Source organism: Gossypium arboreum, chromosome 12, assembly GCF_025698485.1.
Source record: "Gossypium arboreum isolate Shixiya-1 chromosome 12, ASM2569848v2, whole genome shotgun sequence".
Classification (NCBI taxonomy): domain Eukaryota; kingdom Viridiplantae; phylum Streptophyta; class Magnoliopsida; order Malvales; family Malvaceae; genus Gossypium; species Gossypium arboreum.
Genome location: NC_069081.1, coordinates 98,200,959 through 98,273,047, shown reverse-complemented (window position 1 = coordinate 98,273,047; position 72,089 = coordinate 98,200,959). Strand labels below are relative to the sequence as shown.

Sequence of the window (72,089 nt, the reverse complement as noted above, 5' to 3'; positions counted from 1 at the left end):
AGCATAGAACTTTGTTTTATCTTTGGCATTCCATAGATCACTAACATTCTCCAAGTTCGTAAATTTTACAATTTGTGTATGCATGAAAGGGTGAATTTACAAATTTTTTTTAGAGCTAAAATTGTATTATAAAATTTTGAGATATCATATTTTAATTTATTGTTTTATCATTTTGAAAAGATTAAATAGAATGTTTTCATTGTGGGGTCAAAACGTAATTTTTTCTACATTAATTTATAATTTGATCATTTATAGAAGAGCTAGAATTGTAATTTTTCAATTTTTGGGGGACCAATACTCCTACTTACCCCTTTGTATCTGCCCTTATATGCACGTAAGGGTTAATCAAGCCAAGCCTGAGCTTAACTCGAAATTCGAATCTTGAATGAACATTTATTTTTAGGCCCAACTTCGATTAAATTAGCTCCATTAAATAATTAAGCTTAAGATTTATATTATATATTAAGGATAATAATATGATTTAAAAATATAAAAATTATGAAAAGTTTGATAAGAGTCTTGAACTATTCGAGTCAAGTATTTCTAAATTGATTTGACTCGATTGATAGCTCAAGCTCGGCTCGATAGTGTACAAGTTTTTTTTTTTGATAAGTGTTATTGAAGATTTGATATCCTTCAAATTTTTATTTTTGAGCTTCAAAGAAAATGTATGAGTACCTTCTGTAATCATTGAAAAATAGAAGCCACACCACTGAACAACTATTGCTTGATGAAAACCCATGATTATTGAAAAGTTTTGCATGTAGTAAATTTGAACCTATGTCCGAATTTATAGGGAATTAGAGTAACTCTATTTGTTTAGAAGTATATTCTAACCATGAGAAGTATATTAGTACAAAAGTAGAACTATATTTCCAACGAGCAATGATAAAGAAAGGGGATTAGCTTATCTATTCTACATGACTGAATAGCCTGGGCCACCTCCTCCTTCTGGCACTGTCCACTCTATGTTTTGCTTTGGGTCTTTTATATCACATGCTTGTACATCATTCAAACCAACCACCTTAACTTTAGCGCAATAGCCACATACCAATTTAAATTCATTACTGATTCACTTATTCTGCTTTCACCAACTAGTTTTACTCCCATGCCGAGGCAAAACTGACATGAAGTTTTACTGAGGAAATGTCATTGTCTTTCAATTCTCCATCACTTGATCTTGAACATTGACTGGATTACTCACATTATGCCTTATATCAATTTTCAATTTAGATGGTTGTAGTTTGAAGATGATCTATTTTGGTACAAATCAGTTGGATTTTGCTGACATTTAATTTTTAAACTTTTTCAGGGTCATTCTTCTGTATCTGTTTCTGATACGCAAGTAAGTTTTTACTTAATTACTTTTACATTTATGTTCTATGTATTGAATCTAATTTGATAAAGCAATGCATTCTAGTGAGCAATTGAAAAAATGATCAGCCATTCAAATTGATAATTTTTGTATCAATTTGTTAGCATCCTTATCAAGTATCAAATGCCTATCTGTTACTTCTTGTACACTGCAGGTTGATTATATAATTCCTTCTTGTTTGGGTTATTCTGTCAAGATTTACTTAGAAACTGTTCAATTTTACAATATTAACTAATGTACTAAACTTCATGATACCGAGTACCTGTTACCAAATTAATAAATCATAGTATTTGAATTAATTTTGTACAAAAATATTTTTTAGACTGCTTTTAACCAAAACCTAATTTTTTCTACCCTATTTTTGTACTATGACGATTGTTAATAAATTTAATTATTACTATAATAATTATTTGAAGTAAAATATATGAAGTAAAATTATATTGTCTACTAAATATGGTACATAAACTTTAATTCCTTGTGTTTTGAATTTTAGGATATAGTTCCATGTGTCTGTATTAGTGAATTAATGTTGTATGTATTTCAGTTACTGCTTCCTACTCCTCCTGCAACTATTGGTTCAACTGAAGCTGCCATTTAATCTTTGAATTAATATTTGGTACTGATATAGATAAAGTTTTTATATTTGCTTAAACTGAAATATATTTGGTGCTACTCTTATAATCTTACATCTGTTCTAGGTATTATCGAGCACCTGAATTAATATTTGGTGCAACTAAATACACCACAGCCATTGACATCTATTCTAGGTACAGGTTTCGTTGCTAAATTTTTTTCCTTATTTCCATGCGTTTTCACTTTAAATTACTTAACAAATATTACTTTTTTGACTCCAGCCTCTGTTTGTTGGTGAGAGTGGAGTAGACCAGGTTGTTAAAATTATTAAGGTACGTTTTAGTTCAAAATTCTAATCAATAATAGTTTTATCATGATGATTTTGAAAAAATTAATATTTTAGGGTTGCGATTTTGTAAAGATTTAATTGCTTGTTCTATTTGGAGCAGAACTATTTTGTTTCCAAATTAATTTTAAATTTTTGGCTTTTGAAAATATTTTTAAATTGGTTACACTATAATAAGTTTTTAATTTGATATGTTTTCTTTTTTAATTGAACTCGAATAATTTCACTCAATTTTATTCGATCGACTCAACTTTCATTTTTCTTAACTCGATAAAATTTTAAATTGAGTAAAATACTAAAACATAAAGACATATTTTAATTTTTAAAATTACTTGTGAAAAAATATACCGTCAATATATCAAATATTAACCTATTATGATTCAAATTTATCTTTTATTTTCTCAATTTTTCTCTGAACACCACTCCAAATTCAATAATTGCTTTTTACGCCCTCTCAACAAGTGAAAATTATTTTAATGATAGCTATAGTGGTTATAAAATGAATCATACAAAATCTTATTAAAAATATTTTCATCACAAAATTCAATCAAATCCTAAACAATTTATAAAAAATAAAATATATGGAAATTTCAACATCATAAGTAGCCACCCCAAATTGACAAATTGAAAAAATTAGGATGACACTTAGCCCACGTTTAAGTGTAAAAGCCAAAACATGAAAAGAATTTCCATGTTCCTTCTTGGATTTTGACCAACAAATTTTTTTCTCAAGACTTCCTTTTTACTTTCAACAATCTCTTTTAGTAAAATATCATTCTTCTTCCTTTTGGTGGTTTCTTCCATACTTTCAATTTGACTTTTCATTTAGTTTATTTAAAAATAAAGCTTTTCGAATTTGATGGGAATTCCAAAATTTTATTTAAATTTGACCATGTTGCTGTTTAGGAAATTATAAGTTTTTTTAAAGAAGGAAATTATGTATTAAATGTTTCTAATTCAAAAGTAATATATTTTTTCAAGTTCACCAACAACTCACATAATTTACATAATACATAACTTATATAATTTAAAGTTCAAATTTCATAACTTACATAATGCATAACTTACATAATACATGACTTACATAATTTAAAGATCAAATTTCATAACTTACATGATACATAACTTACATAATTTAAAGACCAAATTTCATAAGTTACATAATTTACATAACTTGCATAATAATTTAAAGTTCAAATTTCATAACTTACATAATTTAATCCATCAAATTTCATAAGTTACTTAATTTACATAACTTATATAATAATTTAAAGATCAAATTTCATAACTTACATAATACATAACTTACATAATACGTAACTTACATAATTTAAAGATCAAAATTCATAACTTACATAATTTACATAACTTACATAACTTAATTATACTTATAAATAAACAACTTATCCGTGTAATTTATTGTCAACTTTAGACTTCAAGAATAACGAAATGGGTAAGAGTTGGATGAATTTGTCAAGGGTAAGCAACGGCTATCAAAATGGAGTTCAAACTTTTCTAAATTTTGCATTTCAAAATGCAAGCCAAGAGAATATGATTCTTTGCCCGTGTAAGAAGTGTGGCAACATCAATTGGCATTTTCGTGAAGTTATCTACGAACATCTAATTGTTGATGGCTTTATTCAGGGGTATAAAAAATGGATTTTCCATGGAGAGTGTACATCTAGTGGAACTTCTTCAACAATTAATCCGACTTATCCTGATACTGCTTACCATCAGTATGTTAGACAAGATGACATGGAAGGTATGTTGCGGGATGCATTTAATATGCACAGTCATGCTGAGCAATCATTTCCACCTGACTTTATTCCATCCGATGATTGTAATATTGGTGGAAATGTTTTTTTCGAAACGGGAACAAGTGCACTTGATGAGGAGCCAAATGAAGAAGCGGCGAAGTTCTATAATTTACTTAATGAAATGAACAAAGAACTTTACTAGGGAACAAAATATTCAAAATTGTCCTTCTGTATTCATCTATTTCACTTAAAATGTTTGGGAGGGTGGACCGGAAACTCTTTTACAATGCTGCTAGAGTTTCTGAGAGAGATGTTTCCATTTGCAAAAATCCCCCAATCTTATCAAGATATGAAGAGACTAATAAAAGATTTGGGCCTTGGGTACAATAAATTCATAGTTGCCCAAATGACTACATGTTGTACTGGGGTGATCAGAAAAACCAACAGTCTTGTCAATATTTGCGGTAAGTCTCGTTGGATGAATAGTAATACAGAAGATGTGAATGTGGATGAAGGTGGGGCACAGTTAAGAAAGAAGCCAGTCAAGGTTTTGCGATATTTCCCCTAATACCAAGGCTTCAAAGGCTTTTCATATCGTCAAAGACAGCTGAATCTATGAGGTGGCATAATGATCAACAGACCGATGATGGATTAGTAAGACATCCTGCAGATTCTTTAGCTTGGAAATCATTTAACAGTAAATTTCCAAGCTTTGCAAGCGATCCTCGGAATGTGAGGCTTGGGCTAGCAACTGACGGCTTTAATCCATTTAAAATCATGAGTACTTCGTACAGCACTTGGCCTGTAGTGCTTGCTCCTTGCAATTTGCCTCCATGGATTTGCATGAAGCAATCTTTGTTTATTTTATCAATAATTATCCCTGGAGAGAAAGGTCTCGAAAATGATATTGACATCTATTTGCAGCTACTTATTGAAGAGTTAAAACAGTTATGGTCGGGTGTTGAGACATATGATGTATTGAGAAAGGAGAACTTTAATTTACGTGCAGCTTTGTTGTGGATAATTTATAATTTCCTGGCTTATGCTAATTTATCGGATTGGAGTACTAAAGGACGTTATGCTTATCCTTGTTGTGCTGCGCAAACTTGTTTGAAGTGGTTGTACAATGGGAAGAAGTTCTCTTACATGGGCCATCGTCGGTGGTTAAATGGAAATCATAAATTTAGATTTTAGAGGACTCTATTTAACGGTACTGAAGAGTACAGAGGAGCTCCTGAGCAGACCATTAGATCTGAAATCTTGTTTATGTTAAAAGATATCAATTTTAGTTATGGGAAAATGAATCAACCACCTAACACGCAAACAAAGAGAAGATCGAGGGATGAATCTGATGATGAATCGGACGAAGAGGATGATCCTAATGAGGCAGACTTGTGGAAAAAAAAGAGTATTTTTTTTAGTTGCCTTATTGGGAGCACAACATTTTACGCCACCATCTTAATGTCATGCATATTGAGAAGAATGTCTGCGAGAACATAATTGAGACAATTTTGAATGTCGATAGAAAATCAAAAGACAATCCTCAGAGTCGACTTGATTTAGTTGACATAAGAATTCGGCGTGATCTTCATCCTCAAGTACTTCCAAATGGGAAATATCGATTGCCGCCTTCTATTTTTTCAATGTCAAAGAAAGAGAAAGAGGTGTTTTACATAGTGTTGAAGGATATAAAAGTCCCAAATACGTATGCGTCAAATATGTCTCGATGTGTGAGTCTTAAAGATCGAAGATTATATTCATTAAAATCACATGATTACCATATCTTGATGCAAGATTTACTCCCAGTTGCTTTACGGTGCTGCATGTCAAAAATGTGACGTCCTGTATAATTGAACTATCAAATATAATGAAAGTTATTTGTGGAAAAGTTTTGGATGTTGAAGAACTTGAGAAAGTACAGGATCGAGCCGCTTTAACTTTATGTAATTTGGAGAAGATCTTTCCACCTTCCTTCTTCACTATTATGGTGCACTTGGTAATCCATCTCCCTCACGAAGCAATACTTGGTGGACCGATTTTTTATCGATGGATGTATCCTATAGAAAGGTGCTAATTTATTTGTCAAGTATTTATTCATTCACCTCTATACATTTAGTTACAACTTTTGATAAATATTGTATATCGTGTTTAGGTTCCTAAGCAAATTGAAATCTTATTGTCGCAATAAGCGTTATCCAGAAGGATCAATTGCTGAAGGCTACTTGGCAGAGGAGTACATAACCTTCTGTTCTAAATATTTAGAAGATGTTGAAATACGATTGAATAGACCAAATAGAAATGCTGGGCTCAATGATCATAACTTGGCCGAAACTTATTTATTCCAATGTTATGGAGAACCAATCGGCAAAGCTGAAATTGCAGAATTAGATGATATATCATGGATACAAGCACATCGATATGTACTTTTTCACCACGATTCAGTTGAACCGTTACGCAAGTAAGTTCTAAAATTTCCTCACATATTCGTCGTTTTGATTTGTTTATCTTCTAACCAATTAAACTTGTTTTTAACATAGTGAGTACAAACGAATTTTGAGATCTCGTGCACGCTTTCGAAGATTACAACATCAAGAGATTAATAAAATCTTTTCATGAATGGTTAAGCCAAACGGTATGTAACTGAAGTTAATAAGTTACATATAATCGCGAAATTTAATTAATCAAATAAGAATGTTTTTACATAATACATTTATAATTACTCAATTTACTTTCGATTCAATAGGTTTGGAGTAGGAGGGACGTCAATAATGAAATTAAATGGCTTTCCCAAGGTCCGAGCAGAGTAATAAAAAGATATAGTGCCTTCCTCATCAATGGATACAGATTTCATACAAAATATCGCGAGAGAATGAGGAGAACTCAAAATTGTGGAATTGTTGTTAATTCTTCAATTACAAGTTATGCTAGTGCTAGGGACAGTAATCCGGTTGAGGGTAATGTGGAGTATTACGGACTTCTTACCGACATTATTGAATTAGATTATTATGGCAGATGGAAAGTTGTCTTATTTCGGTGTGATTGGGCTGATGTTAATACTGCTCGCAGAATTTAAAAAGATCAATTTGGTTTTACAATGGTTAATTTCTCTCGCTTGATTCACACTGGACAACAATTGATGGACGAGCCATATGTATTTTCTTCTCAAGTGAAACAAGTTTTTTATTCGAAAGATCCAAGTGATGAGGGTTGGTATGTTGCACTCTGGAACACCCCTAGAGACTTGTTTGCCATGGGTAATAGAAGTAGAGATGACATCATCGAAAGATCAGAAAGATTACCTTTTCCAGAACAAAACTTAGATGAAAATATCCCTAGTACTAGTACACAACATCAATGGGTTCGACATGATGTGGATGAAGATATTTACGAATAATGATGTAGTAAGATTTTACGATTTTTTAATTATATGTGATATTATAATTTTAATCTTGGTAATGTTATATAATTTAACTATTTTATATGAACTATTACTGTTATAATTTGTTACTAAAACTTCAACTATTTTATGTGTATTGCAAGAAAAATGCGTAGAAGAAGATTACAAGATTTAAGTATTGTCCAGAATACTCCAAATTCGGAAGAAGCAAATAGTGAACAGCAGACAGTTGTTGGATCTTCGAATGTGTCGGAGACACTTGACGAGCTTGTAGAATTTCAAAGTAATGTTAAGTTCATTTTACATGTATTGACTTTTATTATTGATTTATTTGTCAATTTTAATATAATAATATATCGTTTTTCAGCTGAAAGTGGTGGGACGCGCAGAGGTCAAGGACGTACGCTGCTTAAAGATTTATACGACTTAAATCCTGTCGAGCGTGTCAAAGTAAGTAGAAACAGTCATAGGCAGCCTGTTGAATCTGAAGCTTGACTTTTAGTAGGCTATTTGGGCATTATATCACGAAATGCCAATAAGTTGCCCATCAACTACGAATCATGGCATCACATGCCTGATAGCAACAAAAATCAAGCTCTTGATAATATTAAGGTAACAAAACGTTAAAGTAATTTATAATAGGTTTAACTTTCATTTATATTTACATCCTAAACTTGTGTTTTTTTAGGAGAGATTTGCTTTAGAGGTCTCCGATGACTATATCAAGAAGGCATTGGGTAAAAAATGGAGAGACCATAAAAGCACTTTGAAAAAAATTATATTTTAAGAAAGACATAAGCCTCGAGGAAAAATTGAGAAATGTTCCGCCGGGAATGTTGAGGTACCAATGGGAAGATGCGGTTAGATTCTGGAATTCAAAGAAAGGAGAGGTATTACGTATTTCCAAACTCTTATATATAGTGTTTACTATATACGTAATAATAATTTCATTATGTAGGACCGTGAACGATTTGGAACAAGCAGCAGACAAAAAAAAAATTTACGTATACACTGAGGTTAGAAGTTTTATTCAGAATGAGGCTAAGGTATTATGAATTTATTAATTCTGTCAAATATTACTGACTTTCTACTATTAAATAATATTTTTACTACTATATTGTAGGAAATCTCGTCAGGTCAAAAAGTTGGACGCCTTCAGCTTTTTGAGATTACGCATAGGAAGAAAGATGGATCTCCTATGACATCCGAAGCTGGAGAAATTATGGTATATTTACTTAATAAAATTTAATTTATTACAAATATTTATAATGTTTAATTATAATGGTTTAATTCGTCGTTAGTAGTTTTAAATAATGTTAAGTTATGTTGCATTCCTTTTATTATATATTTTGTTTCTAACTCTTTGATTGATTTATTAGGAGAAACTAAAGGAGAAGAAGGCGAGTATCTAAGCGATTGCTTGATCGATAGTTCTGTTAATCTTGAGAACATTGATAATGTAATTATCATTGAAGTTTTGGGTCCTGAAAGGTAAGGTCGAGTTCGATTTCAAGGATCCGTGTTACCCACCCAATATTTTGGATTCGGCTCCAAAGAATACATGCCTTCCGGGAGTCAAGCTCAAGCTGAAGTTCAGAGGTTAAGGGACCAAATAGCTCAGATGCAAGCGAGCACAGTTGAGCAAATTGCCAAGGTTCAAAGAAAATATGAAGAACTCCAGCAACAACTTAGAGCGGAGGCAGCAGCAAGGGAGGCAGAGGCAGCAGCGATGGTAGCAGAGCAGAGCAAAAAGTACGATGAGCTCCAGCTACAGCTTTAGCAAATGATGCAGATGTTTCAGCAATCGCAAAAGCCGCCATCTTAGACATTAGTTTTCTCCTTGTAAGAATGTTTTTAACATTGTCACATTTAACATTTTTGTAAGAATATTACTTAATTTATTAATTTACATCATAGATCTTTCGTTGAATTTGAAGTATCATTTAGATTTAATGTTTTTTATTGTATTTTTTATGCTACATTTGCTGTTTTTGGTTGGATTTCATGCTATATTTGCTGTTTTTGGTTGGATTTAATGCAGGAAGGGTTTGATATTGGTGAAAAATGTAGATTTTGAATCTTCCAAAATTAACGGCGTTTGTGAAAAAAGCGCTGCTAAAAGTCATGGCTTTTAGCGACGCTTTTTCCACAAACGCTACTAAAAGCCATGACTTTTAGCAGCGTTTTTTTGTCAGATAAATGCCGCAAAATTTGGCAGCGGTTCCTATAGCTGCGTTTCTTGCGGCGCTTTTGAAAACGCCGCTAATAGTTTTTGCGTAAAAAAAACGCCGCTAAAAGTCTGTTTTCTTGTAGTGTCTTCAAGTATTTGATTTACTGGTCTAAATATTTTTAGTTTGGCTAGTGAATCTATCTCATCCTATATTCTTTGTTTCCATTTTGTTCAATTTATGTGTTGATATCTTTTTACAATCTAATCTATTAGGAGCAATTATATATGCAAACACATCATGAATGATAATTTGGATGAGATCTCATATTTCTTCTAGTATTGGAACCACTTCTGGGGTTACTTATCAAGAAACATTAGGTTGTTGATTGTTTTTGACATGTTCTAAAGTGTCAACTTGAAAATTTTTCATTGCTACGTTTTTCATTGCTACGTTTTAGGGACAAAGAATTATTTAGGAATATTTTACATCCGAAACTTGTGAGTTTGTGACCTCTTGTTTGTAAAAATATCTAGTAATTGACTTACAAACGAATTATTGTTTAAAATTTGCGTTCAAACGTATACCAATGTTGGTGTATTATGCTGTTCACCTCTTACCTTTTTTTCTTCTCATGCAAGTATAAAAATCTTGCTATGAAATTCAATGTATCTAATGATGCACAAAGGATTAAAGCAACGTAAAATTTCAATAAAATGTTAAGAGTCTACGGGGTAGTAAAGATATATGAAGTTGTTGATCATAACCAACTTTAAAGGTAAAAACTTTGATGTATAAAGGATACACACTTATGTTATAGCATGTCCCTAAGCAAATGCAAGAAGTTATGATATTATAAGTATATATTTAGCAATAAATAATAAATGCTTGATAAATCATTCTACTAAAATGTTCAACATTGATTCCAATCCACGTATAATAATCATAAAAAGCCTTTTATTTTATCTACATGTGTTGATTTGATAGGATGGTCTGGATCTTAATTTTATAATTGGAGAAAAAAAATAGCAAAAGTGATATTATGAGTCGAAAGTAAACAAATATGTAACCATGGAAGCATAAATAAAAAAACTATAAAATACTGAAATATTGACCCACATATAGGGGTGGACATTCAATCGAATCGAGTGAAATTGTTCGAGTTAGATTAAAAAATTAAACATGTCAAATTAAAATTTTGTTATAGTATAACTAATTTCATGTTAGAGCACATAAATTTGAAATCATATATATTGGAAAACTTTTTCAAAACAAAATAAGAAAAATTATTTTAGTATCATAAACTTGAATAATTTATTAACTTATATAAGTCCCAAAATTAACATTTTAGAAATTTTTAACTTCTTTATATATTCTTTATAATTTTTTAAAATTTGTTATAGTTTTTAAAAATATAAATTTTAGAATTTTATAAATATTTTGAATTTTAAATTTTTTTGATTTTTTGTAAGCTTTGTTGAGAGAAACCAATTTACTTAGTTTCAAAATTGACAAGGGCCAAAGGGCTATTTACACCACTATGTTATTGGAATTATTTGAATTCTAAATTCAACTCGACTTGAACTCAAAACTCAAATTACTTATTTGAGTTGACTCGAAAAAATTGAATAACTCAATTCGATTAACTCGGAATTCAAATTTTTTTCAATTTTTTTAATCGGCTCGAGTTTTGTTCACCATAACCCACATAAAGGATGAATCAAATTATAAATATGTTTGTATTCTTTGTTGTAAAACGAGAAATTCCAAAAATAACTTTAAAATAAAAATCCTAATAATCAATTTACCTCAAGAACAATAAGTGATAGATTATAAAAGTTGATGATGGAGCACTTTTTGGTGCGTGAAATTTAATTCAAGAATCATAATGTTTGTGAAATATAAGGTATATGAAAAACTCAGAAGTTTCACTAATATGAACTTGTAGAGTAGAGGTGATATAAAGATATTCCACGTCACTTTCATTTTTAGTAGATTTCTTCAAGATGTAGTAGAGCATAATGCATAATCAATATATAATTTTGTTTCATTTGGGAAAGTACATATGCAAAATAAGATACGGTATTCACATTAAGAAATATTTTCTATTGTGAAGAATTATGCAAGCAGTATGATGCCATCCTTCATAATATTAGTTGATCAAATCATGTAAAAAAATTTTAAATAATAAACATAAGATATACATGACATATAACAATATTTTATCTCTAATCAAATGAATAACTTTTTCATAATGCTGTATGGATAAAATTAAATTCAAGGAGATTAATATTATAAGAGAGTCAATAAATTTATTTTAGTATTTTAGTGATAACAAATTTAATGTTTTAGAATGGATATGTTTGAGACCAATTGCTATTAGTATCGCAATTATTTTTGTTAGCATATTTACTTTTAAAAGTTGAAATATTACTACTTTGAGTGTAATCATATTTTTTATCATCATAATCTCATTCCCTACTTTAAAAAACTGTCACATGCGCTTCAAGAACTGGTGTCGAAACATTTAGATAAGATTAATGGTTTTTCATTAAAGTTATGAGCATATTTGAGGCGTGCAAAGACATATGTTTTTCTATTATATCCTTGTCAACAATTTTCTCATTCACATCATTCCAATTGAGAGATAATCATAAATAAAGTTCAATTATTCTTACATTTTTTAAATCTTGCAATTGAAAGTTTAAATTCATATCCAACTTTTTGAATAATATTCAACTTTTTGTGCTTGTATCTTTCCTTTTAACTGTAATAGCCCAAATTTAACCGGGCCTTAAAACCAAATGAAATAAATAAGTAAATAAATGATTGTTTATTTAACAGTCCATATAAAGTCCAGTTTACAAGAGCCCAAACACAGGCCCAAATACCTCAGACCCGTTATACCTAAATAGACCGGTTACAACCCAGCAGGCCTAAAAACTACCCAGCAAACCCAGACTTAAACTAGACCAGCCCAACTTAAACTAGACCCAAACAGACCCACCTAATACTAATAAACCCGAAGGCCCAAATAGCAGGGGCCCAAATGACTTTCAGATAGGGTTAGAAACCCTATCTCTCCTTCTCCTCAGCGCCGTAATGAAGTTCTGGAAGCTTCGAGCCATCCCAAGCGTCTCGACCCTTCGACGCATGCCTTTCCAGTAGCCCCATCAGCGCCGTGATTCTAGGATTCGTGATCGGTGCACTAATCAGAGGCCAGAGATTCCCTCGCTCGATTGCCTGCAAGAAAAGGAAAGAAGCAAGAATCAGAATCGGGGTTTACTTTTCTAGATTTATTTGTAAAACAGTATAAATAGATGTAAAATACGATGTAAAAGGGGGACCGGATTTTTTGACAGAATAGAAAATATACTTACGTATATCCATTCAGAGAAATACAAACAGCTTCTAAAAAGGTGATTTAATTGTGTATTTTGTTCTTTATTTTTGGACGCATATATATGAATCATTTTAGCAATTAAAACTGTTGATGTTTAAAAAGGAAAAGAGATTACCTGAGTTTTGCTTGAGAGGATGAAGGTTTTTAACCTTCAGATCACCATAAAAGCAATGATAGCGTGGAAGCGTGGGCAAATCTGACCGGTGGCGGAGGCGAGCCGGGACCTCTCTTCCCTCTGCAGAGCATTTTAGGCCTTTTTTTTAAAGACCAGTGTAAAAATGATTTTTAAGCTGTAAATTTGGCTTATATAGCCTCAATGAAACGACATCGTTTTTGCTTAATCTAATAAGCTCAAAACGGTGTCGTTCTAAAGCACAGGATCCGCGCGTTGACCCGTGACCCGGGGAGGATCCGCGTGTTTTTGGAGAATGGGTAAATTGCCCGATTGATCGTCCCGTGTTTTTTGAATTTTCAGTTTGATTTTATTTTATTTCTTAATTTAGCCCTGGTGTTCTGATTTAGTTTCAATTTGGTCCCATAAGTGATTTTTAAAACAATATCCAGAAAACAGTGTCGTTTAGGATTAGGGCAAATTGCCCAGTGAGTCCTTTGTCGTTTTTAATTCTTGCAAATCAAGCCCAGAATTTTCACTATTTTGCTAATTAGCCTTATAATTTTATTTAAATTCAATTTTAGCCCCTCTTTATTATTTTAAATTTTGTTATTTTTTATTTAAAAAAACTATACATATATTATTATTAAAATACTATTTATATATTTATATAAAATTTTATTTATCATATATTATTTTCCTATATATTTATTATATTTTATTATATAACATTTATTATATTTTTATTATATATTACTTATTTTTTTATTATATGTTATGTATATCGTATATTATCCATTAAATTATTTATGTTTTATATTATTCATTATATTATTTATAATTTTAAAATTTGTAATTTATTATTATTATTATATTTTTAACTCATATTATATACATATTTCATTATTAATTATTTATTTATTTATTTATTATGTGTTATTTCATTTTAAACTGATATTTTTATATATTATATAATTATCTTACATACTTTTTATTTTATATATTATTTTTAAAACCAATATATTTTTATTTTATATATAATTATTATTCTTTTGCAAAATTTTTGTTATTATATATTATATATTGTATATTAAATACTATTTTTAAAATTATTATTAAATATCATATTTTTATTTGTATTATAAGTATATTTCGTTAACAATTACTCACTTTATTTTATATTTTTATATATACTAATTCTTTTATATATTTTTATATTGTATATATCATTTATGTATTAAATGTTATTTTATAATTATTATTTGATGTTATATTTTATGAATATGTACATTGATATTATATTACTATTTTTTATATTAAATTGTGTATCATGCATCATTTCTTGATTATTATTATGTATGTTTGTATGTTTTGCTTATTCATCTTCAATATATGCTATGTATATCTTTGTATATATGATGTCATGTAATTTTAAACATGTATGTATCTAGTATATGATCTTTGTATTATTGCCATTGTATTGTTTAAATGCATGTTTTATTCACTTATTATTGCAATATTCTATTCCATAATGATAATGTGATTCCTCATGTATTAATTAAAAAACAAGATTCCAAAGTTTTCAAAATAAAAAGGCAATGCTTGGTGTTTGGAAGCTTCGAGAAAAGTAGTGCCCTAACTTATTGGGTTGCAATTTTTCTCATTGAGTTCGAATAGTCAAGTACCCTTCTAAGTTTTTAAAATTTTCAAAATACGAGCAACTGTCTTGAAATTTCAAAGCGTTGTGTCCTAACTTACTGGATGTGGCGTTTTTTCGTTTCGAGATAAAGATTTTCAAAAAGGCTAACTTAGTGTCAAATATCTTAAAAATATTGCTTCTTAACTTATTGGGCGTAATATTTTGATTTATTTGATACAAGTGAACCCTAATTTTCAAAATTAAAATATTTTAAAGAGGATTGCATCTTAAAACTTTAAAATTTCCGACATTAAAGACACTTGATAATCAATTAGGTACCAATTTTTGGGCGTTACGAGGGTGCTAACCCTTCCTCGTACGTAACCGACTCCCGAATCCGTTTTCTCGACTTTCGTAGACCAAAATTAAATGTTTTAAAACAAAACATTTTATAAGGTGATCCAATCACACCTAAAAAGATTGGTGGCGACTCCCGTTTTCGTTTTTCTTAAAGTCGATTCCCATTTTCCAAAACTCGATTTTAAAATGGTTTCAACATTAACTATTCCATGGGGATGATCGATATTTAAGGTTAAGGTATTCAATTTTCAATCTATGATAAAGAAAGAAAAATCATTACTTTTGTACAATCTTGCAAAGATGTTTGGTTTCCTTTTTTTTGGGAGGGGGTAAAAAATAGAGTAAATTAAACAAATTACAAAAACTAGACCATCCCCTCTAACAGGGAGATCTCAAGCAAAAATAAGTTATTTTTTCTATGTTGGATCAATTTGACCGAACAATCAGCTTCTTGATTATCCTCTTTAGAAATGTGATGAATGCTCCACTGACTGAACTGGGATTATATTTGATGGATCCTCCTGATCAAGGCAAAATTGGACCCTACTAATGAAAACTCATATATAGCCATAACTGCCCCAAGACAATCAGATTGAATGAGCACCTTGTCATTTCCCTGCTCAATAAGAAGACTTAGCCTGTCCAAAATACCTCACAATTCTGTATCAAAAACAGAACAATTTCCCATGATTGATAACATTAATACCATTCAAGTGCCCATGATTGATATTTTTTATCAGAAATCTTAAGAGGTAAATGAACTTAAGCGTTATGAGATTTAGACATTATAAATATATTTATAAGTTCATAGAAATTTAGATATAAAGAATTAAAAATTTGAATACATCACATTAGAGAAAACTTAAGGGTTAGTAAATAGTTTGCTTCCTGAACTTGTCCAAAAGTATCTAGTTGCTACTTCAATTTCCTTTTTTACCTAGCTAATACCTGAACTTGTATTCCATCACTTAAGTTGGTACCTCCATACTAACACCATTAGTTTGTGCTGACATAACATTGATAGCCAATCCTATAGTGACACGTGGCAACCTATCAGTATGACACGTGGTGGAAATAAATTAAAAATTAAAAATATTTTTAAAATATAAATTAATTTAAAAAAGTATAATTTTTTGGATAAGTTCAAGCACCAACTAGGTACTTTTTGGACAAGTGTAGGTACCAAGTAGGACTTTTGGACAAGTTCAAGTGGCAAACTACATGTTAACCCTTAAAAAAATAACACTGTTAATAAATTGGGGCAACATGTGTGATGGAATACAAGTTCATGTACCAACTATGTCCAAAACAATTTCAGGTACCAATTAGGTACTTTTGGACAAGTTCAAAGGTAAGCTACATATTAACTCTAAATTTAAAGATATTTTGATTGCATATGATAGAGAAATTATAATTCTTACCGAATATGATGAAAAGAAACTTAATGGATTTTACTATATAATCAAAGACTAGATCATGTAGATAATGTGTTTTAAATAAAAAAGAAAATTAGAGAAAGATTAAAACAAAGATGTTAGTAATTCAAGTTCTTTGTGAACTAGTTATGCAACTAAACTTTCTTATTTGCTTCTTGAATATATGTATATATCAATGTCATTAATAGAAATGATCATTCATTTCATAATATAATATACGATATGAATACATGAATCTCATTGTAGGGAAATAACCCGTGCATGCAATGAACAAGTGAATAAAATAAAATTTAGAAGATCGAACATGCAAAATTTAACGTGGAAAACTTCTCAAATGAGGATAAAAAACCACGAGCAAAAGAAAATTTCAATATAATAAAAGGAGAGTACAAGAGATGGACAGAATTAAAAGAAAACCAGAAGCCCCACAGGAAAAATACCTTTAAAACAAATAATATAATTCTTTTAATCTAAATATTTCTATTGTTGTATCTAACCTAGAGTAACTCATTCCTATTTATAGGCTAAAATTTGTAGTACAAAATGACTAGAATATTTCTAGATTAATCAGAGTTTACGTGGGAAACTAAAACAAAGTTTAATTGAGAGAAGAAAACTAAAAAACTTAAAGATCATGTCGCTATGTCGAGACATGGTCTTCGCATCGTCGAGACAAGATGTGCTTGCTCGTTGCGACGTCAACACGAAAATGCTAGACATAACCCACAAATCTCCACCTTTACTTGATTTGACTAACTCCCTTGCCAAGCCCTGTTATAGGTCTACTTTGATCTTCATTGGATACTTACCAAGTCCAAGCAATGCTCGAACTTTGAAACTGGAAGATTCTTTGTCAACATGTCGGTCGAATTGTGTTCTATGCCAATTTTATGAATTTGAACATCCCCTTGAATGATCACCTCTCAAACAAAGTGGTAATAGATGTCTATATGCTTTGATCTCTCATGATGCATTTGATCTTTGGTGAGATATATGACACTTTGACTATCACAATATACGTCAATTTCTTCTTTTTCACTTACCAGTTGACAAAACATGTCTATTAACCAAATTGTTTCTTTTACTACTTTAGTAATTGTCATGTAATCTACTTCAATAGTCGACAAAGCCATTATAGCTTGAAGTGTAGCTTTCCAACTAATGACACAATTCCCAAAAGCAAATAGATAACCTGTAAGAGACCTTCTGCAATCTAAGTCTCCTGCATAATCAAAATCAACATATTTGATTAAGCCTTTCAGGCTTCTTTTAAACTCTAAGCACATGTTATAAGTAGCCCACAAATATCTAAAAATCCACTTAATTGCATGCCAGTGTAACTTACCATGATTAGCTATGTATCGACTAGCAACACTAACAGCATGTGAAATATCAAGACGAGTGCATACCATTGCATACATTAAACTTTCAACTACGATTGAGTAATGTACTTTTGACATGTACCGCTCTTCTTCTTCGTTTTGGGGAGAATATAAATTTAACAATTTAAAATGTGCAGCTAAGGGAGTACTGCATCTCAAATCACTCAAGAATCTTCATGATATACCTTTGTTGCAATAAGAACAATTTCCCAAAACGTCTATCTCTTGAAATTTTCATCCCAAAATTTTCTTTACTGCACCTAAATCCTTCATCTCGGATTTAAAGTTAAGTATGGTTTTAAGATGATCAATTTCAGATAAATTCTTAGACGCAATCAAAATATCATCAACATGAAATAGCAAATATATAAAAGAATCATCATTCAGACATTGTAGATAAACACAACTGTCATACTCACTTCGAGAAAAATTGATACTTAGCATGAATGAGTCAAACTTTTTATACCACTATGAAAGAGATTGTTTCAAACCATACAAGAACTTTTGTAAGAGACAAACATGATCTTCTTTACCTTTAAATTTGAACCCTTCCAAGTGTTGCATGTAGATGTCCTCCTCAGTGTCACCATGAAGAAAAGTAGTTTTTACATCTAATTGCTCTAACTCAAGATTGTTTGATGCAACAAGAGCCAAAAGTGCCCTAATGAACATATGTTTCACAACGGGAGAGAAAACATCATGAAAATCAACTCCCTTAACTTGATTGTAGCCCTTTGCAATCAATCTTATCTTGTACCTAGTGTCATTAGAACCCGAACCGTCCTTCCTTTTAAACACCCATTTGCAACCAACGATTCTTTTATAAATGGGTAGTTTAATTAGCCATCACGTCTCATTATTTTGAAGCGATTCAATCTCTTCTTCCATTTCAACGGGCCATTTGTTAGAATTAGAGGCTTGAATTGCCTCATAATAACACGAAGGATCAGATGAATCAATGCTCTCGGCAATACTTAGAGCATAGGCCACTAGGTTTCCTTCACAATACTTTTTTGGTGGTCGAATTTCTCACATTTTCTTGTCACGAGCCAACTTATAATTAGTTAACTGATATTGTAATGGTACCTATAAGTTGGATGAAGTCTCAATCTGACTCAAAACAGATTTAGATTTGTGAAAAACAAAACTTTGTCTCGTCATCCTGACATCATGTAACTTCTTGTTAGGACGAGTCTTCTGTTTGTCACGCCGTTGTGACATTGAACATTGGTTCATTGAGACGTCTCGCTCTGTTTTAGCTTTTGACTCCACCTTGCTCAAAACACTCTAATTTGTTGTGTTTTCAAATGTAATTATCCCATTTTCTGATTGAAACATTGCAGATTCATTAAACGTAACATTTTTGCTAATGATTATTTTGTCGAATTCTGAACACTACAGCACAACTTAAAACATTTTGTACCGATAGAGTATCTTAGAAAAATACATTTAACGACCTTTAGATCGAGCTTTCCCTGGCTAGCTTTAGCATAACCAGAACAACCGAGAATTCTAAGGTTAGAATAATTGGGAGGATTACTGACCATATCTCATCTGGAACTTTACTGTTTAACGCTCGATGTGGAGATCAGTTTACCAAGTAGCTTGCTAAATTTACGGCTTCAGTCCAAATTTCCTTCCCTAAGCCTGCATTAGAAAGCATGCATCAGGCCTTTTCCAACAAGGTTTTATTCATTCTTTCTGCAACTCTATTCTACTACAAAATTCTTACAACGATTCGATGTCTTTCAATTCCTTCCCATTTGCAGAAATCGTTAAAATTTGACGAACAGAACTCAAGGCCATTATCCGTTCTCAACTGCTTCACGAATTTTCTGGTTTGTTTTTCTAACAATGTATTCCACTATTTAAAGATTCTGAATACTTCGCTTTTCTATTTCAAGAAAAACACTCAAACTTTTTTAGAATGATCATTAATAAAAGTTAGGAAATATTTATTAGTTCATTTTGAGATGTCAGGAGATAGACCCCATAATTCGGAGTGAATGTAATCAAGGGTTCCTTTTGTTCTATATACTGTTGAATCAAAATTGACTCGGGTTTGCTTCTCGAAAATGTAATGCTCGCAGAAACCTAACGTACCGACTTTAGTGTTTTTAAGAAGACCTTTGTTGCATAAGACTATCATACCTTTCTCAAATGCATGTGCTAAAGTTTGGTTGAATCAGAATCGATGGAGGGAAAATCACATCGCATCGTCGGGACATCGCGTCGTCACAACGTTGGGGTTTTCCTCATCTCGACATGGTGAGGATTTCGGTTGTTCTTCTGTAATTGCAGTCACACCAGTTACTGTAGACCCTTGCAAAACATATAAAGTGCATTTTTTGTGTCTTCTCATCACAACGAGAGCTCCAAAGAGACTTTTAAGCTATTTTATTCAATGACTATCCTTCAACCATTAGAATCCACAATTCCCAAGGAGATGAGATTTTTCTTTAAATCAAGAACATACTTAACATCTGACAGTGTTCGAATAATTCTGTCGTGCATCCTGATTTGGGGTTGCCCCCTGATGCTAGTGTAGCCTCACCTCTCTCTTCGGCTACATTAGCATCAACAATTTCGGCTTTTTTCTTATCTTTCTCGTCATTTTTGATATTTTCTTAAGTTTATTTTGGAGTTTCCAACATTCTACTTGACGCGGTCCGCCTTTTTGCTTTAGACCTGTTATGATCTGGCTTTCTAGATTGTTGTCTTCCTCTTACAACTAGAACTGGGGCTTGCCTGTCTGACTTCTTATTTGGGCCTAACTCGTTGTCGGGTTTATCCTTATTCAACGAATTTCCTTTCATGTCATCAAACAAGAGATGATTTCTCCCATAAATCAGAGGTTTCCTAAAAGTTTTATAAAAAAAAGGGCAAATAGCATAACAACAACATAGCTTGATCCTTATCATAAATCTCTGCTTCGAGATTCTTTAAATCATTAAGAACGGTAACAAACTCATTAATATGAGTTCTAATAGACTCACCTTCAGCCATTTTTAATGTGTAGAGACGTTATTTTGATACTAATTTGTTGGCCAAAGATTTCATCATATACAAGGCTTCCAATTTATTTCATAAAAAAAAAAATTTTTAGAGTTTAATGTTGTATAAAATTTTGTCTTTAATTTTTAAAAATTAAGTGTAGCCTTTACTCTTATATTGTTAGTTAAAAAAGTAAGCAATTCCACATTATCTAGCAACAAACTAAAAATGGATTATGAGTCTATGTAGACCAATATCCCATGATAATTTTTTTTTTGAAAAACCGATATTTTTAAGAAATTCAATCAAGTCCAAGGGCTACACATTTAGCTCAAAAATATATTTATCTAATAGAGAAATAGGCCCAATAATTTCTTACTTAGGCTTCGATAAAACGAGAGACAGACATGGACCTGCCATCAAACCGGCAAAACGAGCACTGCTTTGCTTTCATAAACATGCACCGCTTACAGTTAAAACTTCAAACATCACAATTTCTTTGCTTTTTTTTTTCTTTAAAGAATAATGTGGTCTCTCCGTCTGCTGTTCCTTGAAGCAATGCCCCCCATCCAAATTTTCACTTTCAATTTCCTAACCTGGAAACCTCCATTTGTTATTCAGCCCCCTTAGCTTTAACAAAACTCACTCAACTACTACTCCTAATGACCTCCCATCATCTTTCAACATACCTCTCCTCTACATTACATTTCTCTTAAATATACCTGTTTCTTCCTCTCCACCTCCCATCTCAGACAGCTCCCTGTGTTGATTGCTTTTTTTGGGTTCTCGAGATTCTTCCACAATGAGGAAATGCTTGTGGTTGTGGGGTTTGCTTTTTTTTGCTTTGGGGTTCGCTTGGAGCATTACCGCTGAGCGCAATCCTTGCACTGAAAGAATTTCTGGTATCTCTTGTTCCTAATGTTGGATAACAAGCTTTTTCTTATTGTGTATATAAAAACAAGCTTATAATTTTGAGTGGTTAATGAATTAAGATCCATAATGTTGCTGACTTGCTGTCTATGCTAGCTCTGATTTGAGTTGCAACATAGTTTTTCTTCAGCTAGATGTTCGTTTTATCATATATACTAGAGTCCAGGTTTAATATTATATAGAAAAAAAAAAGGTGCTTTGCCAATTAAAATGTGAAATAATTCATGGTATATGTCACATAAGATGTTGCAGTTGCAGTATCACTTAAAGTTGATGAATCTAAAAGTAAAAAGGGAATCGAAAAATGCAGGAAGTGCAGGTGATGTGTTGGAAGATGATCCAGTAGGAAGGCTGAAAGTGTATGTATACGAGCTTCCAAGCAAATACAACAAGAAAATCCTTCAGAAAGACCCCAGATGTCTTTCACATATGTTTGCTGCTGAGATCTTCATGCACAGGTTTCTCTTGTCAAGTCCTGTTCGAACACTCAATCCAGAGGAAGCTGATTGGTTTTACACCCCTATATATGCAACTTGTGATCTTACACCCACTGGCTTGCCATTGCCCTTCAAGTCCCCACGGATGGTTAGAAGTGCAATACAGCTTATTTCCTCGAGCTGGCCTTACTGGAATAGAACAGAGGGGGCTGATCATTTCTTTGTTGTGCCCCATGATTTCGGAGCCTGCTTTCACTATCAGGTAACTGATTCAAGTCTCCCAAGGTTGTTGATATAGCGGTACAATCATATTTTCGATCCATTTTGGCATTACAATTCATATGGAATCAAATTGGGAATCTCATATTCAATTCTATATATTTTCACCAATAGTAAATGTGACAGGTAGATGTCATGGTTTGCCCAGAAAAGCATGTTCAAATCATCTTAGATGGTTCCATTTCAAGGATGATTCTTGTCATACATATAAAATATTTCTGATAATGTCATATATCTACCTAGTGAGAAGAATTAGTAAAGTACATTTATGCCTTTTGCAAGTCCTGTTAAACTGGCTTTAGAAACTTAAGACCAAGCATTGAAACGTTGTCAAGTTAGAGAGATGAAGATCTGGTTTAATCATAATCCTTTTCTATATTAGTACTAGTAGCATAAAAGGGAGTGTTATTTAAGCAAAGCAATATGTGGTATTACAGATGTAAACTCTTAAGTCCTAGATTTGTGAGTTTAGTATTGCTTTGTAAGCATGCAAAGGTAAAACGTGTGCTGATTGATTTGAATGTTGTCCAGGAAGAGAAAGCAATAGAGCGGGGATCCTTCCAATCCTGCGGCGTGCTACGTTAGTTCAGACATTCGGGCAACGCAACCATGTGTGCTTGAATGAAGGTTCAATCACAATACCTCCTTACGCTCCCCCTCAAAAGATGCGGGCCCGCCAGATTCCACCAGATACTCCACGTTCTATTTTTGTCTACTTTCGTGGGTTGTTTTGTGACGTAAATAATGACCCTGAATGTGGCTACTATGCAAGGTACTTTTCTTTCAGCTTTGATAAATGTACTTTCTTCCAAAGGAAAGTAGCTCTTTAATTTTCATTTTTCTTTGTTTGCTCTTAAATGATTACTTGAGGTCGATATGAGACCTTACATTCTATTTAATCTAGCCTTGATGAACGATCTTATGCTTCACCCTTACGAGACCTCACTGACTCCTTTGATGAGTGGCAGAGGTGCAAGGGCAGCTGTTTGGGAGAATTTTAAGAGCAATCCACTGTTTGACATCTCCACCGAGCATCCAACCACCTATTATGAGGATATGCAACGAGCTATATTCTGCTTGTGCCCACTTGGGTGGGCACCCTGGAGCCCTAGACTAGTGGAAGCTGTAGTGTTTGGGTGCATTCCTGTCATCATAGCAGATGATATAGTTTTACCCTTTGCTGATGCTATCCCCTGGGAGGAAATCGGAGTGTCTGTTGCAGAAGAAGATGTTCCCAAGTTGGATAAAATTCTCACATCTATACCATCCCATGTAATCTTGAGGAAACAGAGGCTTCTTGCAAATCCTTCGATGAAGCGAGCCATGTTGTTTCCACAATCTACACTACCAGGAGATGCTTTCCATCAAATATTGAATGGCCTTGCTCGTAAATTGCCACACCCAAAGAGTGTTTACTTGAATCCTGGTGAAAAGATTCTAAACTGGACCGCAGGACCAATCACTGATTTGAAACCTTGGTGATGTTAAGTGTTGTTCCACATTCAATGTCGGTTGTACCAAGTTGAGTTAGGGATTGGCCTAGTGTAGAATTTGAAATTTTTCTTAAAAATTCCAAATTTTTGTATAGAAGCTCACGTATGGAAAGCACCTTTGAGTATGGCTATACAATCATCAGATTGATGGCTCCTCACGTTTGCACATATGAAAGCCCGAATAGTAACAAATAGTTTTTATATAAAGAGTTTTACTTCTGCAAATGTCCTCCGTTCCATCACATCATTTGAATCCACAACCTACAGAAGTTCTTTTGATTTGCTCCTCTTCTCTTGTTTCAAGTTATCCATACTCTTGACTGATAAGCAGAGAGGTGAGACTGCATTGGGAAATTGTTAGTGATGCAAATATATAAACTAGGGAACGAAAAATTACAACCTTATAGTTATTCCAGGGTATTAGCTACTAAGATTTGATGACCTTCCTGTTGACATCAATATTACGAAAACGTCAGTGCTTCAAAAAGGAATCCTGAACAAGTTCAGAACACCAATACCAAACTTTGATAGTAAACTAATCATAAATATTGCAGCAATAAACAAAAACCATTAGCAAATAGAATCCAGAGACTGCTCTAGTTTAACACAAATAACCCAAAGTTTGACAACAGAACAAAAAAAAAATGCCAGCGACATTTGAAGAAAAGAACTTAAAACTGCAAGTTACTCACAAACAGTACTTGGCTAATTAAGAGAAAGCTGTCGCCGCTTGTAACGAACCATCACCTTTCCTTTCACACCAACCACCATAGCATTCCAGTCAATCTCAGGAAACGGTGACACAAGCTCCAATTCAAAGTTCCTCAACAAATGGCTCCATATAGCCTTTATCTGAAGGTAAGCAAATGGTTCACCAAGGCAACCATGCCTACCACCTCCAAAGGAAATATATGAGAAAGCCCCAGCTACCTTGTCTTCTTCCCTCCCAACAGAGAATCTATCAGGATCATATGTGTCAGGATCCTTGTAAATGTAAGGAAGCCTGTTGGAAAATGCTGGAGATGTTGCAACGATGTGACCCTTTGGGATGTCATATTCTTTCCCATCTCGCGTTTTTACACTAAAATCACTGTGTGAACTACGTAGAAGCATAATCAGTGGAGGGTGAAGTCTCAGAGCTTCCTTAATGCACCGATACAAGGTGTCCATCTCAGATAAGATATCATGATCAACCTTGCTTCCATGCTTTTGCATTATTTGCTTCTGCTCCTCAATCACAGCAGATAGGAACTCCTTGTGACGAAGGAGATAGGCACCAGTCCAAGTAGAGGTGATAGAACTGGTATGCTGTCCGGCAAAGAGCGCAGCAATCAGTAAGCCAGTTACTTCAGCCTCGGTAGTTGGGCGACCATCTTTATACTTAGATTCAATGAAACATTGCAACATGTCATTCTCTGACTTGCCAGCACTTTTACGGGAAGCTATGATATTTGCAAAGATTCCTGCAAGTTTCTTTCGAGCTCGGTCACGGCGTCGATGAGCAGGGATGGGCAGGTAAGGGAAAATAACACTGATAGGGAGCATGCCATTGTCAAGATCATGGAAGAGTGCAGAAACATCATCAAAAAGTTTATTACGTACTTCTTGACCCAAGAGACACCTACTAGCAGTCAAGATGATGAGATGCTCCAATTCATACTTAAGGTCCACCTCACCACTATCCCCCCATTTTGAGAAGTAGTCCTGCCCAATTCCATAAAGATCAGACCACAAATCACGTCTATGGAGTTACAACATTATGAACATATGTAACATTGAAACCATACAACAAACCTCGAATTTCACATAAGACAACAAATTTTCTATTCAGTAACATGTCATTTAACCTCCCAAAACCAAATGTAACTAGTGTTTATTATCCTTTATTTTCTTTTTATTCATCAAAGTAGTCCAAGAATTAAAAGTTGGTGGGTGTTATGAAGAGTAAATCAAGTAAATAACTCATAAATGAAAGAAGAGAGAGATGGTGCACCACAACAACATGAAACACAATGCTTGATTTTAAAGAAAGCAAAATCAACATTCAAAACAGCATCATTAGCACGTGCAAATTAGACTTCAATCTTCAGATATGAAGACTCCTAAGAAGTGTCCGACAAGCTCAAGTACACGATAAAAAATGAAATAAACAATATACTTTTATTCAACTGGGCTGGTTCACATTGCACACACCAAGTAGATAAAAGAGAGAGGACAGTTGGAAATTCAATGGAGAAAAATGAAAACTGATACAATTTGTTTCGCATAGTTTCAGTCTTTTAGTCATTACGTTAGCTAAACATAGAAAAAGACAAGTTGAGAAAAATCAAAACAAATTCGGTGATTCCTAAAGATTAGGGATACATTGTTATTCACTTAACAACTTCATATAATCCTAACAACTTTCAACGGTTCATTAATTATCCACCAAATGTGAACTCCATCCATGCAAGTTAGAGCTTCATTTTCCCTTGTCTTAGTATCGTACTCTAATAGTATCAAAAAAGAGTCACTGCTTTTATTAGGCCAGATACATCACCAAATAATATACAACATACAAACAAAAAGCAAAAGTGTAATATAATATAAACCAAGTTCCTAGCAGATCACTTACCTCAGCTTCTGTAACCATCTGATCAACATAACCCTTAAGTTTATTAACTCTAAGGGCCTCTGTAAAGAACCGGAATTGCTCTTGCCTTATAGTGTAATCCACATCAAAAACCACACCAGGACCGAAGGTTGGCACATTGAACTGATAGACCTCCTGTTGGCTGAGGTCTGATTCTGAAGCCTTAAAGAAGTGTGATGAAACCTCAGGCCCAATCAAGAAAGTTATCTTCTTGTTAAACAAGTTCAATGTGAAAACACTGCCAAGCTTCGGGTATTCCTCCCGGAGCATCACGATAGGCCCTTTCATGAATCGAAGGAGCCCACCGATTACCGGCCAGGTTTTGGCTGCTGGTGGAACCCGTTTCTTAGATCTAGGCATTATGAGGAAAGATATGAGCTTGGCCACTACTAGGGTGGCTACTATGAGAATACCCGTGTTCAAAAGCTTGTCGTTAACCTCCATGGCGGCTCGGATTTGATAATTTCCTATCAGTTCTCAGTTGAAAATAAAAAGGAAAAGGTAAGAAAAATAAAACTTAAGAAGCAAATTAAGCTAGGGAGAAGATTCTTTCATTAACACTCTCTACAGTAAAAAGTTTGAGTAAGTTGAGTCCAGCATTGAGCATTCCACTAATCAAAAGGAAAATAAAAAGTCCTAGATCATCGTAAAAGGAACAGGCGAATATTGGTTCTGGTCATCTAGAAATATATTTTGTTATACAAAAAGTTTTAGCAGGAAATCGACGACGGATAGCCCAAAGAAAACATCAACAAAAAGCGTAGATTAATAATCCCACGAATAATGTAGAAACCCAAGAAATTAAAGCTAAAAAGAAAAAGGAAGAGTAGTTACCTGATCTGAGATTCAAAAAGTAAGGGACTGGGAAAGGAAAGCAAAGGAAAGAGAGTCACATGGAACTCAAAAACTGAGAGAACCACCACACAAAAGAAATGACCAAATTATAAATAGTTGAGCAATGATCCCGTGGGTGCCGAATACTTAAATTGCTCAAAATTTTCATTTTAATCCCCTATATAAAAAAAATTGTATAATTTAATCACTTCTATTAAAATAATTTATTGTTTTAGACATCTATTCATTATCTTACTAACCAAGGTTGATGTGGCATGACATTTCATGTCCACATAATTACTCCTTGCATAATTATATACTTTTTTAAAATTCATTTTTCCCTATTTTATTGGTAATGTAAAATCTATTATCATAGTTCACCAACTCTTTGGACTCAAATTAAGATTTCGATAGTAAATTTTAAGAAACAATTTTTTGAAGAGTTCATTCTGAGAAGTTGTTTCCATTCAAAGAAAGTGTAATTCTGGCCATAAAATCTAATGACCCATACGTGATTTTTTGTAAGTTAATGGAAGAGATGGTTAAGACACATAAGATGAAAAATTAGGAATGGTTGCAAGAGTTGTTTGGATGGTATTTAGAGATGAATGGGAAGAACAACCATTTTATAACCAAAGTTTTCACTGATATGCTTGTAGCTATCAATTCTTCCTCTAATCCCACAACATTAAAATGAATTTTACAGCTATTAAAATGCTAGTTTGTTTAAAATCACCTAAAGAATCTACAACAGCACATTGGGATTGCATTAGGTAACTCCATTTCTGGCCATTAAAGCTTCAATTTCATTTTCATGTTCTCTTTCTCTAAAGTAATGAACCTTATAAAAAAAAAACAATTTTGAGGCTAAGATTTTACCATTATAATAAAAATAAGGGGAAATGGATTTTTTTTTTTAAAAATACATAATTATATAGAAACTACTAGCAAGCAAGGAGTGATTATGTTACTTCATGAACAGAAAAAAAAAAAGCACATTCGTATTAACTCCATTTCATTGAAGCATCAATTTCTTTACCCTGTTCTCTTTCTCCAAAGTTAGACAATAAACCTTATGAAAAATAAATTGAGGTTAGAGTTTTTACATTATAGTAAAAATAGGGGGAAATGAATTTTAAAAAATTACATAATTACGTTGAAATTACTAGCAAGTAAGGAGTAGTTATGTGGACATGAAGTGCCATGTCACTTCAGTGAGAAAACGGATTGATGACCAAAACGATAAATAATTGTAACAACAATTATTAAATTGTAAGTTTTTTTATTTGGGTAACCAAAATGCAAATGTCAAAAAGTGAGGTTGTAGCAGCCCATTTTTCAGTGATGTTGGAAATAGTAATTTTGAAATCACAAATTCGACTATTATTATTTAATATTTATTAGTCAAATGTAGTCTAATATTGAATTTTTATATGATAAATTTTTTTAATTGAATAAATAGTTAAGTACAAGTGGGTTGTCCTTAAAGTCAAGTGGTTTCAGAAAACGAGGTATCGAGACCTTATTTTTATAAACAGAAACCGTAAAAAAATTATAAATATTTACGAAGTTACAATATAGGTATATTAAAATTTGATTCAGAAATTTTGACATTTGGATAATTAATTAAGGAAATGGGATTAAATCGTAAACATTGCAAAGATAATCGCTATTAGTTTATTAATGCTTAATGACTATAAAGTCATGGTTGGAAGGCCTTATGTTGCAATTAGACCATGTTAGGATAGCTTGGACAGTTAATGGGTTTGTTTTTAAGTATTTTGTATATTTAAGTTATATTTATTTTATAATATATGTTAAAATAATAAAAGTATAACAATTAATAAAACAAAAGGCAACCATTTATTTCATTTTCACTTTTCTTCTACATTCATTCATGAACACCATTGTTAGAGAATACAAGCTTCGGCCAAGGTTAATTTCTATTGCATGGTATTTTTTTTAGTCCATTTTTAGTAATATTTATGTTTTTAGATTGTTATAGTTTAATCTAGTTAATTCAAGGATTAATTAAGTAAAATTGTTAAATGTTTTGATTTATTCCATTGATGAATTTGTAATGTTTTTGAAGTTTGATAATAGATTTATAAGTTTGATAGTTAAGTAGGACTAATGTGTAAAGGAATTTTGGTTAGTTTTAAGTTTAGAGACTAAATTGATAAAATAATAAATCTAGCATAAAATTATTTTGAAATTTCAACAATTATGGGTTGTATATGTAAAAGTAAAAATTTGGCTAGCTTGGTTTTGAGCTTAATTGTAATAATTGTAAAAGTCTCAGGTTTAGGGATTAAATTGAATAAAAGGTAAAAAAATTAAGGTAAAAGTGTAAAATATTGAAAAAGGGTTATATATGTGAATTTAAGTTTGTTAAAGTATTTGAATTAGTTAATTGAATGAAAATATTATATTTAGATCTAGAAACGGATCAGTTGGTTAATAATCACAGCAAAAGAAAAGTCGTCGAATAATCATTGTTGAAGTGTTCATAGCTATTTTGATTAGATAAGTTTGTAAATTGCTTAAACTAATTTTTTTTTGTTTTTGTGATATAATGTCTATCTATATATGTTATGATTGAGTACATTTACTTGTTAAATGGTAAGGGATGAAAAGGACTAAATTGTAATGTTAATTAAATTAAAGGTTATGTTTGAAAATGGGAAAGTATATGGATGATTCCTTGTGATGAAATAATGTGTATATGACTAAATGATATAGATATAAAACACGACCCGTATGAACCTCGTGAATGCTTAGGATACAAATGACATGTTATTAGGGTCATTTATCATTTCGGTTGTTAGTCTTAGATGTCCTAACGATGCTGAGGTCCTGCATTTTTTGTGGGTTCTCCACAGCACATGTGAGCAGCATCGTGTAGCCTAACATCTCAACCCACAGCTCATGTAAGCATGCTCATTTTACAGCTTGTGTAAGCATCATTCCCACTTATCAGATGTTATTTCATTCGGTTCATTGTATGAAAATGAAAAATGAAATAAGTAAATGGAATGGTTAGATGAAGTGTTTATATGAAATGGTTATATGAATCGGTTATATAAAAATAAATATATGAAATGGTGATATGAATCGGTTATATGGAAATAGATATATGAAATGGAACATTCGATATAGATATTTGAAATAAAATGTGAGTTGTTAAATGAATAGGTGATGGTTGAATTGAGTTTAAAATGTATTTATTTGTAATGTTTTTGACATGATAAAATTATATGCTTTGTATATGTAAACTTACTAATCTTGTGAGATTTGTGGTGTGTATAGGAAATAAATGAATTCACGACCTTTTTTATGAAATTAATTGCGAAATATTTTCGTTACAACAGTTATGGTAAGTCAAAGTTTAAGTTTAATATGGACTTACTAAGCTTTATGTAAGCTTACTCTATTTGGTTTTTCTTCTTTGTAGATCATTAGATATGAGCTAACGATTGGATTGATTTTGGAGATCACGCTATCTGTCAACTCTTTTGGTAACTATACGTTTATTTTGGTCGGTTATGAGTGACATGTAAATAGGGCTTTGGTTTATGCATGTTGATGATCATTTGGTCATGTTTGTGTCATTTGAATTATGAAATATGTGTATTTATTTAAATCCTTAATGGTATTTTGGTTGATTTGGTATTTGATGACATAGGTGTGCTTGAAAACTTAATGCATTGTTGGTTTGTTGAATTGGTACATACATGATAGGTTAATTGATGAAATTCAATTGGTGATAAAATTGACATTAGAAGGCTTGGTATAAATGATTGATTATAGCATATGTTAGTTGGAAATTATTGGATGATTGAATAAGGTTAATATGTTGATTATGTCTTGTTTTGGATGGTTTTTGTTTATGTTGAAATGTGGTGTCAATGAAGGCATATTGGTTAGGCACATAGGTTGAATGTGAATTGTTATATTTTGGCATGTTTTGGTACACTTTGAGTAGGTTAATGTGATGGTAAATGTGTAGCTTGATGTCTAAGAAATTGTAGGTGAATTGGCTTGTGTTTGAAGGTATTTTGGGTACACATGGTTTGTGACACAATCTGCTATACAGCCGTGTGTCCCATACGGTTACATGACACGACCATGTGGTCTATTTGATTTTTGTTACAGGTTTGTCCAAACGGTATCTGAGAGTTACATAGCTTGGTGAAACGGCAGTATGACCCTAAGTTACACGGGTCAGGTTGATACACGGTTTGGTCACACGACCATGTTTTTGAGCCACACGGTCTGGGCTCTGTCACACAGTCTGTGACCCCTGTTTACACTTTTTACCTAATTTTTTTTGTATAAGTTCAGTTTAGTCCAAAAATTGTTCCTAGTTTGTTTTAAATGTTTCGTATGTCCAATTTAGGTTTGAATATGATTGATTAATATGGAAATGATTGTAATTGAAATACAAAATGAATTATTTGGTTATTTATGACAGGTAGCTAATAAATTGATGTTTTATAGTTGTAATACCTTATACCTCGGATTGGGTATAGGTGTTACAGTGGTGACCAAGTAAGTAGTTTACCCAAGTCTTAATATTAATTTCACTATATGTAATTTGTGAATTTTGTTTTGTATTTTAATTTGATATTTTTATTATAGTATTTTTAAAATTTTGAAATACAATATTATTACTTGTGGATCCCATCTATATTATCCAGTTTAATAACTTTTATAATCTTTATACTTTTAAAATTTAATCGATAATTGTTAAATCTATTAACAAAAATAATGTGATTTTTTGTAAGAATTATGTGAAAACAAGTTAGCATCGAATTACATATGTGATACAATGTTCTCCACAAGAGATTTTAGAAACAACATCTAACTTAAATTCTAAAATTCAAAAAGTACATGAACTAAAAATGATTAAATTAGAGTACATCAACTAAATTCGCGATTTACTCGTAGTATAGGGACTAATAGAAAATTTTGACCTTTTTATTGCAATAATCTTTAAACGGTATTTCTGCTTTGACCAAATATACAATGTGGTAATTTTTCAGTTAAAATGAGTACCTAATGTATTTGTCTATGTATTACAACACTAGTTGGGTTTAATATTATTAATATGTAATAACTTTGAGAATTAATTGAATTTGCTTGTTTTTATAGTAAAGAACAAAGAGAATGTGAGAGCAAAAATGGAGCATATTTTATTGATAAATCGGAATATTTACAAAGTTTATCCAAAGTTTTTATTTATAGTCATAAGAATATCTCTACTTCTAATGTCTATTAGAATTTAAAGTATATCAAAACTTATCTTAATCTTAATGGACATCCACTTACTGAGATATTCATAACACTTCTCATATTTTTATTTAGTTGTAGTTGGAGTAACTTACTTGTAACACCCCTAACCTGTATCCGTCGTCGGAATAGGTTTACAAAGCATTATTGGATATTACACATCAATCACATACATTTATGCAATCATTATCGTAAACTATTCACAAACATTCACATTGTCCCTTACAAGGTAATGCGAAACCTTAAAACATGAATAAGAGTGGTTCAGGACTAAACCAAACACATATAAAAGCTTCTAGAAACTTGGAAAAATTATGCAATCACAGGTCACACGCCCGTGTGAACAGGTCGTGTGACTCACGCGGTTATCAAACATGCCCGTGTCATAGGTCGTGCGAAAACAGGGCATACATACTGACTTGTACCACACGGCCGGAGACATGCCCGTGTGCCTTGGCTGTGGTCGAAACTGAATTGGGTCACACAACTCACCACACGCCCGTGTGTCTAGCCCGTGTACCCTTCGAAATGGCCACACACGTACGCCCGTGTGTCTAGGCCGTGCTCAAGACTGACTTTTAATTGTAGGACTATCCCAGGGGATACACGGCCGTGTAACATGATCGTGTATCGCACATGGCTGAGACACACGCCCTTGTCTCTACCCGTGTGGACAAATAGGCTATTTGTAAAGCCGTTTTGCCACCCTATATACTTAAGCTTTTAAGACCACATTTCATAACCCAATAAGCAACTAAAACATTATCAAATCAAACATGAATCATACCATTTCAACCACACAACTAACTTACCAAAAAGACCCTTTCATTAAACCATATATATATACCAAATATACCATTTTTACATTACAGATTATATATCAAAATCAAACCATAAGTTCAAACATAATCAAGCCATATCTCATGACATCATATACCCATCTCAAAACATACCACATTAATCTTAGCCTATACATGTCATACTTTGATATAAACATTTTCAAAAGGTACCAAAAATAAAATTCGATAGTGTGGTGATGATTCTCGACGATCCCCGAGCTTTCAGTAGCTTCGATATCTAAAAAACAATGCAAACACACACAAAGTAAACTTTTGAAAGCTTAGTAAGCCATATACAAATAAATGCAACTCATGAATCAAGTATAATTTAATACATTCATTTAGGATGTATAACCATTTCACATATACATTTTATGAAGCACATCATACTCATTTGTTCATATACAAATCATATAATCCCTATTCACTTCACTTACACATATAGTATATTTCACTTTCATGAATATCACATATCATCTTTTAATCACAATTAAACATATACTTACTTTTCATTCTCAACTTTATACACATTTTAAACGTACCTGAATCAGATACACATTTCATACATTCATTCATTTCTCGGAGTGCCCGTTGAACTGTACGGAATCAAATAGGATACACAGATAGCTCGAAAAGCTCGTACAATACCAACGTCCCAAACGTGGTCTTACATGTAATCAAATATCGATGCCACTGTCCCAGACAGGGTCTTACACGAAATGAAATACGATGTCAATGTCCCAGACATGGTCTTACACATAAATCTCAAATCAATGCCAACATCCCAGACGTGGTCTTACACGAATTCACATATCGGAATCCTATGTCATGACATATGTATCCTAACTATTCCTATGGTTCGTACAGGACTTTTCGAATGTCGTCACATTATCGAAACTTTCTTGGATTTCTCATATTCAACTCAAATAGTCATTCATCACTATTTATTAACATATAAGCAGTAATAATTCAATTCAAACACATTTATTTGTATATCGACTTACCTCGTACTTATTCGAACGGATGAAATCGACTAATTAACGACTTTCGACTTTCCCCGATCTAATTCCGTTTTCTTTGGTTCTTCATCTATATAAATTCAAATTTAACTCTTTTATTCAAAAAATCTTTCAGTTCAATCCATATACATATATTTAGGGCATTTTTCAAATTAGCCCTCATATTTTTACATTTTAACACTTTAGTCCTTAATCACAAAAATCACAAAATATACAAAATTTCTATATACACATGCTTAGCCGAATTTTCCCCTAGCTCATATAAGCCCACATATTTCATTTATTTCATATTTTAGCCCTTGAATTTCTCATTTTCACAGATTAGTCCAAAATACTCAAATTCATCAAAAATTCAAATACAAAACATATTAACTCAACATATATCTTTCATCTTCCGTCAACTAACATCACAAAGCTTACAATTTCATTAATGGCATAACTCAAATTCATCATCAAATTTAGAAATTGAGACATGGGCTTGATAGATTACTAAGCAACAATCTCAAAAATGTAAAAATTATCGGAAACCGATCAAAAACACATACCTAATTGATGCTTGAACTTGTCGAACCCTAAATAACTCTTTTTCTTTTCTTTTTCTTTGTATTTTCGACAACGATGAACACCAATGTCCTAATTTCATACATTTGTCTTATTAATAATACATTAATACACATTTACCTATTTACCCTTAATGAAATAATATAAAAGCTTTTTAATGGTTGTCCATAAAAGTCCATTAACCATGCTAATGGTCCATTTCCTTAATAAGGACCTCACACTTGATAAGACACATCAATTCGGCACTTAATCAAATAGAAGGACAATTTTGCATTTTCTACGATTTAGTTCTTTTTCATAATTCGACACATAAATGATAAATTAAATCACTGAATTTTCACAGATATCAATTCACATATAATAAGCATGGAAAATAATATTAAAATATTTTTTTACTCGAATTTGTGGTCCCGAAACCATTATTCTGACTAGGGTCTAAACTAGGATGTTACATTACTAACAACTGTATTGTAATGCCCTAAACCTGACCTAATTCACTAAGTTCAGATCTCGAGTGTTACTGCACAAAATACTTAATTGAATTATTGAAACACTTGACATAAACTTATTACTGAAAACATTTTTCTTATTATTTAACTGACAGACTTAATATCTAAGAACAAGGAAAAGTATATAAAAAAATAATCATTACATCAAACTCGTTACAACTTATACAATATAAAAGTTTGTTATAGACGAACTCTTAGGGCATAATACTAAACTACGTCACTTTTCTATTGTATGCATAATAACTCACTTCATTGGTACCTTGACATACTCCTGGCATAATTGAAGTATGATAAACAATTCTTATCTTTTTATTTTATTTATAATTGAGGTAAGATAAGTTGTTTAGGATTGAATTTAAGTTTTTGTGTCTCATAATGGAGTAATCTTGTATTAGAACAAAGTTAAGGTGAAATAAAAAATTAAAGGTAAATTATACAAATTGTCATCCAACTATACTCATAATTCTGTTTTGGCCACTCAAATTTAAAAACTTTCAATTAGGCACTAACGGTTAAATTCATTCCTGTTTTGCTCACCCATCATTAAATTGATAACGAAAGCTTTTTCTATCTAGTATAATAACATGATTAGTCCTCAATACTTACATATTCTTTCATTTAATTCCTAATTCTAAATAATTCAATAAATTTAACTCTTCACATTTATATATTCTATCAATTTAATTATCAAACTTTCTAATCAAAATTTTCCGTTTTAAAATAGAGACATTCCATATCTATAAATTTATAAACTCAAAATTTTTTCTCAAAACTAACGAAAACCCAGGTTAAATGCTCTTTGCTTGGTGAATCAAGCTTTACGCAACCAGCATCCCTCCACCGGTAGCAGCAGCTTATTTTAATTTATTAATGGTGGGGTTTTTTTTCTTTAAGAAATTGTAGGAATTAATAAAATATAGATTCTTAGGTTTTAAATAATAATAAAATTCATTAAACTGGTGTGGGCACTACTAAAATCTAAAGACCAAAACTTTTGCATCATACTGCGGAAAAAAGGAACACCTAATTTTGTTATGCTTTCTCCTTTTCTCTTTTTCTTAAAATTTTGGGGTAAAATTAGTGTAAAATTCAGCAATGAGTTTGAAGTTGAAAGCAAGGCTGCATTGATATTTGCTAACGATGCTTCCTCTCTTCAATATTTGACAATTACCATCATTTTTAATATACATTACTACAAGCAACAAATTTTTATTCACAAGTTTCTTTTTGGTTATAAATTTATAGATATGAATATATCTGTTTTAAAAGTTGAAAGCTTTGGTTAATAAGTTTGAGAACCAAATTAAGCAATTTGTAAATGTGAATAATTAAATTGATTAAATTATTTAGAATTAGGATCAAATTGATAGAATATGAAAGATTGAGGACTAAATGTGTTATTATACCTGTTAGAAAAAAAAAGCTTTTCATTATCAATTTAACTACCGGTAACCAAAACAGGAACGAATTCAAATGTTAGTACCTAAATAGAAAATTTTTAAAATTAGGTGACCAAAACAGAAAGGCAAGCATAGTTGGGTGACCATATGTATTGTTTACTCAAAAAATCAATTATGTAGCGTAATTTTTAAAAAAAAATGTAAATAGATAAAAAATAATTAATTTTTGGTATAAACGCAGGTGTCTTCTTCCTTTCTATGGCCTGAGTATAGTCATATTTGGGCCAGGGTGGTATTCAAGTGAAATTCTCCAAATAATATCGACTCCAAAATTTAAACTTGACCCAAATACATAGGAAATAGAAGAATAAGATTATGGGATTTTCTTTTGATAAGTAGGAAACGAAAAGTGATTTAGATATAAGGGTGGAACCAGAAGATTGGCAGGGAATCCCTAAAATGAAAAAAAAACTCCTTTTAGCCTTTTTATAATTTTTAAAATTTAAAATTAGTAATGATAAAATTATATTTTACCCTTCAAAATTTTTTGATTTCACCTTTATCTAGATAATAATACAAATACGTAAAAGAAAAAAATAAATTGTATTAATTTGATGTCAAATCTCCAAACATAAATTCAATACAATTATAAATATAAACTACAACTATATTACATATAAATAGTGACATTGGAGATTTATATTTATAATTATGCATAATAAAACTTAAATGTAAATACTAAAACGTCAACATTTATCAACAATTTTTAGAAATATATTCATAAAACTCATTCGAGTCATAATTGATGTCTAGGCCTTAAGGGTTGGTTACTCCTGTTCAGGCTTCAGCAGTACGTAGGTTTGGTGGCCCAAACCTATCTGTTAACATAATAATTTTGGCATTCTATGTCTAATATTTTTACCAATAAAAGGAAATGATATTTAAACCAATTAAAAATATTCTTGAAAATCAATTAAATTAAACTTTTAAGTTGACAAACTTCACACGCATGAAAGTTTCTTTATAGTTTTCTTGTGACCAAATTGTTTAGCCATGCCCAGAGGAGATATTAATTTTTAAGATTAAATAAAATTCGATTCAATTCTAAAATATCGAAAAAGAATTCGAATTTCGAATTATTCAAATCGAATCACCTAAATCTTTTTCTTTAAATTTTGAGTTTGAATCAAGTTGAATTTTTAAATTTAAATAATTCAAATAAATTAAATATCAAGTCATTTTATTTTCTTCCCTCAAACCCTTTTATTTTTTCTCAAAAATTTTATTTCCCCTAAAACTCCAAACTTTTTTCTTTTTACTTTCCCCTTAAAACTTTTACTTCCCCTCAAAACTTTTACTTCCTCCAAATCCCCAAAACCTTTTTCCTTTTACTTTTTCCCACAAAACTTTTACTTCCCCCAAAACCCCAAATTTTTTTTTTCAAATTTATGTATATTATTTATATTATTGAATTAAATTTCACATTTTATACTATTTATATTATCGACTTGTTTAATCATGTTGAATATTTATTAAAATTGAATTATTGATGATGCCATAATGTAATGCCCCAAGTTTTTAATTTTTTAATGCTAAAATGTGTCAAGTAAATTGATTTGGTTTAGTAGTTAGATGTTTTGGTTGTGTGCTTGAGATTTTGTGTTCAATTCCTTTCCCTTAAAATTTTATATTATTTTTGTCCCAATATCTAGCTCGGCACGTCTTGCTTATCTTTAATTTTTGTACGTTTATTATCAAAAATAAGACTAGTGGTTTAATAGTTAAGCATTTTTTTTCCTTTGGTCCAAAGTTCGAATCCTGTTGTGCCTAGAGTGGAAATTATTTTTGCTTCCGTCCTGCGCCGCCCATGCTGTCAAAGATAGAAACTAAATAAGATTTAGTGGGATTTAAATAGTTTTTTTTTTTAAAAAGGGTAAACTATCAAAATACTCACTTTTGTTTGCCTCATGTTACATTTTAGTCACTTATGTTTGAAATGCTACGTTTTAGTCATTTATGTTATCGTGTTGTAACATTTTAGTCACTGAGCTGTTAATTTCTGTCAACTGTGTAGCGATAAGATGACGTGGTGTAACAATCCCGTTTAGACCCTAGTCGGAATAGTGGTTTCGAGACCAAAAATTCGAGTCAGAAAAATATTTAATATTATTTTCCGTGCTTATAATATGTGAATTTATATGTGTGAAAGTTTTCTATGGAAATTCGATTGTTTGTGTGTTTAATTTTGAAAAAGGACCTAATCGCGTAAAATGTAGAAGTGGCCTTCTATTTTGTTAAAGTGCCTATTTGATGTGTCTCTTTAAATGTGTGGTCGTTATGTTGTAAATGGACCATTGAATTCATTAAATGACATTAATGGGCATTAGTTGGTGGAATTTTAATGATATTAAGAAGGTTAAAATGGTAAAATGTATATTTATGTTAATATTAATTATAACAAAACATGAAAATTGTGCATTTATCATCTTGTTTGCCAAAATTGAAGAAGAAAAAGCTAGGGTTTATGTGTTTGAATCATTCGGCCAACATCTAGCTTGATTAAAGGTCCGTTTTAACTCGGTTTTTGATAATTTCTATGTTTTTGTGATTGATACTTTGTGTTTTACTAAGCCCATGTCTCAGTTTCTGATTTTGTTAATGATTTTGAGTTGAGCCATTGATAAAATTATGAGCTTTATGAAGTTTGGTGATAGTATATGGAAGTTTGATGTTGGGTTAACATGTTTTGTCTTTGAATTTTTTATGAATTTGAGTAAAATGGGCTAAATTATGAAATTTGTATTATGAGCGACAAAAATATGAAATAAACGAAATATATGGGCTTTATAAACACTATGTATATCTAGTTAAGCAAGTGTGCATGAAAATTTTGTGTATTTTGTAATTTTATGAAATAGGGACTAAAGTGTCAAAATGTGAAAATGTGAGGGTTATTTGTAAAATCCCCTAAATATGTGTTTTTGGATTGATTTGAATAATTTGATGAATAAAAGCGTTAAATTTGAATGTGTTTAGATCAAGAACCAAAGAAAACGGAATTAGATTGGGGAAAGTCGAAAGTCGTTAAGTAGTCGATTTCATCCGTTCGAATCCGTAAGTCGATATACAAATAAACATGTTTTGAATTGAATTATTACTGTTAATATGATATTGAATATTGATGAATGGTTATATAAATTGAGCATGAGATATCCGAGAATGTATCGACAAAGTTTCGACATTCGAAAAGCCCCGTATGAACCATAAGAATAGTTAGGATACATATGTCATGACATAGGATCCGACATGTGTTTTCGTGTAAGACCACGCCTGGGACGTTAGCATCAACTTATGATTTACGTGTAAGACCATGTCTGGGACATTGGCATCGTATTTGATTTTGTGTAAGACTCTGTCCAAGACAGTGGCATCAATATTTGGTTACATGTAAGACTACGTCTGGGACGTTGGCATTGTATGAGCTTTCTGAGATATTTGCGTATCTTTATGATTTCGAAAGGTTCAACAGGCATTTCGAGAAACGAAGGATTATATGAAATATGTATTCGATTCAGGTACGTTTTGAAATTGTATGTCATATTTGATGTTGAAAGGTAAACATATGAATCTTTGTGATCAAATGATTATATGTAACAAAGGTATTAGAAATAAAGCTATATGTGCAAATGATTGGGGAATATATGAAATGTAATTGAGCTATGTGGTTTATGATAGCATTTGGCTAAGAATTATATGTATATTATGATGCTTATATGTTTATATTGTTATGTTTATTTGTATATGGCTTACTAAGCTTTTGAAAGCTTACTTTGTGTGTCTTTCAATTGTTTTATAGATATCGTAGTTATTGGGAGCTCGGGGATCATCGAGGATCATCACCACACTATCAAACTCTATTTTGGTACATTTTGTAAGTGTAAATATCGGAGTATGGCATGTATAGGTTAGAGGTAGTTGAATATGTTTTGTGAAGTGTATATTTAGCTATGTAATAAGGCTTAATTATGGTTGAACTTATGGTTTGATTTTGGTATATGATATGTGACACAAATTATGCCTATGTGATATGTTATTGACTGGACAAGTGAATTGGTCAATTTGGTAAGTTTTGGTGTGTGTTTATTTTAGAATTGGGTAAGAATTTGGTATGTGAATTATTAGAATGTATCAAGATTATAAACCATATGTTTTAGTATGTTTTTAGCTTATGGAATGACATGAATTGGTATATGTTATGAACATGAGATAGGTTGATAATGATATGACATAAATGTTGAATGTTTTGATTATGAAATGGTTGAAATTTGATGTGCAATTGTTGCCTATTTGATGATTGTAGGGAAGACCCTTAATGGGTGGCAAATTGTAACATCCCTAAATAGGGCCTAAACGGAGCAGTGGTTGCGAAACCACAAATTTGAGGTAGAAAAATTTATTTTATTATTATTTTGAGGTTCATGGTATGATTGCATGATTGTGTGAAAATTTCGTGATGAAATTCTATGCATAAAGTGCTTAAGTTGAGGTTAGGGACTAAATCGAATAATTTGCAAAACTTGCATTCTAGAAGTTTTTAGTATGAAATTGCTTTGGAATATTAATTAGGAGGGTTTAAATAACAATTTGACCAATTTTAAGTTCATGAACAAAAATTAGGACATGGAAGGAATTTTGAAAGTTTAGTAAGGAGGGCAATTTGGTCATTTGGATATTAAATGAATTAAGAAGGAAAAATAACACAAAATGGTCATCTTCTCAATTAGTTTCTGCCGATTTTGATCTCCTCCATAGCTGGGGTTTCTTCAACTTTCAAGCCTCATAGTAAGTGATTCTAAGCCCCGTTTTTAATGATCTTTACGTTTTTGGAGTCTCGGTAACTTGATTAAGCTTATTCTAGCAATAATTCAACCTAGGGTTCATATTTGGAAAAATACCCATAGCTGAAATTTGTGTATTTTGGTGTTTTATGATAGAATATGAGGTTTTAAATTATGTTAAACAACTTACGCTACTCGGTTTTAAGTGAAAACGAGTAAAAGGGCTTAAATCAGAAAAAAAATACCAATAGTCATAAGTATATGTTAGAGTGTGATTTTGATATTGCCATAGAAGGGAAAAATGATCAGCATGTCGTAAAACATAAGAAAATAGGATAATGTTTAATTTACGAGCCTTGGGGCAAAAGTGCAAATATGTGAAAGTTTATGGGTAAAAATATAATTTTGCCAAAGTTTGGGTCACGGACTGTTTTAATAAATGTGAATATTAAATAAGTTAAATTTTCTATTATAGATCAAGAAGAACGAAATTTGGGAGTAGATCGGGGAAAAGAAAAAGTAAAGGACTAAATTGTAAAGTTTAGTCACATTTTGTATCAAGGTAAGTTACAGTAAATAAATGCAATATTATTTTATTTTACATTATTATTTTCAATTTCCAGTATTTATATATTTATGTTAAGAAAATATTTAAAGTCGAATTTAAGGTGAAGTGACAAAGGAAAAGTGTTAGAAAGCCCCGGTTGAACCCTAGGAATGTTAGGATATTAGGGTTGATGAGCGTAATGAAATGAGCCATGTAAGTCCATATTAGAAATATGGCTTTGGAGACAGGATTGAGCCATGTAAGTCCATATTATATATGGCATTGGAGAGGAATAATTCATGTAAGTCCATGTCAAAGACATGGCATTGGCGAGATATTGAAAGGCGAGAACGACCTAGTATCCTTAGTATTCCGAGTGGTTCAGGGTACGAGTTAAATTATAGTGAATTAACAGAAAAGGAAAAGTAGATTATATTTATGAAAAAGGAAAGGTCAGGTAAGAAAGAAGGTAAGGGAATAAAGAAGAAGATAGAAATTAAGAAGTAAAGAAATTTATGATGTTAGATGATATTATGCATAATTATCCATTATGTTGAATGTTGTGATTTATTTTCTTGTAAGCTTACTAAGCCTAGTGCTTAATCTCTTTATTTTCTTCTTCTTATAGTACTTATCTAGCCACTCGGGGATCGAAGGAAACATCGGAGGCCGATCACACTATTAATGAAATAACTCGGTATAACTAGACGTTTTGTTTTGGGAATGGCATGTATAGAAACTTAGCTACTTTTGGTATAATATGAACAATGAATGATGTGTAAATACTTGCTAGTGATTAGCTAATAAAATGGCCGATGATATACATGTTTATTAATATGTATGATTGAATGGTGATTATCACATGAAAATTATGAAAAATGTGAAAGTAACCTAAAAACAGATTTAAGTAACAGAAATAATGTAACTTTGAAAAATCACTAAAAATTGTAGAAACATAGTTTGAAGATGAATAATATATGAAATTAAATCTTATTATGTCTATTTTCTTAAAAGCAGGTAAAGGTATTATATTTTATGAGATATCTGAGTTTTAGTGAAATAGGGTCAGAGCAATTTCTGGATCCCCTATTTCAACTTTGGAAATTCACCATAAATTGTAAAAAACTAATTAGAAGATTTAATTTAAATGGTTAGAATCCTTGTTGAGTCTAGTTTTAATAGAAACAAACGGCTTAGTCATATGAATTTTTTACAGGAAGAAACATGGTTTTTAGTAAGAAGAGGTCAGTGCAGTCGAGTTTTGAAACAGGGGAAACTTTAACTAATAAACTGTCCTAATTGGCCAAGTCAAAAATTCTAGAAAAAAATTAGTAGATAGATATATGAGTCTAGTTTCAGGAAAAAATTTACAGATCTTAATTTCGAGTTTTGAAACTCGAGAAATTAATTTTTAAGCAACCATGACGCAGAAAAATAGTTTATTCCGAAAATTAAAATAAGTGGTTTAGAGTTGTTTAAAAGGTAAGATAAGTTTAGTAACACCTCAAGCTTGACCCCGGTGACGGTTTCGGGCGTGGGGGTGTTACACAAATTGGCATTGTAAATGGCCTATTTTTGCCCACATGGACAAGGACACGAGCGTGTGTCTCAGCCGTGTTGCTCAATGGCCATTTCGAAATGAGCCTGGGCAAACCACAGGGTCGCACACACGGGCGTGTGCTAGGCTGTGTGGCCAAGTCAATTTCGAGCAAGGGCTAGTCACACGGGTGTGTGACTGGCCGTGTGACCCAAGTTAGTAGCCTCCTTAATTTTTACACGGCTTGGCACACGGGCATGTCTTGTGGCTGTGTGGACAAGTCAGTATGTTTGTCCTGTTTTGACACAGCCTAGACATATGGGCGTGTCTAAAGCCATGTAAGGTACACAGCCTGTTCACATGGGTGTATGACCTGTACAACTTTGAAAAATTTTTAAGTTTTGAAAAATTTAGTATGAGCTCGGTTTAATCCCGACCCCTTTCTAATGCATGCTTAAGGTCTTGATGACCTATATAAGGGACTCTATGGTAATGTTTGACTATGATTGTGAATGATGTATATGAATTGTTCGTAAAATATTCTGATTTGTCAGGTAATGCCTTTAACCATAGTCCAACGACGGATACGGGTTAAGGGTGTTACACGTGGCATGCTAAATCATCATTTCAAATGAAAATTTTAGGTTAAATTCTACAATTGGCCTTATATTTTTTCATTTTGAGCAATTTAATTTTTTTTATGTTCTTTTAACTTTCTTTTTTTTTTCCATTTTCTTTTGTTTCTCATTTTGTTTTCCTCCCTTCTTCATTTCTTTTAACATGATTTTTCTATGTTTTCCATTTGTTAAAACTAGTCCACAAGCTCGCCTCACTCGAAAAAATTAAATTGTTCAAAAAAATAAAAGTATAGGGACTATTTAAAAAAATTAAATTACTCGAAATGAAAAAATATAGGGATCGATTGTATAAATTAATCTAAAATTTTTATTTGAAATGATGATTTAATGTGCCACATGATAAACCGTAAATTATACATATTTTTACCCCATGTTTAATGCATTTTATGGATGATTTCTCATTAGAATTGGTGAATTTGATGCTCCTAATGCTTTAATTTCATGTTTTATACTTAGGAGAGCCATAGGAGAGTGAAAGGAACGAGAAACGGGCCAAAAACGGAGAAAATGGGCCAAAGTACGAAATCAACACTGCCTGGACTTCCTCACACGGGCAGACCACACGGTCCTGTCAATCTGGCAGAATTGGAGCACGACTCACACGGGTATAGCACACGCCCGTGTCATTCTAATAGGCTCGAACACGGCCTGAAGTAATCGCACACGGGCATGTCTCTGCCGAGCCCAAGTTAAGTCCAATTCGGAAAAGGCCACTTTTGAGGGCCTCTAGGCATTCCAAAGCCTATAAATACACCCTAAAAGAGGAGAAAAAGGAAGACGGAGAATAGGGGGTAAGGAATTACTCCAAGGAAGCCGATTCATCCATCTCAGAAGCTGGATTCATCGTCAAGACTTAAGATCTCTCCTCAATTTCCCTTTAGGGAGTTTTGGATTTTCTTTATGTTTTGTATTCTTTATTCTTCTGAGATGTTTTCTTATTTAGTTATGAACTAAAAACCCTAAATACCTAAGGGGAATGAAACCTAAGACGAATCTTGTTATTATTTTCTGAATCGTATGATAAATATTTAACTTGTTCTTAATTATGTGTTCTTAATTCTTGTTTTGATATCCCAGGATACTGATTCAATACATGCTCTTATTCAGAGGAGGAATAAACCCTGTCTAAGAGTACTTTTGTCATAATTAAGTGGAGTTGATTGCGCGTCTAGAAATAAGGTGACAAGATTTTGCCAGATTAGGGTAAAACCTAATAAGGGGATCCATAGATCGAGTTAATGCAACCCTAGAATGTTAATTAGAGAAAAGTCTCGGTTATTCGATCTAGGGATTAGACGTTATTAGTCTTGAATAGGGATAATAACATAACTTAGGAATCTCTACGGAACAAGTTGAATAAATAAATCGTCCGATTCGGAGCCAGAATAACAAGTAAAGTCTAGGTGGATTTTTCCTTAGGTATTGTCTCAAGTCAATCGATTTTCCCAAAAGCAATTCCCCAATTCTTTTCTCTGTGCGTTCTTAGTTTAGATAATTAGTTAATTAAAATAAAAACCCATTTTATTCTTAGGCTAGATAATAAAAAGACAGTCATTACTAGTACTTTTAGTTCTTTCGGGTTCGACAATCAGGTCTTGCTAAAACTATACTACTATTCGATAGGTACACTTGCCTACATCGCAATAATATTTAGTTCAAGAACGAGTAATTATAAATATTTAAAACCTATCACGAAATCTCGCGATCAAGTTTTTGGCGTCGTTGCCGGGGAACTAAAATATTAGGAACACTCAATTTTTATTACTTTAGCAATTTATTTTTCTTGCAATTTAATTTAAATTTTTTATTATTACTAATTAACTTCCTTTTTCCTTCTCTTGACAGGTTTTCATAGTTTATGACTAGAAGAAACCCGTTGGGACCATTACTTTTTGACGAAGAAATCGATCGCACAGTTCGTAGAAACCAAAGAGAAATAAGGCGAAGCTTAAAATACACAGAGAACGAGTAAGAAGACGATACTCAACCTCCAACCGAAGAGATGGCTGAAAACCAAGGCAATCAGCTACCTCCTGCAATTGCGGCTAATCAAAATCCTGCTCCATGTACTATGTATGACTATGCTAAACCTTCTTTAATAGGAATTGAGTCAAGTATAGTTAGACCTGCTATTGTTACGAATAATTTCGAATTGAAACCTAACACAGTTTAGATGATACAGCAGTTTGTTCAATTTCATGGTTTGTAGGATGAGGATCCCAACACTCACTTGGCAAATTTTTTGGAATTTTGCGACACTTTCAAAATTAATGGCGTTTTTTATGATGCCATTTGCCTTCGGTTATTCCTTTTTCACTGAGAAACAAAGCTAAAAAGTGGTTGAACTCGTTACCACGAGGGTCCATCACTACTTGGGAACAAATGACCGAAAAATTTCTACTAAAATATTTTCTGCCGGCTAAAACGGCTAAGTTACGTAATGATATCTTTTCTTTTGTACAGATAGACTTAGAAACACTTTACGATGCATGGGAGAGATACAATGATCTATTGTAAAGGTGCCCTCACCATAGGTTACCTCTATGGCTGCAAGTTCAAAAGTTTTACAATGATGTGAATCCGTCAACAAGACAGATGATTGACGCAACTGCTGGAGGAGCCATCAACAACAAAACACCTGAAGAGGTTTATGAATTCATTGAAGAAATGTGACTGAATAACTATCAGTGGCAAGTCATGAGGACTAAGCCAACAAAAATAGCTGGCGTTTATAACGTTGACTCAGTTGCTATGCTGTCAAATCAGGTAGAACTTTTCAATAAAAAGATTGATGGTTTACTTGGTTCTACACAGGTACATCCAGTAATGAGGTGTGACTCAAGTGGAGGAGGTGTGCATACAGAATATCAATCCTTCAATCCTACAACCGAAGAAGAACAATTCAACTATATGGGTAACAATAACTTTCGATCTCAAATTAACCCATACAGTAATATTTATAATGCAGGTTGGAGGAACCACCCAAATTTCTCTTGAGGTGGTCAAGGGAATCAAAAGCCACAAAATCCTCAGGGTTTTCAACAGCCACCTTATCAACAAGAAAAGAAATCAAACCTTGAGGAGATGCTCTCTAAATCCATTTTGGTGTCAGAAACCCATTTCCAAAATACCAAGACAGCACTTAAGAATCAACAAGCATCGATCCAAGGGCTCGAAACTCAGATAGGCTAGCTATCCAAACTAATCTCCGAACATCCACAAGGTAGCTTACCAAGTAATATTGAACCTAATCCAAGGGAGCACCTCAACGCAATTAGTACTCAAGATAAGGAAGGATTCATTGCTCCTGAGCCAAAATTGATGCAAGAAACTGTGGTGAGAAAAGGTAAAAGTGAGGTAAGTCATAATAAAACGGTGAATGAAGAATATAAACCTCGTGGCCCATACCTTAACTCTACAAGGAAAGATCGCTCAGATGAACAATTCGGTAAATTCTTCAAACTTTTGAAAAAATTACATATTAACTTACCGTTTATTGAAGCTGTGTCGCAAATGCCAAATGCAATGAAATTTTTAAAAGAGCTTTTAGTAAATAAACAGAAGTTGGACGAAGCATCACATGTGGAGCTAAACACAGTCTGCTCAGCTATTCTACAGAATAAGCTACCCCACAAATTGAAAGATCCGGGGAGTTTTACAATTCCTTGCTTAATTGGTAGTTTAGATATAAACCATGCATTAGTTGATTTAGGGGCCAGTATTAACGTCATGCCTTAAAAATGATTAAGCAATTAGGTCTTGGGAAACCTAAACAAACTAGGATGAGCATTCAATTGGCAGATAAAACTATAATATTTCCTATGGGTATTATTGAAGATGTACTAGTGAAAGTAGATAAGTTCATATTTCCCGTTGATTTCATTGTTCTGGACATAGAGGAGGATAATAACACCCCTTTGATTTTAGGGAGGCCCTTTTTAGCAACTGCTAAAATAGTTATTGATGTTGGCACAGGTGAGCTTACACTTCATGAGGCATACGAAACGATCACCCTTCAAACTTGTAATTTTGGCATCACATCGAACATTGAAGGTAATGGTCCACACCAGTCTACTAAAATTGACAATATGACACAACCTACTTTTCAGAAATTAAGTTTCCAAGAAGTTCACAAGCCATGTTCTAGTAATGACCAAGGACACATTCATGAAGAACGAAGGCTACGGATAGAGGAGCTAGACGAATGACGAGCACATAAACCAAGAATACACGATAAACCAAAATTACGACAGAAGGAGTTCGATACCTCTCCAAATCAACTTAAGGTTGGTGATAAAGTCTTACTAGATGCCGTAGATCCCCACATTTTCACTACTACACCAAATGAGGAAATCCCTCTTACAGTACTCAATATTTTTCCATTCAGTACGATGGAGGTGAGTCATCCCAGGTTCGACACTTTTAAGGTAAACAACACCCATTTAAAACCTTATTTTGATGAGACTGATAGCAGGAATGAGGAGTATAAACTCTTCAAACCACTATAACCATACAACAAAGAGGTAAGTCGAGCTTAGACTATAAATAAGTGCTTCTCGGGAGGCAACACGAGCACTAACAATATTAATTTCTTTGAATTTTGGTATATAACTCTTAACTTACTAATAGAAATCTTGAATACAGGTGTTTCCACAGAGACATGGCCAAGCACACAGGGGTGCCTAAGGCCGTGTGAAAATAGGGCAATAGATTTCCTCAACACAGACTACGATAAAACGCCACGGCCGTGTGACATGGCCATGGTTGAGCCTGCCAAAACAACACGGGCGTGCCACACACCCGTGTGGAAGACTCGTGGTTGAATCTGAGAAACTAACACGGGCGTGGGACACGCCCGTGTCTAACACTCATGGTCGAACCTGTTAAATGAACACGAGCGTGGAGCTTGAACACACGGGCATAGGAGAAGCGAATAAAGCTAGACACGACCGTGCAACACGGCCGTGTGAACCCATACGCCCGAGGAACACGGGCGTGTACTAAATGTCAGACGCGCCCAAATTTAAAATTCGCGAATCACACGGGATGAAATTGGGGGACACGAGTGTGTGCCATGGCCGTGTGTCCTAAAATCTATAAATACCTTACACTATTCACTTTGTTCCCCATTCAAAAACCCTAACCCTAGCCACTGCAACTCCACACGGCCCCCTGCCACGCCCTTGCGCCGCCTTCAACTTCATTTTCGATGCTCAATCTCTCTCCCTTAGCGTTTGTTTACTCCTTTCACTTCTTATTTACTTATCACTAACGTTTATTATTAGCATAATCTTCATTACTTTTGAACTACTTTTTAATTTGCTCATGATTTTTATCATTTAGTTTGCATTCTTAAGTTAGCTATTATACATAGCATGTTAAATCAAGTGATTAGGAAAACTTCATATCCATGATTTTACCATGCTCATTCTGATGATATTTCCATGCCAATGCCTCTCATGAAATTTGCATTTTTTTTTATCATACATTTCATTTTGTTAGGAAAACTTCATTCTTTTATCTTACACATGCCACTACTACATACAATGATAAGGTCACGAAATTATTATATTAGTTATGTTTGGTTATGGCCGAAAGTCTGCTTTTTAGTTGAATATTGTATTCCTTTCACTTTGACCACTCATCAAGATGACTCAATGGTTCTACTCGCAGGTACTATGTCATTGTCAAAAGGAAAAAAAAATCGTCGTACCTACTTCAAAGAAGAGGAAGGGAGCGTCCTTTTCCGCAGGCCCAACTGCGAAAATTCGTCACCCTCTCCTACAGTTTCCCCGAGGGCCCTAGGAAGAACTGTTCCAAATACTTCGGGCTTGACCCTTAATTGCGGGCCGCTGTATCGACTGAGATACCGTAGAACAAGTCCAGATGACTGACGCGATTCGGGCTCTCCTAACCACCGACCCTTGGGAGCTATTCTTCAGGATTATCGAGCCGACATACCTCGAGCTCACGATAGAATTATGCTCAACGTTCTATCTCTAGACTGTAATGATAAAGTATGATAATCCCGGCACGGTCCAATTTCGCCTAGGCGGATTAATCCGCCAGCTAAGCGTCCCAGAGTTTGGTGCTGCTCTAGGCCTATATACGGAGGAGTTTCGAGAAGAGAATGAACTACATGCTCTCAGTCGCCACATACATATCTCTCCCTCGAAGTGCTGGCACACGTTGGCCCCTAGTACATCCTCCTACAATCCTAATCGCTCCAAGGCATCAGTTCTCCCACCATCCCTGAGGTATTTACACGCAATTTTAGCTCACACAATTACACGAAGATGAGAAAGCACTGGCGTCATCAACACCCATGACGTCTACTTCTTATGGTGCATGTCGCAAGGGCACGTCATCGAGCTTGCCTATTTCATCGCCCTTGAGATTCAGCACCAGACGGAGCGGCATCGGAAGAGGGTCATCTCTATTGGCCCCTACATGACTAAGCTGGCGCGATATTTCGGGCTCCTCAACACCGCGGTCCAAGAATCATCCCTCACCCTCATCGGCCAAATATCTCCACAATGCATCTCGAGCATGCTTAGCATGAGGATGATCGAGAGGCACCGAGGAACCTACCCTCCCCAGTACCGTCTCACCTAATCTACTGAGGAGGAGGCCTATGAGGACATTCCTGATGATGTCCTCCTATAGCACGAGGACCCACCAACTCAGCCACCACCACCCTCTCGTCCAGTTCATGCGGTGGCTTCATATGCTGACATCTCTGAGCATCTCACCTGATTCGAGCAGCGGTGTTTTCAACGATTTGACAACATTGATGCTACTCTACAGCAGATTTGTCAACACCTCCACATCTCATCGCCAGTCCCACCTCGCAAACCATCCAGCGATGAAGATGTTTAGAAATATTTATTTATTATTTTATTTTTTTAATTTTTGTTGAAACTACTTTTTATTTTTTTAGATTTTAGAATTTTATTTTATTAATTTGGTTATTTTTTTCGAGTAATTATTCTTCCTAATATCCCCTAAAAAGTTCTTGATTTTATCATAGTTATATAGAGCTCTTAAGCTCATCATCACATAGGAACTAAAACTCCATCAGGAAAGGTTCTTCACAACTGCCATGACCTGCTCGACCACGACCATAGCTACCACTAGATATATAATTCTTTTGGCACAGGACTTATGGCCTAATGAACCTCTACGACTGCCGGAGTATCCTCCTCCACTCTCGAACCAATTACTCTTCAAAACTCTAGTTCTAGGAATTCATCATACAGGAAGTTTCACTTCTCTCCCTATCTTATTTTTATATTTTAAAATATCTACCTTTGTACATTGAGGGCAATGTACATCTTAAGTGTGGGGGGTATTTATTTCATTATCAGAAAAATCCCTGAATGACTACTTTGTGCTTTTGAAAAGTTCTCATATCATATTTAGGATAAATTTTAATTGATTTATGATTTTGATTGATATATCTTGAATTAAAACATAAGGACTTATGCATTGATTGTTTAAAACTTCAAAACATTAGAGAATCAAGCATGATAAGTTGATTTTTAAGAATTTAAAATTATAAGTTGTCTTCCCAAGTCTAGGTATTACTTTGAATTGGAATTCACGAGTCTAAACATCAAAAATCCATAATTTCTGTGAGATTTCAAAAAGCTATAATTTCTGTAAGATTTTTGAGCCTTTTGAGCCTTTTGAGCATCTATTAATCCTTTCATGCTCACTTTTATTATTACTTTGAGTGCATCAGTATTGAACTGTTATTCTAGAACTTGCTTGATGATGTATGTCGAGACCACACCATTTGATTTGATATATCAAAATGATTAAGGCACTTAGGATTAACCCACTCATGCCATAAAAAGCCTACCTCCACGATTAACCCCTAGTAAACCCCCCTTGAGCCGAACAAGTCATTTCTTGTATTAACCTTAATATTAACCCTTAACCCGTTATTGTTGAAATCCTCTAAATTGACCCTTATTTTTGTCGAGATTTGAGTTGAATGAATTGCTTAGCTATGTATTGTTTTTAATAATTAGTTTATGTTTTTTTATTTAACTTGTTCTTAAAAAAAAACTATGTATACATATCTGTAATTTCATATTCTGAAAAGAAGCTCTGTTGTACGCAAGTGAAGATTAACTCTTTTTCTAGTTAGGCAATTTTTCAATTCAATCTCAATTCTAACCCTTTCTTTCAGCTTGTGACCACACCCTCTAACCAAGCCTCACTACAACCCTCTAAAGACCTTTTGATTGATGTATCATCTTAAATTATAGTGGTGGAGATTTGATTTTCATGCAAGCCTATGGTAATGACTTTTCATTATTGACTATTGAGTGCTTCATTTATTGTCCTTAAACACCTCGAGTGATTTGAGTGAATCTTTAGTGAGGATGTGAAACTCTGTAATATTCTGAATCAAAGGTAATTACTTATATGCGGAGAGACACCTATGTTTGCATGATTAAATACTCAACTTGGAATGTTTGAAACTTTTATGTTCTTTTAGTTGAATTATCAATGTATGATTACCTATGGATTATTCTGAGATATTATCGATAGGAATTGTAAGTTGAGGAGAATTTATGTTGATTATGAGTTGAGAATTTTGCTTGAGGACAAGCAAATGCTTAAGTGTGGGGGTATTTGATAAACCGTAAATTATACATATTTTTACTCCATGTTTAATGTATTTTACGGATGATTTCTCATTAGAATTGGTGATTCGATGTTCCTAATGCTTTAATTTCATGTTTTATACTTAGGAGAGCAAAAGGAACGAGAAACGGGCCAAAAACGGAGAAAATGGGCCAAAGTACGAAATCAACACGGCCTGGACTTCCTCACAGGCAGGAGACCACGGTAGTGTCAATCTGGCAGAATTGGAGCACGACTCACACGGGTATAGCACACGCCCGTGTCATTCTAACAGGCTCGAACACGGTCTAAAGTAATAGCACAATGGCGTGTCCCTGCCGAGCCCAAGTTAAGTCCAATTCGGAAAAAGCCACTTTTAAGAGCCTCTAGGTATTCCAAAGCCTATAAATACACCTTAAAAGAGGAGAAAAAGGCAGACGGAGAATAGGGGGTAAGGAATTACTCCAAGGAAGTCGATCCATCCATCTCAGAAGTCGGATTCATCATCAAGACTGAAGATCTCTCCTCAATTTCCCTTCAGGGAGTTTTGGATTTTCTTTATGTTTTGTATTCTTTATTCTTCTGAGATGTTTTCTTATTTAGTTATGAACTAAAAACCCTAAATACCTAAGGGGAATGAAACCTAAGACGAATCTTGTTATTATTTTTTGAATCGTATGATAAATATTTAACTTGTTCTTAATTCTTATTTTGATATCCCAGGATACTGATTCAAGACATGCTCTTATTCAGAGGAGGAATAGACCCTATCTAAGAGTACTTTTGTCATAATTAAGTGGAGTTAATTGCGCGCTTAGAAATAGGGTGACAAGATTTTGTCGGATTAGGGTGAAACCTAATAAAGGGATCCATAGATCTTGTTAATACAACCCTAGAATGTTAATTAGAGAAAAGTCTCAGTTATTCAATCTAGGGATTAGACGTTATTAGTCTTGAATAGGGATAATAACATAACTTAGGGATCTCTATGGAACAAGTTGAATGAATAAATCGTCCGATTCGGAGCCAGAATAACAAGTAAAGTCTAGGTGGATTTTTCCTTAGGTATTGTCTTAAGTCAATCGATTTTCCCAAAAGCAATTCCTCAATTCTTTTCTCTGTGCGTTCGTAGTTTAGATAATTAGTTAATTAAAATATTCTTAGGCTAGATAATAAAAAATAGTCATTACTAGTACTTTTAGTTCCCTCGGGTTCGACAATCCAGTCTTGCTAAAACTATACTACTGTTCGATAGGTACACTTGCCTACATCGCGATAATAGTTAGTTTAAGAACGATTAATTATAAATATTTAAAACCTATCACAAAATCTCACGATCACTACATCAACTTACCGTTACTTCGTTAGCAACAATTAAAAGCTCAATGACTAAATTGTTACAAGGTGATAACGTAAGTGACTAAAACATAACATTTCAAACATAAGTGATTAAAATGTAACCTGAAGTAAACAAAAGTGACTATTTTGATAGTTTACCCTTTAAAAAATTTGAAGGATTATCTCCTAACAATTCTCTCTTGTGCCATCCCTCTTTCCCCCACTTTCTTCACTTTTCTATTTTCACTTTTGTTGTTGAATTTTCTCTTACCATCCTCTCCCTCTGCTCTTCCTTTCTCCTTTCGATTTTTCCATAATTTCACGTTGTCAACCTCTTGTTTTCTTTCTCTTATTTCTTTTTTTTTTCATTCCTTTATTTTACTTTGCTGTCGTCTAAACCTTAAGTTTTCCTAAAGCCGTCGCTAACCTTCTAGTTTCATTATTGGCCATGGGCGATTAGGGATTTTCAGTATAGTAATCGTAATTTTTCGTAAGTTTCACTCGTTCGATGCTTAAGTGTGTTGTTTTCGGTTTTACTTGAGAGGTTTTTGGTTGATAGTTGGTGGCTAGTCGTTTCTTCCTATACTATTCTATTTAGGTGAGGAACGTGTGGCGATTACTCCTCCAACGAACTGAGGATTTTAACAACCTCTTCTCTAAGGGTAAGGACCAAATGCCCTAGTTTAAGGGCTGGTTTGTAATGGCCATTCATTTGGCCAAATGCTCTGAATGAGCAAGGGTCGAATGCCCTAAGTTCGGTTTCGTGTATTCTTGCTAATTGGTTGAGGTTGATGTCTTGTGTAGAACATGTACTATTGCTGTGGTTTTAACCTCCTAAAAATAATCAAGTGCGTGTCTCTAAAAAAATGCAAATTTATGCAAAACCGAATGTGGCAGTCATGGCACACGGCGTGTGCCTGGTCGTATAGGCCCATTTTGAACATTTATTAGGGTCACATTTGGGCCGAATGAGGGAGTTTAGTAATATACCAAAATATATTATGTATGTTGTCGTATGTAAGTTTTCTAAAAGTATGCTAAAACATGTAAAACTGTATACTCGATTGTATGTTTGTGTGTACGAGCATGTCTTTATTTAGTAACTCCAACTAAGTTTATATGCATGTCTCTAATCTATAAATCCGTATGCACTATTGGCATGTTTCCGTTTTGCTATGTTCATAAATGAATATGATTAATCTGAGTGTGTCTGAATATGTGGTTTGATGTTTGCATGTGCATTGGGGTGAGTTATAAATATAATATGGAGAAAGTTCTGGCAGATTATGTTCTGTGATTTTGGCGATTTGTCGCAAAATTTGATTTTGGTAGTTAGATTGTATTATCCATATCTGGCGATTTTCTTATATTATCTGGTAGCTCGACTGCATGATTTTTCAGTATTACATGAATGCTAATATGATGTGTTGGTTGGATGAGTACTTAATAACCCTAATTGGTGTGTTGGATGAACGAAGATGGTATCTAGCAATTGGGGGTAGGAATTATTTGTATGACATTGCAATGCTAAGCATGCCTTGTATCCAATATTATGCTCTGATAAGTTTTGTTTGTACATTATTTGACTATCTATTATGTTTTTTGGGTCATGAAACATATTGGGCTTTTAGCTCACCATATTATTTTATCTTCTCAAGTAATCCTCAAAATTAAGATTGGGCAGCATTCAGAAACTCTGATTCAAATTCTCATAAACAAGCTGGTTTTTAAAGGTTTATTTTTATTTTAAAACATAGACTGTTTTTTAGCTCGTTGATAATTTTTTTGGACTTTATCATTGGTTTTAGGTTTTTATTGGGTTTTAGCAAGTTAGTTTAATTAAAATTCAAGATTTCTCTCTTAACTAAATTGGTTTTGTTTTCAAAATTGATGAATTACGAGTTTTTAGTGTTGCAAATAAAAAAAAACAATTGAGTTTCCAGAGGAATGATTAAGTTAATAACCGTTAAATAACAAATGTGCTGAGAAATATTCACTTGACAACCATAAAGATTTTTGAAAGTAAATAAAGCAGATTTTACAAAATTATTTCCACAAGATCAAACATTTTTTAATAAGGCAAGCTTTCTTGTATTTATGTGTGGTTGATGTAATCTCCAAGATCCGGTCTGTAACACCTTGAATTTTAGGGCTAGAAGTTCTGGGTTTTCTGGTTAAGGTCAGAGAGGGAGGTGTGCTATTGTGTTTAGTCACGCGTTCAAGTGTCAGAATGGGCCTACTGGTGTAACACCCCTTACCCGTTACCGTCGCCGGAATAGGATACAAGGTATTATCAGAACATAACATATACCAAGATAGAAATATGTCATCCCATTTGATAATGCATCGTATAACATATATCTTGAACAATATTAGCCAACTTTTATGGCTTGTACAAAGTAATGGTCGAAATCTTGTAACTAATATTTTAAACCTAGACAAATATGACACATAACAAAATAATTTTTGCCTACTATACATGCCATAATTCAAAACATTTAGTTCAAATACCCCAAAGTATGATAGTGCGGGTAGATCTTCACGATCCTTGACTCTGAGCAAGTGGAGAACACTATAAGACAAAAGAGAGAAAGCGAAGTAAGCTTATAGCTTAGTAAGTAGTATGTAAATACTAATTTAAGAATCTAACATGTTTACACAACAATTCAAGTATGTCTACTTTAACTTCACTACTTATTCCACTTGATTAAGCTGTCTCTCTGTGTCATATTCACTAAATAAATCATAACTCGAGTTACAAAACTCGAAATTCATATCCGTAAAATTTCCTGAATCTAGACTCATAAAGATTCTTGCTAAATTTTTTTTATAATTTTGGTTCAGCAGATTAGTACAGTTTATTAGTTAAAGTTTCCCTGTTACACAGCTCGACTGGCCTGACCTCTGTCCACTACGAATTGAATTTCTCTCAGTACATAACTCAAACAACCCTGAAGTCTGTTGTATTTAAAACTAGTCTCAATAAGGAATTTAGGCATGTAAACTATATTTCTTATTTTGCTTTGTACAATTTTAATGATTTTTCAAAGTGGAAACAGGGATCACGTATTCATCCTGAGCAAGTCAGTTACAATTGTAAATATCTCAAAATATAGAATTCCTTTGCTTGCCCTGCTTCTTTTATATGAAAGTAGACTCATTAAGCTTTAATTTGACATCTCATTCAACCTCTAATTATATTCCTCCTATTTTTGGTGATTTTCAAAATCACGTCACTGCTGCCATCTAAAACAGCTTTAATACTAATTTCACTCTTTCACACATTCTTTATGCTAACCTCATTTTATCGTATATATGTATATGCCACAATTCATTTTCACCACATTTCATTCACTATAAGTGTAGGTCCAAACCACAATGTCACCACAAAACCATCCCGTTGAACAATTCGGATCAATCCTCGATATTTAACGGTTTGACACACACCCACCATCATACTTCATTTAGTTCGGCTCTCTTGTACACATGGGGAACACTTAGTACCACTCATGCGACCTAGCCGATTTGTCTTGTAGCTCTCTTGTCTACATGGTGTCCTTCACTTGGAATCACGCATGCGACCTAGCTACATTTATCTTTCACGTAGCTCTCTTGTCTACATGGTGTCCTTCACTTGGAATCACGCATGCGACCTAGCTACATTTATCTTTCACGTAGCTCTCTTGTCTACATGGGATACATCTCGTATCACGCATGTGACCTAGCTACTACAGGGTGTCTCGTAGCTTTCTTGTACACATGATGTGCACTCAGCATCATACATGTGACCTAGCTACGCCCTCTATTTCATTCGATCTCTCAGAATGTTCAACCGGATCTCTCTCTGTATTTATTTCCATTCTTCCCATAGTCAATTTATATTTTAACATCAGCTAGTATATTTATATAATAGGCTGAAATATAAGAATGTACATGAAATTATTGTAATATTTACATACAACTTACCTTGGTGCAAAATATGGAAATTTTGCAATTTAGTCCAAAACTTTTTCTTTCCCAGATTCGAGGTCGGGTTCAGCGCCTTTCTTGATCTATAATAACACATTTAGCTCATTTAATACTCATACTATTTATTTCAATCCAAAAATCACATTGTAGAAAAATTACATTTTGCCCCTAACTTTTACAAAATTACAATTTTGCCCCTAGGCTCGGAATTTAATTTCAGCCCTTATTCTTATGTTTTATGATATGCTGAACATTTTCTCTTCTACAACAACATCAAATTCCCACTCTATCATATAGTTATGAACATTAGGTATTTTTACCGATTATCTTGCTTTTACTCGTTTTCACTTAAAACCGAGTAGCACAAATTATTTAACACAATTTAAAACCTCATATTCTATCATAAAACATCAAAATACACAAATTTCACCTATGGGTATTTTTCCAAATATGAACCCTAGGTTAAATTATTACTAGCATAAGCTTAATCGAGCTTCCGGATTCCAAAAACGTAAAGAACATTAAAAGCGGGCTTAGAATCACTTACTATGGAGCTTGAAAGTTGAAGAATCCCTAGCTATGGAGAGAGTGAAGTTTCGGCAGCAACTAAATGGGGAAGATGACTATTTTGTGTTATTTTTCCCATTTTATTTCATTTAATATCAAAATGACTAAAATACCCTTACTACTAAACTTTCCAAAAATTCCTTCCATGTCCTAAATTTGTCCATGAACTTAAAATTGGTAGAATTGCTATTTAAGACCTCCTAATAAATATCTCAAAACAATTTCATACTAAAAATTTCTAGTATGCAAATTTTGCAACTTATTCGATTTAGTCCCTACTTTCAATTTAAACACTTTAGGCATAGAATTTCATCACGAAATTTTCACACAATCATGCAATCATATCATAAACCCCAAAATATTTATAAAACAATTATTTCTATCTCGGATTTGTGGTCACGAAACCACTATTCCGATTAGGCCCTAATTCGGGTTGTCACAACTGGTCTGGTGGTTGAGTGTGTGTTAACTTTTCTTTGGGTCCCTAGTTCGAGTCCTTGTGGGTACTTTTTGGAGGAATATTTTTGTTCTGTTTAGTTGTGTTGTTTTAATTTATTATATAATTACTTTTTTATTTCTTTATTTATTTTTAATTTGTCTCTGGCCTGCTATTTTATTTTCCTTTTTATTTATTTATTTTTTGTTGTTACTTTTTCTTCTTTTTTCTTTCACTTGGGGAAAACAGTTTTCGCTACGTACATATCGAAGATTTTCGCTTCTTCATCGTCAGAACAGGTGTGACTTTCGAAACTTTTCTATTTTATTTGTGAATTGTAAGATTGATTTTGATAGAATGTGGCAATCTTGGTGACTTTTGGAAATTGGTTGTTAAAGTACGGTAGTACTATCAAATGGCATGGAAATTCGCTTTGGTTAGTGCAGTTTTGAGTTCCTTCGGTTGAGGGTTGACTTAGTGACCGAAAAAATCGTTTTACAAGCTATTTTATGGTGGTTTCGTGACCACATGGGCGGCCACACGGGCGCGTGCCTGTTTACACGGTTGTTTGGAATTAAGAATTAAGGTTTCCGGGTAAGTTTTGGTGCCATACGGTCATGTGGCTAATTTGGGGAAATTAGTCGATTTTCACACGGCCGTGTCCCTCGGGCACACGGGCGTGTGTGTTTAGGAATTAGGGTTTGAGTGATTTGATGCCATACAGCCTAGCCATACGGCCGTGTGGCTAATTTGGGAATTTAGGGATCCCACACGGGCGTGAGTTTTGGACACAGGGTCGTGTCTGGTGGGCACATGGGCGTGTGAGACCCTTACACGGCCGTTTCAGCCCTGTACTCAAATTTAGTGCAAATGGACAGAGAGTTACATGGCATGTTCCCACAGTTATATCCTTAGTCCACATGGGCGTGTGCCTCAATCACACGGCCATGTGCCCCTCTTCACATGGGCGTGTGCCTTAGCCACACGACCGTATACCCCTTCTCATATGGGCACTTGACCTCTCACACGGTTTAGGCATTTCCACATGGCCAGTGCACATCGGCGTATGGATCTAAGGCATTTATATAACACCCTCTAACCCTAAACCGTCACCGAAACATGGTTACGAGGCATTACCGGACAATCGGACAATTTACGAATAATATTTAAATAATTATCAAACATATTATAATATGATTATAAATTCATATAAACTTTTACTAATTGTCTATTTCTTTTTCTTTTTAAAAAAAAAATCAATATAACCCCTTTTATAAATATTTAACCTTCTTTGCAATTTCAAACCGGAACCAACCCAAAATCAATATTTCAACCAATGCAATTTCATGTTTAATCATATTAAAATCATACCTATAACAATAATTTGATAATTTACTCTATGAACATTTATGTTACCATTAAAAACTGAATTAGAATTTCATTCGTCTATTCTAAATTTAGCATCAATTATACCATGCATATCATGTAAATTTTCATAGTATTTCATTAGTTTAAACACCAAAATACCAAATACCATTCTTTACAAAAAAAATTATATAACATTTTAAAGTGACTAAATTAACACCTATGTACATGCCACTTTTACCAAAAGAAGAATACATCATCGAGTTTTGCGCTAGAGTCGGGATGGCCTGGATGCTGAACCGAGACTCTGAATACCTACTAACCTGCGCACGAAAACAACCGTAGGCTGAGTATTTTATACTCACTGGTATTACCATAATTCAAATTATAAACATAAATTCAAACATAAATTTGCCATTCGCAATATATTCATACAATTGAATTTAGCTATTCATCAATTGAAATCATAAACATTCATGTTGAGCCATTTTTTATTCCATGAACCATTAATTCATGCTTTCCATTCTCATACTCACATTCAAATCACATTTTCAATTCATGTTCTATTTTTAGATTTCTTACAGTAGCTCAACTGATTCATTTTATTCAACTTAACTATTCTTTTAATTACCCCTATTAATAGATTCGGACTTTGGCGGATACACGGATCCAACCAAACACACCAATTTGACAACCAGTGCCTCATCGGACAGTTCGAAGCAAAGTTGACACCCAGTGTCTCATTGGCCTAACCAAAGTAAAGTGGTACCCAGTACCTCATCGAATCTATCCGAAGTAAAATAGTGACACCCAGTAGTGTCTCATCGACTTGAGGTCGAAGCATCCCTGAACACTTCCAATCCTATGGTATGCCAACTATATCGGACTCAGCCCGACTAGTTAATAGGGTTTCCGGATCACATATAAATCTCAATTAAATTCAGCCGCAATTTCTCACATTTTCAATTCAATCATTTTCCACTTTTCAATCAATTTTCAATTCACATATTCATAATTCAATACACTTTCTCAATTCAATATGCATTTCAATTATTCACATATAATCACAATTCAATTTAATTTTATACAATTTATTACTAATACTTACTATGCATATTAACTTAAAATTCAACCATTAATAATAATTAAATTCAAATTTTAGTAATACTAACACGTATTTCTCATTCAATTCAAATTTCTAAATTCAATTCAATAAAATTTACTTACCTCAATATTTATTTACTATAAAATAAATAAATTTAAAATTTAATACTTAATAATAAATAACTTGAATTATAGTAATACAAACTCGGATCTCACGATTACCCCTCGATAACTTTCTCCTTTCCTTTTCGTGCCAATGCTTCGGGTTCTTTGTTATCTACGAAAATAATAATAATTTACACTATTAATTACAGCATTAATTAAAAATAATAATAACTGAATTTCTATCCAATTTATACCCTAATTCCAATTTAATCCTAATTAACTCATCTACTTTTCTAACTCAATTCATACTTTATTTCTATTCAATTTCCTTCCATATTCTACTTAAGAATCTAATGTTCATAATAAAACTCTAATTTAAAACTTCTTTCAATTTATTCCTACAACACAAAACTTATAGCCTAATTTACAATTTAATCCTTTAATCAATTCTAACTTAAAATTCAATCAATTAAATCCCTAATTCATTATTTTGTTCAACATGAACTATGTTCAAAAACCTAAGAACTTTCAAAACTTCAACTTAATTTCAACAAAACTTTGTTCTAAAGCTTTTAAAACATCAAAATTAAGATAAAATGACTTAATTGACTTACCTTTTAAAGCTTCAAACCTTAAAACCCTAATTTTCTTTTTCTTTTCTTTCTTTCCTTCCTTTACCCTGTTTCGAAATAGCTTCTCTGTTTCTTTTACTTTGTTTCTTTTATTTTACTTTTGTTTATTATTTTATTATACTAACTTAATAAATATTATTATTTCTTAAATAATAAGTAAATAAATATATTACAATTGTATGTACATGATTTATTACACTTGTATTTTACTATCACCTTACATTTGTCAATTTATTAATTTATTTATTAATGTAATAATATAGCATTAATTAATTAAATAATAATAAATATAATAAATATCTATTTAATACACAAATACATATATTACAAATGTACACTTATAAATATTTTTACATTTGTATATTATCATGACCATCCATTTATCTTTCTTTTATTTATTTATTATACAAAAATCTTATAATATAATTAATATAAATTATAATTTATTTTAATAACAAATATAAATACTACAATTGTACATATATATTTTTGTACATTTGTACAATGTCAATACCATACAATTGTCATACTTTCAATTTATTTACTAATAAAAATCTCCTAATATAATTATTTAATTAGTAATTATCTTTTACTTAAATTTTCAAGTAAATAAATAAATATAAGACAAATGTATATATTCACATTACTACAAATGTCACTATCTAATTTGTTCACACAATTTAATTATTTTATCTAATAAATATCTTTTACTAATTAAATAAAATATCAAAATATATATGTTTCTATTAATACACTTATATTAAATCACTACCATACATTTGTCTTTATTTAACTTATTTCATAATATTATAATAATAATAATTATTATTTAATATTTAACCTTAATAATTTTTAATTAAATATTATGTAATTTCTTCAATTCAATCAACTTATGCCCCTTTATACTTTCTTTTAATCTATAATTCATTTTTTACCCCTTATTCAATTTAGTCCTTTTTACTATTTTCTCCAAATTGAGCTAATTTCACCTAATTAAAGCCTAATTAAACACATTACTAGACTCACAATTATTTTTAATAATTATTTTTGAACTTATTTCACTAAGACGAAGGCCCTATAACTCACTTTTCTGGTGCTCGTGAATTTTGGGTCATGACAACTTATGTTGGTTCTGCGAGTGTTTACGATCTGAAAACATGTTTGTGTGCTTTAACCCTTGGCTAAACTTTAGAAAGGATAAATAAGACTTTGATTTGGGCTGCGGGTTATGTGATATTTGTAATTGTTGTGTGAGATGTCTGACGCTGAACTCGGTTAGCTAGGTGCATGTGCATATTTGTTTCTGTCTGACTGTTTGTGGATGTGCTCATTGTTTTCTGTGATAATGTATACATACATACATTTGCATAAAGTTAAGTTTTGGGTGGGATTGCGAAGAGAAGGGAGTCTGATTCTGACCTGATCTGGCAGTTCTACTGTTATTTATTTGTACAGCTATTTATCACGTTGTATTGCATATGCATCAACTTTGCTGCGTACTATTATCTGATCTGGCAGTTAAAACTGCAACATGCCTATACAACGGATTACCGCATTGCACTGTACAGCACATACGCCAACTCTGCTGCATATTGATATCTGAGTGGCTTAGTCCACATATATGGTGTGTAGGCTTGGATGGGCCTACGAGGTCTTATGTGGTGTGTTTTGGTTGGATGAGCTTAAACAGCTCTTATGGGGTGTGATCGGGGGACAGAGAGGTGTATTGGCTGGATGTTTGGGTTTTAATATCTGACTGCATTTCATATGCATCTATTTGTATGTTTCGAGTGTGAGATTATCTGACTGTACTTAGTATGTCTGTTTGTGAATTGGTGTGGTTGAGTGTTATGTTTTGTTGGGACTTAGTTCTAAGTCTCTTTCTGACTCATTGTATATCTGTAAATCTGGTGTACTATTGAATTGAATTTCGTGTTTTGTTCTTAGTCTTGATTTGGACTCACACTGAGCTCGAGTAGCTCACCCCCTCTTAGTGTTTCCCCTTTCAGGTACCTTTTCTGATTTCTGACACTGGGCTCAGGATGCGGAGGTTTCAGACAGTCTAAATTATCAATTTGTATTTCCAGTTTCTATTTGTTATTCGGTTTTTGGACTGTAAGATTTTATCAAACTGTGGTACAAGCTCAGCTTCAAATTTTTATTCGTTCATTTAATTCTGGTTTTATAACAAACTTAACTGTAATTTTACTGACTGAATTTAAACGATTAAATGTTTCGGTTTAATTCTGGTTTTATAACAAACTTAACTGTAATTTTACTGACTGAATTTAAGCGATTAAATGTTTCGGTTTGACATGATAACTTGTTTGTAAAAATTTACCTACGATCACGTTGATGATCAATGTAACATTCGAGATTCGGTCTAAATTTCTAAGTCGGGTCTAGGGTGTTATACGGTCGTAACGTCTAGGTCGGGTTTGGAGTGTTACACATAAAATATTCGTGGTAAAATTTCCTGTTGGTATAAATTTCACATTTTATCTTTAAAATATATTTTATTAAAAATCATTTTTTTACACTCAATATATTTTTAATTTCAAAATACACGGTGACAAGAATCGGAAGATAATTGAAGCAATTAAGCAAACAAAAATCTAAGCCTTGTATAAAAGATTAATAAATAATTTATAAGGGAATGAAAGTTAATAATAAATTTAATTACGGTGGGTAGTAATTCTTATAAGGACCCAAATTATTTTTTTAAATTAATTCAAACAAAGATATTTAATTCACTTTGATTCAAATTTCATCTCACTCGGCTCAATTCAAAAAAATTAAACTAAATTAAAATGATAAAATAAAATTAATCAACTTGATTAATTAAAATCTTTTTATTTAATTTGATTCCATTCAATGTTTATAAAATGAGAACTTGTGTCCACAAAAGCAATCTATACTTGTCAATTAATTATAATTGATGCCTGCATTAAAAATTGACGCTGGATATGGACAGGTGGGTAGCTGCTGAATCATCAACTGGACCGGATAAGGGCAACAGGGCATGATAACCCCTAAAGTTTGCACGTGGGTTGACATTTGGGCCTATTTGCCGCCCATTTTCATTATTTAACCAATTTGAGTTACTAATCTTTTAATACGACTCGGTTGACTTCAGAGTAAACGCTTTTGGCCTGATGTAAGTCTTATTTCTCCTGGATTCTTCTACAATGTATTATATCACCTAATCAGCTCTAATATTATTAGATGCTTTACTGGTATTCATCACATCTATATCTATATCTATATATATAATAAATTCTTATAATAATTAAGTTATAAATGGTGTGAAAAATCATTAATGATATAGATGGTTCATAGGTGAATTAGAGAAATATCCCATTATTTTTAAAAAAAATAGGAAAATGGGTCGATTTCTAGAATATTTAGAGAGATAGGCTGATTTTAAAGAGAGAAAGAGAAAATGTGTGAAAATGTGCCCTGCTGGACGCGTTTTTACTGTCACATCAGATAAAAACAAATCCTACAACATGCTCTTTTTGACTTTTTTAATATATTAATTCTTTTAGTTAGATGATTAAATATTAATGATTTTATTCTTGAGTTCGATTTCTTTTTACTCACATTTTTATTTTTTTGTTTCATATTGTTTCAAGCTTCTTCTTTTTTGTTATTTTAATTAATATTCTTATCACATTAGTTTCTTTGATTAGATGATTAAATAATAGTGATTTCATCTTTGAGTTCTAAGTTCAATTCTTCTTTTAAGCACACTTGTATTTTTATTTCACATTGTTTCAAGCTTTTTTTCTTTTTTTTAATTTTAATTAATAAATATATTGTTTTCAATTTTTAAATTTTTAATTAGTAACTCTTTTATTTATAAAATCAAATAATTATTGCAAATATCGTTATTTTTAGTAAATATAATTTTATATGTCTAATGTTTATTTTTCAATCCATATCATGTGTGTAGTAAAATTTAGTATTATATATGTTTGTATGTGTATTTGAAATATTTCACATATAAAATATTTGAAATATCATATCTACAATGTAGATGAAAAACAATGATATATAAAATATTTTACATATAAAATAAAATGATATTTCAAATAATTATTTCATTTTATATTATTAAAAATCACAATACCCACAATATAGGTGAAGAAAATAAATATTTGACATATAAATATTATATATAAAGAAAAATATATAAAAAATTAGTTGATATTTTTAAAAATAAAATATATTTAACATAATGATAAATATAAAAAATATATTTTTATTATATAATTATTATATATTATATAATTTATTTATATAAATAACGGAGTTATTAATTTTAAATATTGTTAACATAATGATATATAAAAATATATTTTATTATATAATCACATATTTATTATTTGATTTTATAAATAAAAGAGTTATTAATTTAAAATAAAAAAACTTGAAACAACATGAAATAAAAAGTACAAATATGCTTAGAAGATGAATAAAATCTAGGACTCAAAGATGAAATCACTATTATTTAACCATCTAACCAAATGAGCTAATATGATAAAAATATGAAATAAAAAATACAAATGTTAGTAGAAGAAGAATCAAACTTGAGACTCAAGGATAAGACCAATAACATTTAACGATCTTACCAAATGAGCTAATATAACAAAAAAGTCAAAAAGCGTACACTGTAAAACACGTTTTCATTTGACATAGCGGTGAAAATACATCCTAAAAGACATGTTTTCTCTTCCTCTCTCAAAAACTGGCCTATTTCTTTTTCTTTTTTTTTAAATTGACATTTTTATCTAATTCTCTCAATGGCTCACACCATAAGTAGTGTAGAAAGCTACTAAGAATGATGGTTGCTTTTAGTTAGGAGGGTGTTTGAGTAGAATGTTGTCTTTATAGTAAATCTTATTTGTTTGTCTCCTTGTCTTAATACTGAGGTGAGGTGCATGGCATAAGTCCCAATCATTAAGCGCCCTACTTCTTAGGTGTAGGTGATAGAGCGGAAGATGTCAGTTAAAAATATTGTTGGAGTTAACTTAAATGGATTTTGTAAGGTGATCGAACGGAGTATTTACTAAGTCTAAGGAATTGATAGATTGATAGAGGCTGACAAGAACTCTTTCTCATATATCTTTATGTGATTATGTGGGGCTCACCTTGTGTGATTTGGTGCTTTGGCGATGTAAGGCTGAGATTTATTCTCTGAACGAGGTTGTAAGACCCAGCTTCGTCGAGCTTTTCCTATAAGCATTGGGCATTTTGACAATGAGTGATATGATGAGGATATAACAATAGTCCCTTAGACGGGAGTTGAATCCCTTTTGGGGATTTTGGAATTTTTAGAGATGCTTGAAGAGATTTAAAACGTCATGATTATTACCCTTGAATATTGTGCCTTTGAACACATGTTTATGTTTAATTAGTGTTATTAAAAATATGCCGCATCTTTGTTATCATCATTTTGCTTCATCGCTTTAACTTCTTATCTAGGTAAATTATAAATAAAGCTCTTTTTACGATTTTAGGGCTTTCAGTTGTTAATCCTTTTTTGTTGTCCTTTAACCAGAACATTTTTTCATTTTCATTTTATTCATTCTTTTAGGAGAGCTCTATCATATCGTTTTTTTAACTTTATTATTTTAATTAGCCAGTTGTTAAAGAAAATGTGATGGCAGAAACAATACCATTTTTAGTGTATGTTTGATTTGTTTCGAGGTTTTGATGTTTATGTATGGTTAAATGTATAGATTTATACAATACAATATATATTTCACTTTATAGATTTAGCGTATTTTTATTTAGTTAGGTGTATAATGTTTTTATAGGTTGTATAAGTGTCAATATCATATTTGTTTTGCTTTAATTGTGGTTTTTATCATTAAAGAATTAGGATTAGAATATATAATCTAATGATAATAGCAACTTTATCATTAATAAGTAGTTGGGTATAGTGGTAATGCATATTATAGTCTAAAGGAAAAATATAAGTTTAAACATTAGAAATAATATTATTAAATACAAAAATCTTATGTACTATAAATTGAATCCTTCTAATAGAACCATATAGTTTTTGTTTTTTTTATAAACACATTAAAAACTATCATAAAATTGTAATAATTTTTTCCACATTTTATATTCCAATAGTATTAACATCTTAACCTATTTCAGTGAAAAGGAAAAGCATCTTCAAAGAAACTGACAACTGAGACTACCTCCCAATGAGTTGGATAGGTATATGAAGCATTGTATCTGTGTAATATATTTCCTTTATTGTAATTATTACGATTTTTTTATTCAAACTTCATTTGTATCAAATCTTTATTTTAATTATTATGATTTGTATTAACAATTATTCCTATTTGTATTCTCAAGCGTTTATGATATTTTTCTATACTGGAAAACACTAAAAATAAAATTAAGGTTTTTTTTTAAATTTTGAAAATTTTATCAATTAAAAAAGTATTATGCTAAAAAGTGTATTCAACTTTAATTTATTTGGACTCAAGAATTTTTATATATTATATTGTCAATGCAGGAAAATTTGGATATTACGGTGCATTGAAACATATAATCTTCCTATTTATGTGTTGGGGAGGAGCTAGAGGTAGTTATAGATATTGTATTAAAAATAACAGACATGATCGAATTTATAATTAGATTGTTTAAAAAATCTTTATATATCATGCATGTAATAATTACATAAAATAATATGCTATAATAACTAACGATTATTAATTTAAAATTACAATATACAATGATCAGTTACACGAATTAAACCAATTTTAGTTATAAACTGACAAATCTTATACAATTACACGAATAACATATTGGACATAATAATAATAATAATAATAATAATAATAATAATAATAATAACTCTGATTACTATAATAACGTTTTGTTCATAAATATAAAAACTAAATTATATTCTAATTAAAATATTTAAATTAAATCATCAATTTCTTTATCATATTAATTCCTACAAATAACGTTATATTTTTTAAAGAAAAAATTATTAATTCATTTCATGAATGAGACCAAATAATTTAAGGGAAAAAAATAACAGGTAGTGAAGGATAAGGTCCACTAACACAACAAAGGCTTCAGTCTCAATATCAATAGAACATTATGACATGTTGATAATTGACTCTATCATAACTCAAGCACAACCTATTTGGAGTGATTACAAACACTTAATACGATAAAATTAGTTCTGGATGATCCGAAGTGATGGACAAAAATCAACAAAAAACCTAGGTATCCACCAAATTGGACAAGACAATAAAAATCATCTCTAAAATCACTTGCAAAAGCAAGACTACATGCATAAGTAAGACTAAAAAACGTGCCACAAGAGCAAACGAAACTTGTAAAAGTGAAAAATTATTAAACAATAGAAAACAAAAAAAAAAACATATAAAATTTAAGATAGTATGGGTCCAAACCTACTTGTGAAACCATTTATTATTCTGGAATACTCTCAAAATAGAAATAAATTAAGAAACCGACGAAGAGCCACTCACTTTCAAAGAGTAACTGTTGGTAGTTGATAGAGTTTTAACAGTGACAGACAGCGTCATCTGTCCATCACAATTTGTGAAGATAATAAAAATATCTATAAAATAGATCTGCAAACTGAAAAAGAAAATCGCAGAATGAATAAGAAGAAGAAAAAAAGAGAAGGTTGATGGGTGGACGATAGCTAGTTCGAAAGCTGACATCGAGAAAAAAATTTATTTTAGATAGGTAAGTTTAATTGTAAAATAGCCTTATATTTATAACTGTTAATTCCTTATTTTAGTTAGCACTATGAAAAATTATATCTATTACTTTAATGTATTTTTCTGAATGCCAAATTTATATAAAAATAGTATTGTGGTTAGATTATATATGTTACTAATTCCTTACGTTGAGTATAACCTCCAATGTTAGTGCAATGACATTGATTAAGAATACTATGTTTTGTGTATTTTCTGGTAGTCATGGTTTACAATAAAATACTTATAATATCATCTAAATTTGACATATTTACTTTAAATTTATTATAAAAAGGTATTTTAATTATTTACTTTAAAATTTATTTTAAATGTTTCTTTAATGTTATTAAAATTACCACATTATTCCTATGCTTTTATTTAAAAATCCATTTACTTATTTTTATTTTTAAATTACATATAAAATTAATTGTTTTTAAATATTTATATGTTAATTGAATAATATAAGTACTTTTTTAACACATAATATTTTATAAATCATATTAAAAACATAAACAAATAATTTTATTATTTCAACATTGTCTTATCGGAATTTGTTAATTTGATATTTAATTATTATAATTATATAAATATGTATTAAATTAAAATATGTAACTACCAATAATAATTAAAATAGTTTGTATTATTGTAAGACTTTAAACAAAAGAAAATAATATTAATTTACAATATGTTTAATCTATAAATTAATATCTAAATTATTTTTTCAAGTTTATACCTCCATTAGTCAAACTATTAAATTAATTAAAAAAGTTAAACTTAGAAATTGTACCTAAGCAATACTTTTTCTCTAGTTGGTACATAAATTTATTGTTGGATACAAGTGATATCTAAATTATTCTTTTGTTACCTAATGTTGATTTTTTTTTGAATTATAATAACAAGGCAAAGCCCGAACAACAAACACGACTAGCACAACTCAAACCAAGGTCACATCTAGGGTTATAAACACCCTTGACCATCAAGCCATCATATGAAGTTTTTAATATTCAAATTTTTATATAAAAAAATTTAAGAAATAAATATAATAAATACACATAATTAAGGACGCGCGCACACAAAAATAAAAATAGTTGTCTTCTAAATGAATAAATCATGCCAATCACAAACTATTTCGTTTAATTTGTTTTCAATAAAAACTTTAGAGAGAGTGTCAAAACATTTCCTATGGTCAAATTTCTTATAAATATCAATGAATTAATTTTCTTTATTTTTAACCTATAATTATTTTATTCACATTCATTAAGAAAATTATATTTTGTCTTTCCTATCATAGAGTGTGCCAAAACTCATATCTTATAAAGTATAATCAACCCATATTTATCACATTTAATTCAATCGTGACATATAATAAATTTTACATTTATTTATGATAATATTGATAAGATTTATTAACAATTGTAAAATAACTTAATTATTATGAATATCTTATTAAGTGAA

The 72,089-nt window shown here is 32.0% G+C and overlaps 1 protein-coding gene, 1 non-coding gene and 1 pseudogene across 2 annotated transcripts; 1 reads left to right on the top strand and 2 right to left on the bottom strand.

Moving 5' to 3' along the window:
* The first annotated feature begins 21,556 nt into the window (after window positions 1–21,556).
* On the top strand, window positions 21,557–24,288 carry LOC108479420 (probable beta-1,4-xylosyltransferase IRX10; annotated as a pseudogene).
* Window positions 24,289–24,604: 316 nt separating this feature from the next.
* Window positions 24,605–27,746, bottom strand: LOC108479419 (sterol 14-demethylase). Its single transcript, XM_017782001.2, has 3 exons — window positions 27,548–27,746; window positions 26,696–27,180; window positions 24,605–25,785 (listed from the first exon to the last, which is right to left on the bottom strand). Exons 2-3 carry the CDS (start codon window positions 27,155–27,157, stop codon window positions 24,787–24,789), a joined length of 1,461 nt encoding a protein of 486 aa, XP_017637490.1. The 5' UTR covers window positions 27,158–27,180; window positions 27,548–27,746; the 3' UTR covers window positions 24,605–24,786.
* A 19,411-nt stretch (window positions 27,747–47,157) lies between these two features.
* LOC128285762 (small nucleolar RNA R71) lies at window positions 47,158–47,264 on the bottom strand. The gene has a single exon (XR_008276312.1). It is a non-coding gene; the product is annotated as a small nucleolar RNA R71 (small nucleolar RNA).
* Window positions 47,265–72,089: the final 24,825 nt, after the last annotated feature.

Bases quoted from the DNA above. Each gene is read 5' to 3' on its own strand.
- LOC108479419 (XM_017782001.2), bottom strand. From the start codon at position 27,157: ATGGAGGTTAACGACAAGCTTTTGAACACGGGTATTCTCATAGTAGCC. The intron at 25,786-26,695 runs GTAAGTGATCTG...GGAATTGGGCAG, and splicing joins AGATGGTTACAGAAGCTGAG to GACTACTTCTCAAAATGGGG.